Source organism: Calonectris borealis, chromosome 2 (genome assembly GCF_964195595.1).
Source record: "Calonectris borealis chromosome 2, bCalBor7.hap1.2, whole genome shotgun sequence".
In the NCBI taxonomy this organism is placed as follows: Eukaryota; Metazoa; Chordata; class Aves; order Procellariiformes; family Procellariidae; genus Calonectris; species Calonectris borealis.
Window position 1 is genome coordinate 157,703,483 of NC_134313.1, and position 72,089 is coordinate 157,775,571.

The 72,089-nt window shown below is 40.3% G+C and overlaps 1 protein-coding gene across 1 annotated transcript; it reads left to right on the forward strand.

The window, feature by feature from the left end:
* Nucleotides 1-15,170: 15,170 nt before the first annotated feature.
* KLF6 (KLF transcription factor 6) lies at nucleotides 15,171-23,989 on the forward strand. Its single transcript, XM_075144090.1, has 4 exons — nucleotides 15,171-15,669; nucleotides 18,508-19,081; nucleotides 20,804-20,927; nucleotides 21,352-23,989. Exons 1-4 carry the CDS (start codon nucleotides 15,568-15,570, stop codon nucleotides 21,401-21,403), a joined length of 852 nt encoding a protein of 283 aa, XP_075000191.1. The 5' UTR covers nucleotides 15,171-15,567; the 3' UTR covers nucleotides 21,404-23,989.
* The last annotated feature ends 48,100 nt before the right edge of the window (nucleotides 23,990-72,089 follow it).

Consider the following 72,089-nt stretch of genomic DNA (forward strand, 5'->3'; position numbering starts at 1 on the left):
TATATCCTAATCTAATGTAGAAAAATTATGCTTTTCCTAATATTCTCCACTTCCCTGAGGATTTCACTGTGTAATAATGTATCCTGTAACATCTTCAAGGAATTGCAAGCATATTGTGCCAATGAAGATGCAGTTCTCATATTTTACCAAGGCTGTGTACTTCCTCCATAATTATCCTCACAGGATATTGTTATTTGATATTTTAAAGTGAGGATGTATGGAATACATGCCCTCGTAGAGGTCTTACAGAAATCTTTCCAAGCCTTGCAGACTTTTTGTGTTTGGGTTTCAGGGCCATGATTAGGGACTGGAACGTCTTTCATATGAGGAGATGCTGAGAGAGCTGGGACTGTTCAGCCTGGAGAAGAGAAGGCTCAGGGGGATCTTATCAGTGTGTATAAATACCTGATGAGAGGGAAAAAGAAGAGGGAGCCAGGCAGGACAAGAGGCAATGGGCACAAAGTAAACCCCACAAAATTCAGTGTGAACACAAGGAAACTTTTTTTTCTTTTTTTTTAACTGTAAGGGTGGTCAAAGACTGGCACAGGTTGCTCAGAGAGCTTATGGAGTCTTCATCTGTGGAGATATTCAGAACCCAGGTGGACATGGTCCTGGGCAACCTGCTCTGGCTGACCCTGCTTGAACAGGGGGTTTGGACAAGATGATCTCAAGAAGTCCCTGCCAACCATTCTGTGATTCTGTGAATATTTTTGTATTTGTTTCAGGATATTTACGATACCTGATTCCTTTCCTAGATTTACCAGTCGATAAGTCTTGCTTTCCCTAATGACTTCCACAGCCAACAAGGCCATAAGCCAACCTCCGTAAGCAAGTAATCTGCTTCCTGCTGGCTAGATAGGAGCTCACTTTCCTCTGTGCACTATATTTCCCAATTCGTGATCATTCTGACTAGAACTTTTTGTAGCATGGGTTTTCTGGATTTATTCCACACACCCAGGTTCTTTTCCCAGCAAAAATACAGTCTAAGATAGGGCACAGTGGTACTAACAGGAAGGTGGGACACAGCTAGCTTACACTGTTGAATAAGAAAGCTCAGAAACATGCAGAGTTCATAAGACTTACTGGCAAACTAAAGCCGATGATATTGAACTGACTTTTAAGCACATGAAATCCTACCTTGCCTCAGTTTTGACGTGATTGTGATCTGAGGTTGTGCATGTCTGGAAAAGGTTAAAATTTCCTTCAATATTGTCTCACCAATGAGCCACAAGTCCATCACCTATCAGAAACTCTGGATGTCAATTAAAAACACAGATCTTTTGCCAGTACAAATAGGATTTCAACTACTAATTCTTGTCTTTCAAGAAAAAAAAAAATAGCATTTTTTCATGAATTCTAAACTTGCCGCTACAGATTATTAACGTTTACTCAATGCTATAAAATGCTATAAAATCATATCACTTATGGAACAGACTTTTATGCTCCAATTCCTCTTCTGATTTGTCTATTTCTTGTTCTGCAGTTTATTTCTTGTTAACCATAAAATGGGGAAAGAACAATCACCATACACAGCTCTTAACAACAATGATGTGTTTCCATTTCTGAAGAGTAAAAGCCTGTGGAGCAGGTACTATAATGGTCATAAATGCACGTTGTGAATCCGTTCAATAAATTCAATACTTTTCTTGTTAAAACTATTGCAACAAAAGATACTTAACTACTAACAGAAGGGAAAGCAGACAACCTTTCTGCACATTTATGAAAGTATTTGTAGTTTTGGTTTGAGGAATGTGACATATTATAGTCCAAAGAGGAAAGCAAATCTTACTTAGAAAAATTAAGCAAATAAAAGAATAAATGAAAAAAAAAAAAGGAATCAGGCCTTTAACAAATATTTGGGGGTTCCCAGAGAGACATTTCCTGAGTTCTTTATGACTATTTGAATCTCACAAAGAATAAGGATGGGAGTCATGGCTGTAAAACTAAAGTTGTATGGGAAATATGACATCCAAGGACACGTGGCAGGTACAGGCAAAATGCCAGTGATGATGCAGAACAGTCACCCTGATCACACCAGCAGTCTTGTTGAAGAGAAGATGCTAGACAATGGAATATCCACTCCCATGAGACAGTCTGAAAGACTAAGGTGTGTTGGAGGTGAGTAAGTGCCAGCTCAGATCTGCCTCCAGCTCCGTTGTCTGAAACTCGTGAAAGGACAATCTTGACTGTCTTTTAAAAACAGCACTGTAAATGACATTAAACTTCCCTTCCTTTTCTGTGTTGTGTAACGCGCAGATGCTGGGCAATCACCACTGGTCCTTGCTTTCTGATAGACCTTGAAAGTGAGAACTGAACTAACAACTCTAGTCGAGTGGTCATTTCAAAAGGCAAAAAGCCTTTTAAAAGGCTGAAATATGTCTGCTACGTATCTTAAAAAGTGAATGCATGCATATTTGTTTCAAATATTGCTTGATGACTAAAGAACATGTGATACCATCGGAATACTAGTTTCTATGCTACAGAAACATAATATTTTGCTCTTAAGAAGCTAAACAATCTTAATATTAAGAGAGTCACATACCTGAGGATTTTTATTATGTAAAGGGTGACACAGGCAATCACAGGAGTGCAGCAAGGGGTAGATATTTGGTCCTGCTCTGAGCTGCAACATGTCAGATGACTGGAAGGGACCTACATAGATATAGAGCCTAAACCCCCATTACCGCAGAAAACCGACAACCATCAATAAAATAACACTAAAGAAACAAATAAGGGATTAGACAAATTCACGGACAACAGGTCTATAAACAGATTTTTTTTAAGGCATTGATACAGCATCTAACATGACTAGCCCAACAATTCTGAATGCTAAGGGAATACAAAGGGAACTGACTGCAGAAAGTGGCTAGGCTCACACACTCTCCCTAACTACAATTATTGCCACTGGGCTTTTGTCCTTATTATTTTACAGGGAGAATGCAAATCTAGTCCTTCGTTACCACAAGTTCTGACGTTGAATTTCTGGCATTTCTGCATAAATTTTATCATGGTTGAAAAGAGAATACTGAACTTGATATACCATTAGCTTGATCCACCAGGACTGCCTTCTTTTCTTATTGCTAATTAATGGGATTTTTGTTCCACTACCCCTACTGCAACACTTAATATACATCCTTGTTCCCAGTCTAAACCAAAAATATAAAACATCCCAGTTTCCAGTCTAGACTTTTCCATAACCACTCTCTATACAACTCTTCTTTTGCCTGTCATGTTTATTAACTAGTTCTTCCTCTGATATTTTTTCCTCTTCATTCAGAGGACAAATACATACCCCTCTCAGCTGTTCGCTCTTTGGCTAAATGAGCATAACCTTTTATTTTCTCTCTCTCACAACAAAAGTTCTCTAGGCCACATGTCACCCTTCTCTGCAACTTTTCACATGCAGAGTATTTTCTAAGCATGGAAGACCACAGTCAGATACAGTATTCCAGACATGATCTAACTCAGGACTTTGCATGTTAGCATCTATCTCTGGAAATGCCTTTTGCACCCACGATTTCATTTACCTTCCTGCTACTGCCTGAAATTCCTCTACTGAACCAGGTGATCCCACGATCAGGTGATCTCATGATGAGTGATTAAATGGCCTATTCGTTCTTCTGTCAAGTCTAACTGATGATCTCCTGCAGTGCAAAATAAATCCTTGGGGTTGGTACATAAGTGCATGACCCTGAATTTCATACTGTTTTTTTCTTTCCATTGATATTACCCCAGCCCTCAAGGCCATTTCTTTTTCTGTGGTATTACAGTACAATCCATCTCTCTATTGACAACATCTCCCAGCTTTGTGCCATCAGTATATTTCATTACTACATTCCTACTTCTTGTGCCAAGGTCAGGAATGGAAATATTAATAAAAATTCTCCATGCAATATCAATTCAAGTATTTTCATGAAGTCGAGGAAAATTAGATCTGTCAGAGTTCCCTCGAGAAAATCTATTGATTTTCTCTTGATAAGAGAAAATCTATTCTCTTATCAGTGAAATGTCTAATTAATGTTAGCCTAATGAAATTTAAATTAGACACCAGAGGAGCCTCTATGGAAGCCAGCAGAAGGATCATAATTCTGTATTTTTAATCTGATTGAGATCCTATTAAAATCTGAAAAGATTCCAAATGATCTCAGAAGGCATACAATATCTAGCATGATGACTGATGACACCTGTAATATTAAAAACAACATCCAACAAATAAATTAAATAAATCCTAAATATTATTTGTCAAGCTTCTTAAAATTCATGATACTGTTCCGAAAGTCAGTCATTTTTTTATATCACAAGTGTGCTAGTGTTGTTGGATTTGGACTTCCAGTTTTTGAGCCCTTGAAAGGCACCTTGGTTGCCACTTTAGGATTTTCTCAAATGTAAAAAGGCAGTGACAGCCTATTTATTTTTCTGGTGGAACTCAGATTTTCACCTATTCACTTGCCTCCAGGAAAAAGGTCTTAAAATTAAAAACAAATATTGTTAAATTTTTTAGAGGTGTGTGAGTGTCAGATGCAGTTAGGCACATGCAGAACTTTTGAGGGGCTAGTGAAAAAGGGCATTTTACAAATAATTAAATATCATGCTGAGAGTTGCTATCATATTGAGTTTTCACAAGAAAAGTCATTTCACAAAGTGATTGTTGCTCTAGAGATTTTATATAAGTGGTCTGTACTATTGCAATTGTACTGAAATAAAAAGACATCCACTAACGATGGATGAAAGAATTACACATATTGTGTATTTATCTCACTCTGTCCTACTTCAGCCTCCTGGTATGAAAATGAATGTTCCATATGTCATTTCAAGACTGAAGCATGGATGATGGATACATGGATGCGTCTCAAGACTGAAAAAAACTAAAGCAACACTGAAATGCTGTAGGAAGTAACTGAATGGATTGGAAAGAACTCTGTTTCAGGTGAAAGTTTGAGATGGGAGGTTTGTGTTTCGGGGCACTATTAGACCCTGGGAGGTACCCTGAGGGTTAAATAACAGTCCCAGCAAAGACCTCTTTCCTTGGTGAGACAAGCACAACCACTTATTCCGGTTGAAAAGGTTGTTGCAGGTATCCTGCCCTTTGGCAACCTGCAGATTAAGCTACTGGTGCTGGGCCCTCTACCTGAAACTACACCAATGACTATTCAGATATAAGAGCTATTGCTGAACGCAGCCGTCTGACAAAGCACGATTTCCTGAAGCCAGCTTGTTACACCTGAGTTTAGTGTTTGCAGCAGCTATTTACTTGTGGCTGATATTCATAGTACTATATTTCAATGGCGTAAGCAGTAGCTAATAAAAAATCATGTTTATTCTGTGTATAGAACTGTTGTTCTGTGGGTGCTCAGACTAGTGCTCTTTTTTAAACACTTTCCACAACACATTTTCAGTAAGAAGTCTTTCACCCGGAAACTATATCCAAAGTCCACATTCATTAACCTTCCAAGCATGCCACAAGGCTCATCTTTTCATCCCACAGGGATTTGGGAAGATTGAAAGCTACTGGATTAAAAAGAATTTTACTTGAGCAAGCAGTGTTTCTATTTCTCAAAAATCTCCAGGAGAGCTTATTTACATTTAATTGCATTTTAAAAAATTTTTTATTTTTGTGTCATTTTAATTTGTGAAGCGGCATCTATAGCACTGTCTGATACTTTACAAATGTACAGAGACACCACATGCTCTGAGTTATAGTTCATGGAGGCAGGGAATTGATGGTATTTTAATTATCTGTACACATGCACCATTGTGTGTTCATGTCTTTAAACACTCAGATAAGAAGTTTTTATTCTCCTTCGAACAAGGAGGCACCTTACAATACCCAACATTTCTGTGCCTCACTTCCCACACTGCTTTCCATGACACTCTGACCAGTTATTCTTTTTCCTTCTACAACTTCTTCTCCCCTGTGATCATGTTTAGGCATATCCCCTTTCAAATTATGAGACTACCTCCCTAAAAAGAAACATGGTCTTTTCAACAGTTGCTGTCTACATCGCTAAAAAATAATACTATAAACATCAGCCAAAAGCTAGAGAGCAATTCCACAATGCTTTGGGCCCAGCAACAGCACGAAGGAGCAAAGGATAGAAACCCCCAAAGCTCATACTTCAGAGGACATTCCCACCATGTAGCAGTAATGAGTCAGAGTGAAGCAAGAGCCAGCTGTTCATCTGGACACAGATACTGCTTGTCAGTTAGCAGGAAGCATTTCCACTGAAGAATCTCACTGCAATGTTAATCCTCCTGCGTAGACAAACTTTCGGTGTTTCAGATCTTCTAGTCTCTAAATTGGGAACACTGCAGCTTCCTTTCACCCTGCTTTGTCTGTCTTATCTTTTTCGAAAGCAGGCTGGTCAGCCAAGAGATTGCCTGTGTGGATGTATCTATCTGTACAGCTTGGATAGTACCATGAGGTCTCCAAGTCAACTCATGAGTCTAGGTGTTCTCCCAAAAACCAAGTATTCAAATGCAGCGACACCGAGGATCCCGACTTTCAGCCAGCGGCAGTGCCGTGCTGGTGAGGCCCTGCGGCAGCAGCGCCTTCCCGCTCCTCCTTTCCCTTCCCGCTGCTACATGGCTTAGCCAAGCTGGGACCCCTCTTAATTCTGGGAAACTGCCATGTTACATCCTCCCCCTAAAGACATCCCTGACATCAGCTATTGACGAAACTGGGAAAAGTGCAGTCATAATTAATATGTTGTATCTTGAAATAGTTAGTGGCAGAAATACACTCTGTAAAGGGACCAATCAGCCCTAATTAAAGTCATGTTTAACAAATCTTTTTGGGATGGGGACTGTCATTTAGTGTGTGTTCTTGCCACGTGTAGCCCAATGGGATTCAGCATTGCTGTTGCATTTAGGAGTTATCACAACATAAACAATGAATAATAATAACTAAGATTTAGAAAACACTTTTTTTTTTTCCTAGTATGACTGCTTCTGTAGGCATCATATTTCTATTCGCTTGACTATTGCATAGTTTGGGTCATCACTGTATAAATGTTTCACTCCATCAGAACAACTCACATGTGCAGGATGGGTGGCTAATTATTTTCATGTGTGTAATGTTTTGGATCAAATTATTTCCACTCATTTTGATGGATTAAGTCTCAGGTGAACAGACCCAAAAAATCAGATAAACTCTTAAAGATCCTGCTGTACTGAAGACATTCTTAACAATGACATTTAGAAAGAATGAGAAAACCCTTCTTACTTCTATTAAAATTAGATTTACAACAGTAGGCATTCTTTAAAACAAAAGTGTGATTTCATATTAAATCAGATGATACCAAAAAGATCAGCTGGTTAAAAATTTTCTCTCTCAAGTTAAAACAACAAGGCAATGTATTTGTTTCAAAGAACACAACTTTGTGTTCTATCTTGCCTCTGAAATCCATGATTTCCAAATGAATGCCAAATGAGATTTTAAAAAATCCCCACATGAATAAATTTCATAAAATGCAAGAGAATGCAAAAGATCGAGAGAGAAAGATTTTGGCTTTTGTGCATGCATATTAACTTCATTGTTTGCCCCTTGAAAATAGCGACTTGCCCGGAGCATTTAAACTCAAAAAGGGCTCATTTAAAGGAAAACATTTTTATTTGGCAAAAATCTTCTAGGACATCTTCTAAAAAATTTCTATGTATTTTTGAAGAAGAAGGGTTAGATACAAATGGCAGGTAAGGAAGACAGAGAACACCACCATAAAAAATGCTAATAGATGATTCCTGCACCAGGTAAAAATCACATAGCATACACCTCCAAAGAAGACAGGCAAACTTTGCTGGAGAAATCTTGAAGAAAGCTGCCTATCTCTTGGCGGGGGGGTGGGGGTGGTGGGGTGGGGTGGGGTGGGGAATCAGGGCGAAAAAGCTTTAAAAGGCTTGTGAAATTGCCAGCAGGAAATGAAATGACCACCACAGATAAGAACTGCATCAGGTTGTAAATGTATAGGAATAGGGTTAACACTTCGGTTGTTATTCAAAAGCAAATGAAAGATGAGCTTATGATAACAAGCTTGGATTAGGACTCAGAAGATCTGAGTTCATTTCTTGGCTCTGCCATAATCTCTTTGTGATTTCGGGCCAAAGCTTACATTTAGCATAGACTGAAGAGAGGAAGTGGCATCCTTTTTGTATAGTTAGGGAACTGAGACCCAGAGATAATACCAGCCAAGGATTCACAATGCTTTATAGGCATTCACATTTCCAATAAATTTCCCTGCAGAGAAAGATGAATGAGAGTTGAGACTATCTTTGTGGGTCTGATCCTTCAATTACCTCTGTGTTTCTGTTTCCTCATTATAGCATTCAGATAGTAAATCCTTTCTCCTGCACTTTGAACAAAGGCTGGTTTTCTGTTGTTTTTTTTTCCTCATCAGGCTGGAATATAAACTCTCAGGAAAAATACTCTTTTTACACAGTCGTTTATATATTTCTTATAATTCCGCAGCCTCATAGTGAGGATCCAAGAAGCTTCCATGAATCAACAAGTAACTAGTTATTATGTGTGTGTATATGTATATATATACCCATTCATCTCAGATACTTACAGAGTAAATATCCTTATTTTATTATTGCTATCATCCTAGTGCACGACAGCAATAATGACAATAATGTGAGTATATTGATGGGGTCTGTCTTGGGGCTCACACAGCAAATAGTAATTTCCCTGATTTCCCAAGCACCAGGCTGAGTTCTGACACTGACTGAGACTAAACCCAGAGCACTTCAGTGGAAACTCAGCATTACTTCATCATAGTCACTTGCTTTTCATTTCCTTTTCCCTGCTGATCTTCCGAAGCTACCCGAGTTACACTGATGTGAATGAGATCTGAATCCTGCCCGTTGGCAACAGTTACTGAAAACAGGAAATGGGATATTTCAAATAACAATAGGTGGGAACACTGAGTAAAGGTTCACTATGTGGTAACGGTGCTGACTCTTTAACGACTATGTTTATTTCTTTGTGTCCTAAAGAAGGTCACAGTTCATTTTGCTCTGGAATACATATGTACGGCCGTATGTATATCAGACATTGTATCTGATTTTGCAGCTTATGTTAATAGCCGGGGGGGGGGAACCAGCACCGACTCCCACTTCTCACAACGAGAGACACAATTAGATCGCTCTCCTGTGCCAAACAAGTCAAGTTGCAAGGGCTGAAAGGTTCATCCCATGCCCTGTTAATAGGAAACATTGTTGCAGCAAGTTAGGCTTTTTTTTTTCCTCCCATGCACCACAGAAAGGGGTACTGTGACATAAGAGAGAAACCCTTTACGAAAGTCACAACCCACGTAATGCACTTCACATAAAGTCAGAGCAGAGGTGTTACAAGTTGGAGAAGATATCCTGGGCCATGTAGTTCATTCCAAGCAAAGGTCTGCCGCTCCTGGCTGAGGCTTCCACACAACTCCTTGTCTAGTCTTGCCGTGACTAATTCCCAGAAAAGGCAGTTTCACAACCACTCCAAGCAAGCCAGCCCTATGTCTAACTGGCATCACTGCTCAGAAATACTTCTTTGCATTCTTCTATGAAAGTTCGCAGTTACAATCTAATTCTGTATACTTTTACTAAGCCTCACAAGCAGCTAGTGAGACACCCTGGCTATTTCTAACGATCATTAGTCCTCCAGTCTCTCGCTCCACAAGATGATTGGTTCGTGTTGGGTTCCTTTTTCACAGCTTCCAAAATTAGTCTGAATTAAGTTTCCCAGCTTAATGTTAAATAATGGTCACTAATTAGCAATGGCAAAAAGGAAGAAATGGTCATATGTAAATGATAACATGCCCAGTGACACAGGCTTTTTTTTTTTCCTTAGCTTAAGCTGCTTTTTTCACCATTAATCATAGCAATTTCTGCTCCTGCACCTGGGGAAGCAGTCAGTAAACTTCCTAAAAGCAGCCAAGTAACTTGGCATCAGACAAGTCCCAGTTGCTCCTATTTGCTACTTCTTATGAGGATGCTTACCCTAAAACCCATCTTTCCTAAAGACACTTTGCAAGTGTGCTTTTCTTTTTATTTATTATTCGTATTTAGAAAGAAAGGCTTGGAAGGTTATCTCTTTTTTTTTTTTTTTTTTTATTATTAAGAATAGAAATTCAGGTCTTCTAAATCATGGAAGATTTTATGCACTGCTAGAAAAGTAGTCATCCTAAAGTTCAGATACCACAAAAATGAAAACTCTTAATTTTTTGAAGATCAATTTTTATTTACCCTGTATAGGACGAGTGCTTTTAAATACTTTAAAAACCCATAAGTGATATTTGCTGTATTAGAAACCATGAAATACCTATTCAATTAGGACTTAATAACTACTAATAATACTCTTGTGTACTATTAAGCGGACTGTTCAACTGAGCCTCTTGTGGAAATAAGGTCTAATTTTTTGCTAATACAGTCACCGAAGAAAAAGCTGAAAGTGAATATATGTTTTGTTCATAAATGTGTCCAGCAGCTAGGCGTCAGGGAGGAAAGAGACCTATTTAAAGCAGAAAGACAATACCGGCATGTGAGGAAACAGGTGAAATAGACTGGTTGCAAATAGGCCGGGAATTAGAGGACCGTCACTCATAATTACAGCACCAAGAGACAGAATCACCTTTCCAGTGCCAGTTATGGAAACGGAAAATGTAATTGCCTTCAAGGTGAGGGTATGCAGACTTAAGGAAGATATTCTATAGTACATCTGCCTGAAAAAGGAATATCTGTCCATACCTTTTGTTCTAATGGTGTTTCTGGGTGCTGATGGGGATCACAGACCAGTTCCCTGAGCGCTACCTTCTCATCGACTGTTTAGGCACGTCTAGGAGTATCAAAGTGAGAAGAGGAGCTTAAAAGCATGAACTCCAAGGCTCCGTAACAGGTAAACGGTAGAAATTACATAGCTCCGGATTTGGTCTGAAGAGTAAAAAAAAAAAAAAAAGCAACCCACAACACCTCTCTTTGACTCAGTTGTGGGTCATTGGTTCATGTTCTGTTCACATTAGCTAATGACAACATTTTTTTCCCTCCATTCTGGTTAATTGTTTACCAGTATTTGTAGGGCAATACAACACCTCTCCTGTTTTCTGTCTGCTGAACAAGTTCAGGTCACATTGACCTAAATTCTTCCTTACTGTATTTTTGTCATTATTTCTTTTTTAATTCTTTTACCTTTCACTCTGTTTTAGGCTAGCTTATGGTCTGAAATGTAATTCTCTAATTCTGCTAGAGTGACAGATCAGGAATCACCCCACTTGCTTACCTACTCATAACAGTTCTATTTATATATCCTCAAAGAGCATTTACTTTATCTGTGGTAGAATCACATTGCATGCTAGTTTTCGATTTAGCAACTTACCACCTCGGAAGCAGATCATTTCAAGTAGTGTTCTCTGCTAACCGACAATGCTTTCATGCACTTGACTCTCTCTCTCTCTCTCTTTTTCCCCAAATAAAGTCCATTTATCCTAATCAAACCACAAGCTATTGATTCCTGCCCATTTCATCTAACCTCCCTGCATCTGGCCGTACACAAACCATTTTCAGGAGGTTTTCTCCTCTTCTTACTCTTACTACACTGACTTACTTACTTACACTGACTACAGTGCAGAGCAAGTTAATGTGTCCTCTAAAAATGCATGAATATTCTAAGAACAGAACAGGTGCTCCCCCTGCCTCATGTGGAGCTCAGCCCACCTGGAAAACACCGTCTGTCGCCCGCTACGCTGGAGAGCAGATTTTCCAGGAACAGTCACCACCCCTGACAAAAGTGGTTACTACGGAGAAGTGGTGGGGCATTTAATGTGGCAATATAGTTTTTCAGACAGAACCTTATTAAAATTAATGAACCAAAAAAAAATTAAAGCACACAGAGCTTTTTTCTCTGCACATATTTGTAAATCAGCAGCCTTAAAGGGGTAAATTGGCTGATTATCTTAAATTGTGGACAGTCCTACTTAAAAGCCATTGTGCAACTCCGCAGGCAGAGCACCGACATTTGGAGTAATCCTATGTAATTTGTACTAATTTTTGCTACTTTTATAAATGACCTAGATCATACAGAGTTAAAAACACACTGAGCATTTACAGGATGGGAAGTAAATCTGTGACTACCTCTACATAATCAAGGGCATACATACTGAAATAGCTGTACGGCAGTCGCAAGAAATTTATCCAAGGAACGCAAGAGCTGTATTCCTTCCCGCCCCGTTAGCACTGCCCATTCAGTACGCATGCTTCGGCGTCCTCCACCACTACCATAAATGAAGAGGGCTCTGCTCTAAATCAGATGGTCTCTGTCTGTGATCGGTACATCTAAATAGAGTGGTTTAGTCCCAAGAGACTGACTGATTTTGGTTTGGGTTTTTTTAAGTTAGAACATGTTTTCATTTAAGATTTTCAAGGTAAATTCCACCCTGGCGCATGATTCAAAAAATCCCAGTAGTATAAAATGGATATTTGAAACTTTACTACCACGTATAGCTTGAAGAAAGCCATTAGGGACTAAATTATATCTTCAAGTATCTCCACTAGTTCATTCTTTCATTTTCTTTCATTTTGGGGCCTATTAAAATTTGTCCTAATGTTTATTATCCTCCATAGACTACAATAAATTCCCTTCAACTCACACGCCATCCCTTCGTTCCACCTGGCTGCTATTAGTGCCAGTAGTTTCCCTTCAGCTTGCGTTCCATGGAACAGTCTCCTAAACCACAGCATGTTATTGACTCACCGTTTCATTTTAATTCCCAGTTAAAAATATACTGGGTAAAAACGCTATGTCGGTTTACTTCACCCTACAGTCTTACCCATTCTTTCTTATCTGGGACTGACCTTTAGTTCTAATGATGCTTTTTGTTACTTAAGATTAAAATTTGTTAATACAGTTGTAACCTAGAACTAACACATTCAGTGACACTTATGTCAATTTTGATAATGGCTTAATCAAAGCCAGCATTTAATCAGGATATAACTTAAACAGCTTTTAGTGCACCATAGTCACATCTGTACCATGGTTTTCTTTGATTTGGTTTATTTTTTCCTACGGCAATAATCTTCTTCACGCTCAACCAATCACAGACTGGCAGAAGCGCAGAAAACCTTACTTGTCAACTAAAAATGCATTTTATTAAAGGACCTTTCTTTTCAATGTTGCATCTCCATCAATTTACATCTGCTATCCCCAGTTGTCCTTCACTGGGAGATGCTGCCCATCTGAAGATAACCGTACAAAATAAGATCCTTATGCTTTAAACCCCACATGGGCACCGTAAATCTCACCCAGTCTCTGACAAGCCCAGGTCTCTTTTACATGAAACACAGCTAAAAAGGGGCAAGTGTAAAATAGGAGTGGACAGTTGCATTCACTGTCACTATGTTTGAAAATAAAATCTTCTCCAAAAAGGGAGCGGGTCAGTTAAATCAACACTAAGGATTTCCAGAGTTATGTTACCAGGTTATATTTGACTGGAGCCCACACCACATTTCAGGCCACAAAATATTTAACCCTACAGAACTAAAAGTAGGCGCAATGAAGGTGTGTAATTCATCTGCTTAAGAAGGCTTTTTTTTTATTTCTGCACTTTTCTTCGGAGGATCTAGATTTGGCCACAAGTAGACACAAACCTATCTGCACTATCCATTGTCCGCAACGCAATTTTGGATATATATTTCTGTTTGGCCACGTGAAGCCAAGTAAAGAATTACTGACTAAACCAAGTGAGCTTAGTTCCCTGGATTTAGATGTTTCGAGTCTTCAGCATTGGCTTCTTTTTCTAAACATAAAATAATGCTCTAATTGACCTTAGGGGGTTTTTTTTATAGACACAGGAAAACCCAACCATGAACACCAGTTTGTTTATGGAATCACCATATTAATAGCTTACGAGGGGCTAGAAGGATGGAAAGTCAGACTGACATTTTCACACCTGCAATGACTAGGTCACAGAAGACAGTAGGCAGAAGAAACAAACATTAAATATTTTAGTTACCATCTGTAGGTAACTAGCAACAGATACAGAGATAAGTGGGGAAATGGAAATAACTGAGTAGAGATTATGATGGAAACATCAGCGGAAAATTAGAAGTCCTTTAATAAAAGAAACACATTAGGAGTGTTTGTTCCATGTGCTGGACATTCCTTTGGAAAGCTAACCACCACATTTTCTTAAATGATATTAAGACATCCATATCATCAACAGGCCTAGTCTTAAAAAAACCCTGGTGCTCTGATATCAACACGCAAATCAGTATCTGTGCTTAGGTTGGAAGCAGGCACCAAAGAATGAACTTTTTTCCTGGAGAAGCACTGTCCAGGCCATGAGCACCCATCCCCAGGGCAGCTGCGTGGCCCCAGCCCCGGGAGGGAAGATCTCCGTGCAGAACCCCATGACGATGATCACCCTGTTCTGCTTCAAGACCCAGCTCCCCCGCTGAAGGGAGGGCCTCGCCCGCCCCGTGGGGGACAAAGAGAAGAAAGTAACTTTCAGCCTTCCTGCTCACTGGGAAAGCACAACCCAGGAGACCCGCAGAGCGTGTGGGTTTTGCCTTGAAGCCCTGTGGGAAGGCGCCACGGGGGTTCATGGTTACCGCCGCAGTGAGACAGGACTCCCCGACACCGCCGAGGGCCCAGCCAGGCGCAGGGCGCGAGGACTGCCGGGCAACCGCGGCAGGAGCGTTCTGCGGAGAGGCCCAGCGCCGCGGGGCAGGTTCCTCCGGCCAGAGAGCCCTGCGCCCCCCCCCCCTCGCCCCCGCCGCCTCACAGCGCGGCGGCCCCGCAGCGCCCTCCGCGCCCGCCGCCGGCAGCGCAGCGCGCGGCCGCCTGCTCCCCTCCCCCGCGCGGCTCCCTCGCGCGCGGCCGCCCCGCGAGCGCACACCTCCCCTTCCGAAAAGGCAGCCGCTTCCCGGCTTTATATACCCTGCTAAAAATAGCCTGCCGCCGAGCTCGCCAATCAGGAGGGGGCGAATTTCGAATCGGGCCAATGGCGGGAGCCGTCACGGCCAGGCTCGGTCACGCCAGGAGGAGCCGCGATGCCTGCCGCGCGGCGATTGGGCGGCTCTGACATCATTGGCACGCGGGGCGCGGAGTGCGTGGCGGAGATTGGGCCGCGGCGGCAGGCAGCGTAATGGGATCACGCGGGGCGGGGGAGGGCGCGGGGGGCGGGGGCGGCGGCGCGGCCGGGCAGAGCTTTGAATAGGGAAGTTTTGCAGGGGGTTACATTTGCAGTCGGCGCCGTGTTTGCAAATATTGGGTCCGCTCCTGCGCAAGTGTCCGCCGCCGGCCGCGGGAGGGGAGAGCCGCCGCGGCCGCCTCGGGAGACGTCCTGCCTTGCTGTGCAATTAAACTTTGCATGAAACTTTGGGTCTTTTTTCCTCCCTAAGCTCCTCAAGGAATTAATAGATATCTGTCTATATATACAATTATTTTTTTTTTTTCTTCTCTGGAGGAAGGGGGGGGGCTTGGAAACTGAGAGCAGAGGTTTGACACCCCCCGCACACACCCCTCAACCCCTGCACATAAAGGAGGCATCTGTATTTTTGGTAACCAGCACTGACTTTGTTGTTGCAACTTGAGACATGGATGTTCTCCCAATGTGCAGCATCTTCCAGGAACTCCAGATTGTGCACGACACGGGTTACTTCTCAGCCTTGCCGTCCCTGGAGGAATATTGGCAACAGGTAAACGAGGATGTCGATGTTGTTGTTGTTGTTGTCGGGGGTTTTTTTAAGCCGTATTAAAGGATGAGCGGATTTAAAAAAAAAAAAAAAAAAAAAGGAGGAAAAAAAAAAAAAGCCCAAGTATCAGCAACGAGTTTGGGGAGGATTAAGCACAAATGTGCAGAGATGTTTTGAAGCAGGTGTTTCGGTTTTAAGTAAGACGGCTTTTTTTGGGGAAGAGTCCCGAGGTGGATGTAAGGAGCTGCGCATCTCCTCTCCTCCACCGGCCGGCCCTGCCTGCCTGCCAGGGGCTGTCAGCCCGGCGGCGGGCCCAGCCGCTCCGCTCCCCGCTCCGCAGCGGCGCGGAGCCCGGCGCTCCGCTCCCGCCTGCTCCACACCGAGTCCTGGCAAAAGTTTTGCGCTTGTACCAGGTCCAAACTCCACAGCTGGGTCTTGTCATCCGAGCTCCCTGCCTTGGCCAAGGGCTGCTTTTCGCCCCTTGCTGTGGGGTTTTTTCTTTTTTTTTTTTCTTTTTTTTTTTTTTTGCTGGCAGTGGTGGGGAAAAAAACCTACAGGAGTGTATGTACACATAGCACACATATCTATGTGTGTGCATATATATATATGTGCATAATGTAGCTGTTTCCCAGTGCAGGGAGCCTTGCAGAGTCCGTGAGTTGTCAGTCATATGACAGCGATCCCCTTGTGCTAATTGCTTTGGTCGGGAAGGAGGAAGAACGGAGGCTCCTTCCCTTTAATGGACATATTTTGTCGCTTTTTTTCTACCTTCCCCCCCCTCCCCTTAATTTGATCCGAACGAGGGGATGGCAGGAGCTGCGGTCGCCGCTGACAGTTTTGCGGTACCCGGGTCCGGGGCCGCCGGCTCCGCTCCCCAGGCGGGCGCTGCTCAGCCCGGTGACCAGACCCAATACCTGCTGGTCCTTCGGAAGGGCGAAGGAGCCTTTCCGAGAAGGTTGCAATGCAAAGTGTTACAATCTTCACATGCTTACTAATTGTATGCGATGCCTTTTTTTTTCCTCTTCTCTCTCCCCTCCCCCCTTTCCCCTTTCAAAGAGGCAGCTTCATAGTACGTGATTGAAATGGAGCTAAGTAGTTTCCTTCAGGCATTTGGGTTTTTGGCGAAGGGCCAGCCCTCGTTCCCAGTAGCCTTCAGAGGCATTTAAACTCGGAGAGAGCTTCACTCCGGTCCCCATTACTAATTACCTAATGAGGAATTTAAATTAGCTGGGAATATGAAAGTTTAACAAGATCTTAATAAATGCATTTTACCTGTTTTCATGAAAAATCAATAAACTATTGTGGCGTCCCTGTCGAAACCTTTTTTGTTTTTGACGTGCATTGCAAACCAGTTACCTAATTATAGACAAATACATAAATACTGTGTGCATCAGTGGGTTTGTTTTTGGGGCTGTTTGGGATTTTTTTCCCCCCTGTTTTTGCCCACGCTCCTAGCCTGGCCAGAACATGTGACCCAGTTTACTTGAGCGGTGCTGGGGGAGAAAGGAGGCTGCTCCCATGGCAGCTCCGCTCTTGGACAGATGGGAAGGGGCTGTGAGGGGAATGTGTGGCATTTGGGATCAGGTTTTGCTCCCGGGCTTGGAAGAGATGATCTTGCTAAAATAAGTAGAGTTTGGTATGGAAACTTGGTGTGTCCATTTTCTGTGTAACGCTTCCATATGGATCGTTTCCTATAGTGGAAAGAATAATCCCAAAACATCAGCTTGTTGCCATAACAGTTCATACCCTTTTTTTTTGTTCTCTGAAAATGGCTAGAAAGTCAGCAGGGTGAATTGAAATTGAAAACCGCAGCTTCACCCATTTAGGGTGGTTTTGTTTTTTGTTTTGTTTCGTTTCATGGAGTAGAGGGGAATGTGGTTGAGGGGGGAAGTTGTCCATGTACTGTTGCATGTATATTTGAACAGAGTACTTTCTTGGCAGATGGTCAGGGTTTTAAAAGGAAGTCTCCTTTGGCATTGCGTGAAAGAAAGAGAGAGATGACTCATACAGTTGCACTCTTGGCCAGTAGATAAAGTTCTTGTTCATTGTGGGACTCCCAGCAGGACCTCAGAGTAATTTCCCGTTTCGCATCCTATAGAATAGGACATTTCTCTTCTGGAACTTTTTTCTCCCCTCTCCTCTGTTGTTGAAGTTCCCCGTGTTCCTCCAAACACGCACGGGAGCAGTTGGAGTTATGTGGCGTGCATGCCAGTGCTCTTGGAAATGACATTCTTTGAAAGTCGAGTGTGCTGCGTTCTCATGCACAGGAAATGGGAGGATGTCTGCTGCTCCATTGATGTCCCCAGAAGACGGACCCGCAGCTCCGCAGCCATGCTGAAATGTGGCTTTGTTTTCTGACACAGCGTTTGGGTTTTAACTGCGTGTCAGAGCACATTGTGTTCAGTTGGGTCCTTTCAGCCTCGTGTTTGTGTGAGAGAGATACAAAACAACTTGAAATTAGACGAGGCACAAGAGCGAAGTGTAATTATTTGTTGTGGTTCTCGATGATCCTTTTCAACGTCAGCCTACTGAAAACACAGATTTTATGATGAGAGTGATGATAATTTGACTGACTCATTAGAATGCTATTTTGGAAACCAAAGCTGACTTGCACCTTCAGCTGTGCGTTTGAACTCCTGCCCAGGTCTCGAAAACCGATTTCTTTTCATCGTAACAGTCACCTAGTTACGGCTGGAGGAGCCTTTAATTTGTTTTGAACCTAGAAACCTCAAATCGAACGTACTACAATCCTGCTTGCTTTTTGAAGTGTAAAATACAATTGAATTTATTTTTAAGCGAGCTTGTAACTTTTCTCTTTTTTCTTCCTTCTCTTTCACCTAGACATGTTTGGAGCTGGAACGGTATCTTCAAAGTGAACCCTGTTATGTTTCTGCATCTGAAATCAAATTTGATAGCCAAGAGGATCTCTGGACCAAAATTATTCTGGCACGTGAGAAAAAGGAGGAATCTGAACTGAAGAACACGTGTGTCCCAAAAGAGGACAATCTTACTAGTCAGAACTTAGAGACCAACAGTTTGAATTCTGACGTGAGCAGTGAATCTTCAGACAGCTCTGAGGAGCTCTCGCCCACGACAAAGTTTACCTCTGACCCTATAAGCGATGTTTTAGCCAGTTCAGGAAACTTGAGTTCGTCTGTCACTTCCACTCCCCCTTCGTCTCCTGAGCTGAGCAAGGAGCCTTCTTCCCAGCTATGGAATTGTACGCCGGGTGAGTTGCATTCACCGGGGAAAATTCGTACCGGTACCGCTGGAAAGACTGCAGAAAAAGGTACACCCGCCAATGGTGACACCTCGCCAGATGGCAGAAGGCGTGTTCACAGGTGTCATTTTAACGGTTGCAGGAAAGTTTACACCAAAAGTTCACATCTGAAAGCACATCAGCGCACTCATACAGGTTAGTAACCCTATGCTTATTAAGAGTTGGCAAGTACTGTAGGGAATACCCCTGACGGTGGTGGTGTAACAGCGTTACACAATCACTGGGTGGGAGCCCAGGTTTGGAGGGATGATGTAATAGTAGTGGAGGCTTACCAGCACGGACGACATCACTTCCTCATTCTCTTCGTAAGCGAGCTGAAGCCAAGATGGTTGGTGGTAGATTAGTCCGCTCTCATAGCAAATAGGAGCCACTTGTCTAAATAGGCGATAGTCAGGAAGCTGCAGCGGCATGTGGTCTTCAGGAGCAAAGGTCTAGGCAAAATAGACACTAGACCTTTGTTGACGTTCATTTCTAAAGCCAAAGCGAGGTGAGACTTTCTTGCAAAAAAAGGAATGTCGTATCCAAAAATCAGCCAGATCACTAAATACTGTAAGAGCTTGTTTTCATGGTTCAGTCTACATCGGGTCTATTCAATCAGACATCCCAAGGCCTTGATTATACAAAGTATAGCTATAGTTGTAAATCATTTAGCAGTTTTGTGTGCCATCGTTACCGGCAAAAATCTTGGAAAGCCACAGTGTGTTGTAGTCCTCCTAACATATCTGCCTAATTGGACTTACAAATATATGATTTACTGTATTATTTCATCCCAAAATGCTGAGCAACAGCATTGTATTGTTATGGAACCTGAACTAAAAATAATAATCCTGTGTGTTATTGGGAAAGAAAGTGAGGAAGATAGACACTTCAGGGCTTTTATAAATATTTTATGGTTGAAGTAGCATGCTGATTTGCTTGTTTGAGCATTATTATTTGACATCTCTTTATGACAGCAGTTAGATATGTAGAGCTGCGCCTTGGCTCAATAATTGTTGCTTAACGTGAGGAATTGGCCTGGTGCTCTTGGTGTACCAATCCAAAGGCCTATACAGGGTTTTTCTCCCCCCCCCCAAGATGTGGAAAGAGAATTCAAGGAAAAGATCCTATTTTGACTCATGAGCTCAGCATTTTGTGGCTTTTATGGGAAGTCTGAGCAAGCTCGGATGCTCCCATTGTCATGCAGAAGTCAGATAAAACAAGATTATTTCAAGAGGAGAGAACAACTTCCACTGAAACCGTGGTGGTTGAGCAGACATAAATAGCTGCCGGCCTCAGAAGTATTGCAGAACTCTTGTCCTGGTGCTGTCTGGCTGAGAAGGTTCCTGTGAATGGAAGTGGTGTTTCTAGAATGCTGAAATAGCAGTGTTCAAAGTGGTGTGCAGGCTTTTCCAAGAATATGTGGCTCAGCAGAAAGGAGGTCGCATGTTATGGAGATGAGTGAGTGACAGAGGACTTTGATGCAATACAGTAGCCTAATTGCATTTTGGAGCCTGGCTGTGCTGTCTTTAATCACCTTTATGAGGTGAATGGTACTTGTTTGGAAGTAAGCCTGCCATTACGGATGAACAGGAATGGTAGAAGGTTGGATTTCTTTGTTTCCCGTGAGCCTGTTTAATCACTTTTTTTTTAAATAAGAATGAAATTATTTGATGTGCTGCTGCAGCAAAATAGTAAAGTAGGAATCGTGGGTGAATTTTGCAAGCCTTCTTTGCCTACATGTTCTGAAGCATTCAGATAGGTTAAATAAAATTGGCTGTCTTTGGGGGGTGGAGGAGGTTTACATAGAAAATGAATGGGATAGCACCTATCTTTCTTTGAATGAGGACATGACTAACGTGTAATCTGCTTTCTTTGTAGGGGAAAAGCCTTACAGATGTTCATGGGAAGGGTGTGAGTGGCGTTTTGCAAGAAGTGATGAATTAACCAGACACTTCAGAAAGCACACTGGTGCCAAGCCTTTTAAATGTAGTCACTGTGACAGGTATGTGACTGAAATGCACCTTTTAAAATCGTTATTTTTAATGCTTGTTGGAAAGTAAGCCTAGGCTGCTTTTCACTTGTGAAGGAATCATTTGGGAACGCAACCGTGTCTGGTATTTTTAAGGGATTATTGTATATTTAGACTGGGAAAAAACCTTCCGTTTTACTAATCTTTGGGATGTGGCTTGTAGCCTGATGTTGCAGATGAGTGTTGAGAAGTCCCTAGTGTTACCGCCCATCTGCAGAGCTCCTGGGTGCCCACAGACACCTTGAGTGCTCCCGTGTATCCAGGGAATGCCAAATCCCTCCTCCACCAGCCGTGTTTTGGAGTAGCAGAGCGCGGGGCGGGGTGCCTCACCCACGCGTACCGCGTCGTGCGTGCCAGCCGCCGTGGGCTAATGCGCAACCTGACTCTTGCCTTGCAGGTGTTTTTCCAGGTCTGACCACCTGGCCCTTCACATGAAGAGACACCTCTGAATGGGTCAAGAGGTGAATCCTGCGGGCTAAGAGGCGTCAAGGTTGAAGAGCCTTGAGCGGAGGGATGCGTGTTCCAGCCAAAGCATGCCATTTTGCACCCTACCCAGTTGCCTCCAGGACCTCACTTCCTTGAAGGTCTTTTGAGGGCTAATAAGTCATGTAAGAAACGGCATAGCAACCGCGGTGCGTGATGTTTGGGGTTTCCTGGACTCATACACTGGTATCTAACCTTCTGAGTGGCTCCTAAGCCTTTGCCGTGAGCATGTGCACTGAGAATGTTAATGATTGGGCGACTGTATGCGATGAGGATCTCTTGATGACTGTATGCTGAGGCACATTTTTTTTCTTGTGGTTGTTTTATAACTGTAAGAGAAAAAAAATAGTCTGAATGTCTTGTATGTGAGGAATATCTTGTGAGATGGGACGACCACCAATCATTTCCAAGGGGTGGGGGGAGGGGTGTCTGCACCTTTTTAGAGGGAAAATGGATAGGGGAAAGGGGGGAATAAAAAGAGTCAGGATGCCAGAATGGAGATGGGGGACCTCCCCGTTCCTGTGTGAGAGGAGCTTTAGGTGTCTGGTGCAGCTATTAAACGTGCAATGTGTCAAGTAGCTTGTTTTACTTGCTACAGAGCTCATTTGTAATCCATTGTATAAGCTGTGTATTTACAAATGTAACACAACTATAACTTTTCATTATAATACAAAGGTTATTGCATGGTTCTGGGGAACTATATGCTTTTCCATTCTTTAATCAGGACTGCAGTTTTGATTCCAGTTAAGAGCAGCTAAAATACAATTGGTCTAATGTTACATAATGTATGGAACATGAATAATTTTTTCTGTTGGGTGGATAAAACCACTATTGGTTAGAAACTGATTTTTCTCATGCAGCTAATTTTTCTCTTATTTATGCCTTGAGGACTAACTTCTGGTTTTCTAGCTGTTAATGCACTGTTGACCTTAATAATGGTGCCTTATGCAAGTGACCTTCTCTTGTAGGGGGTCTTATACAGGGGTATGGGTGATGCATGCTTTATTAAGGCTCTCTTTTCACCTGGCATTGTACTGTATCAAATGTATAATATGAGGGGAAAAAAAGGTTACTTCCAGGGTCCTCCTTCACGAAGACAAATATAGAGAAAAGTCGTTCATGTCAGTACAGTATTTGTTTAACTTAGACAATTTGACTGTGTTACAGTATAATGCATATGCCAATTGAATACCTGACCAGTTCTGCCACCTTGAGACTTTTTTTATATTGACCTTGCACAACAACTGTGTATATACACACCCCAACTGTACTTAATATGTCAAGTTTTCATACATATTAAAGATACAGAAGTATTAAAAGATGTATTTGCTTAAAAGGCACAAGTTTCACATCTATATATCTAGCTATCTGTTGGTCATACAGAAAGAAACTATATTACTTTTTTTTTAAAAGTGGGCAGAAAAATAATTGTGTATGTATATTTGTGTGTACAGTCTGTGTATGTGTGTATATATATAGATAATATATAAATATTTTTTTTAAAAGGAAAAAAATTAGAACACATAGCTAGAAAATGCCACAGCCCATCAAAATATTCCCTCTCCCCCCCGCAATACGGTCATTAAGGAGACAAAGAAATGAAAGATACAGTTAATTAAAATCTAGCATTTTTAGAGGCTTTACCTTTAGCTTAATGGTATGCTAAAGGCTTTGCTGGCATTCAGTCCTTCTCAGACTGCTGACTGTGTTTTGTAGTTATTAGGTTGTCTGGAATAGCGTATCTGTGGCCATTTAAGAATGATATGAACCGAATATTGGCATGCTAAAAGAATATTAGCTGTGTGCAGATGAAGTACACTCGGGTTTTGGCCTTCCAGCTTACTGGAGGACCTGTGAGTGAGCTAGTCGTTGTGGTGGTTGAGCTCTAATTTTACATAGTTCAGCTAAAATAAAGACTGTTTTTTCCTAGAGTAGAAATAGTCTGTCCAAAAGCAGTATTATTTTTTTTTTTTTTAAACCAGCTCACTACAGTTGCTGCAATGAAACACGTGACCTGTTTCTTTTTCTATTTATTATTGGTCTTGCTTACTATGCTAATATTTTGGTATATCTTCCTGGAAATGTATGTAGATAAGTGGTTTAAAAAAAAGTATATGCAAGTGATCTGGTTCTAAGGAACACACAGGCTTAAATCATTCTCATTTCATTTGTGGTTTAAATTGCCTGAAAATGCACTTTTTTTTTCTTCCCCAAAACAAACAAAATTTCCCGGAAAATGGATTTCTATTTAGGGTTGGGTTTTGTTGTGTTTTTAACTCCTTGTTTGCATTATCCTTGGCTTAGCCGTAATTCTTATAAACAAGAAAGTAAACAAAAATGAAAACAAACAAACAAACAAAAAAAACCAACCCCAAACAAAAAAATTAAACTTGCACTGGCTTGTCTCAATTGTGAAATACCATCAGACTTGTGTGGATGGGGTGGGGCTGTGTGCCATATGTCAAATGCCTGTAATTTTCTTAATAAGCAAGTACATTTTGTTCAGGTGATAACTGAGCCTCAATCAAGCTGAAAAATAAAAAAAAATAAAACATTTTTGCTTGAAATTTAAGAAGAAAAAGTTTCTATTAGTGAAATTTCTTTTTTTGTTTTTGAAGCACCCTGTTATCTAAAGAATCTCTTTGTAAGATTTTTGTAAAAATTTTGTTTTACAAGATTTTATTTGAAATTGTTTTTTGCAAGATTGTTATATTTCTGTATGAATGTATTTTTTATTGGAATAACATAAAAAGAAATTCTTATCAGCATCACGTGTCTGGTTTCATCTTTCTCCTCTCTGATGTCCTACACCCAAACGATGTCAAACACTATGTCGATGCTTTGCCTCGAGTCACCTGGTCACAGGTGACCCTGACCTTGGGGTCAGGTCACTTTGTGAAAGACAAGCCCCGATGAAAAAATAATTTTGGCAGTAGGAAACTAAAAGTTCTTCTATATCTGAAAAGCTGTTGTTGACTCATCTTTTGTCTCAGCGGAATAAATAGTTAATGCAATTGTTACTGCAAGACTGCACCTTTATTCCAAGTCGTTTGTTCTGGAGAGATGAATGCATGTAGGATGTGTGGGAAAAGAGATTCAGTGGGCATTTAAAGTGAAGGAAAAAAACAGAAAGGTGATGGCTGGGCTGGAGGCACCTGTCCTTAGCTTTTACTGCAGAGCGTGGGCCTTTGAACTGCCCTGTCGATGGGGAAGCAAGCCCGAAACCTTGAAGGCGCAGTTGTGGGAAGGAATGCAGGGAAGGAACCACGTGAGATCTGCCCGGCCCAGATGCTCAGATCCGAGTCTGGTGTAGGGCTGACCTGACCCACATGCTGGTGGTGACCTTCAACCACCCAAACGCAAGCCTCTGTGAACTGCATTTTTTCAGAGCAATGGCTCTTCAAAGCATACCTGGCATGTATGCTGGCCTGGGACACAGGCAAAACTTGTTTAATGTTGCCTTGTTGCTTCTGCTTCATTTGTGCTGGTGTTAAAAAATCCCTTAAGCATCGAGTAAAACCATTGGCAGAAATGGCAAAGTTATAAGCTGAGAAACTGAATTTGAACATGTGAATTATGTTCACAGTAATTGAACATTTCATGGTTTTCGATGAGAAATGGTCTAAAAATGATGCAGAAAAGAAAATAAATACAGATTGAGGCAGAAGTAGTGTGGAGGAAAGACCCTTCCCACCTACCTCGGTTAGCCCTGCAGCGGGCTAGGAAGTGGAGAATACGCCTCCGTACAGGCAAGGAAGAAATGGCAACTTCATGATCTACAATGAGAGAGAGAGATTAAATTTTACCACTGATACAATATCTCACACAATGAAACACAGATGTCTTCTGGGAAACTTAGTTACAGTTGCAATAGAAATAGAAAAGGCTACCGATGTTTAAGGATTGTGACATTTTGCCTCCTCAGCTGTATACAACGTAGAAATGGAATTTTTAAAGAACTGAGCTTGACCTTGGAGGTTCTCCACCCAAAATGTTCAATGGGTGTGTAATACAGAACAAGGATTGGCAAATTTTTGCCTGTTTATTGGGAGTGTGTCATCTAGGGCTGTGTCTTACTGTACCTTCAAAAAAAAAAAAAGGCCTGATAACTCCATTATTAAGAGTTATTGAGATTCCACCCCCCTTTTTTTCTCAGAGAGAAAAACAGCGGTGTTCAGGAAAAAAAAGGCTAGTGACAGAGCTATTGGGCAACAAGGAAACTACAAAGCAGAAAGCAATAGCCATTTCGGGGTTAGAGCGTTTCAACATGCATATCTACTGCAGGCTTGCTTAATTCCAGATTTTGAAATGCAGAGCAGATGGGAAGGGATGTGAATTTGAGGGTGAAGAAGTCAGGTGGCTTAGGTATGGACCTGGATTAGTACCCTCAGCAAGTTCTAACAACTTCAACTGAGGTTAACAAGGCGAAAACGAGGACAGAGACTGTGAGCCAACATGTTAGCTTCTTGCTGCAAAGGTTAGATATGGCATGTTTGTGCACTTAGGCACACATATGTGCATGCAAAGGTCAACGTGAAACAGTTAAAATCCCAAAACAGAACCTGTTTGAGTGTTTGTTTTTGTTTTTTTTTTCCTCTTGGGTGTGAAAAATCCTGGCATACAAGTGGTCAGTGCAAGTAGGTCGTATCACAGTTCACCAACAACTGTATATTACAAATACAACATGACTTTGAAGTTCACAATAGACAAGTGATTGCTATTTTCTTAGATTAGATATTCATATTGTTTAGAAGTTACTGTCTTTCTCCCCTCTAAACCATATTATGATTTGTCACAAACTGAATCTAGAATCGTTGTGCCTGTTAGAGCATGTTGAAGACGAGCTGTATTTTATTCTTTCCTCTTCAGGAGTCGTTCATGGTACCTCTGCCTTTGTGTCTGTCTTTTACCTCTTCCATTCTTCTCAACTACTTGAGCATTCGCTCTCTATTTTCTTTAATTGCACTGAAAGCTCTGAGGAATAAAAACAACCTCTGAAAATCGCACAAATAGCAGCAGAAAATTACAAACAAGGAGAAGGAAAAACACTATGGTGACTGTTTCAAAAAGTAGCTGAGTGTTGTTTATGCAGCACCAAAGGAGTACGTGGTCTTACATATTCACGCAACAAGGAGAGACAACCTTTAATAAGAGGAAAGCTCCGTGGTCCATCCAGTGGAGGTCTCCTTAGCCTTGTCTGGAGAGAGGAGCTAAGGTAGGCTGAAACAGTAAGGGGAGCTCTAACTGCACAAGAGCGGGGGGGGGAACAGGTAAAGAAGGTTTCCCCTCTGCCCTTTAAAGCATAAAAGGACCTGTATTTCCTCCTTGTTCTTCCATTTTTCAAAAATTCCTTGGAGACAAAATGGCTCAGATAGGAAATCTCTGCAATACTACTTTCTCAAGCTTTTCCAGCTTTGCTTCCTCAGGTAGCCCTGGTTTATAGAGTAGACAACACCACCGATACTCCAGTTCTTTATTTCTGGTGACAAGAGGATACCGAGCAGCTCATACCCCACAGAAGTCTGCCTGCTTTTGCTTCATCCCATGGGATTGTGTAGGCAAGAGGCATTAACAAGGACTTCTGAAATAAAGCCTGTGACACGGCAAGACACTCTGCTGAGATTATAAAGTCCAAGGCAATAGTATCTTTATTTTTTTTCCCTTTAGCTCTTTTACCTCTACTCTGGCTGTTTCATCCCTTATTCATTGTCCCTAGATATATGGCATTTATTTTTGATCAAACCTGTAGCAGTACTGTCTCATAACCATTTGAGCTGTTACATATGAGGGAGAATGAGCAGATGGAGTATTGCTTTTGCACATAGGTCTACAGAGGTTTAATCAGTCTAGGATTCATTGGAGCTACCCTGGGAAATAAGGGTTTGCAGGTTCATGCATTAATTTTGTGAGGCCTTGGTCAAAAGCTCGTTTAAGTCAAGAAGAAATTCCTCACTGAATTCAGCTTGCTCCAGACACAGTCATTTTTTCATAGAGCTGAACCTGAGGAGGAAGTACATTTGAAATCCATTCAGAACCAAATTTTCATTCAATGACATTTATGACTATATTTTGTCCATTTCCCGCTGAACATTTGGTAGCTGGAGTTTACAAGTGCAAGCATTGCAAAGCTGATTTTTTTGAACAGAAGCGTGATTTTTTTCTGAAATTTATTTTTGATTGCAGACAGATGATAAACCTTGTAATATATTCTGCAGTTTCAGTTACACAACAGCTACATAATAATTTTGTAAGTTATAGCAGTGACTATATTGAACTGTAACGTTTTCAATCTGAATGCTTCACAAATTATTAGCTGAGAAATTATTAACTGAAGAAATTAACTGGATTTGTAGGATACCATAGCAACAAAGGTGGCCTATGGCTTTAAAAAAAGTGCTGCATCAGATACAAGCCAGCACATTTTGTTAAAATAAAGAGAAACTATTCAGAATTTGCAATTGAGGCTACAGATTGGTCGTGTTCTTGAAATATAGGTTTATAATTTGTCACAGGAAAAATAACTCCATAAAGCAAAACCGCTAAGGTGTTTTAAGATGATCTATTATGCGGAGGTGTCTAGTGCAGCCATTTTGGATTGGTGTCATGATAGGAAACAGATGGTATATGTGTTTATGTTTAACATTTAAGGAGGTATAGAAAGCAATTGGGAGGTGATGTATTTTGTTAATGGGTGAGTAAAGCCTCATATGTACAGTTAAAATAGAATGTAAAAAACAAGCAACATTTTTTCAGCACAAATGAGGCAATGCAACAACACGCTTAAGTAGATTTATTTGACTAGTTTCACTTTAAATAATTTTAATGAGAAATTCTCTAAATGTTTTTGAGCGGAGATAGAAAGTAATCTGGTAACCACATGTCTTGATGTAAGCCAAGCTGTTCTTTAACAGCACTTTCTTTCAATACAATATAAATGTAGCTGGAATTAGCATTGCTGAATATTAGTCCCTCAGCACCTCACTTGCTAAACCTCCATATTCTTTTTATTGCCTCTGTGCAGTTCAGAAGCAGACTGTGTGGTCAGTTCTGGACAAAGGCAAATTATCTAACGGGGCTGGGGAAGGCAATGTATTTGCTGAATTCTGTAACATAACAAACACCTCGGTAATGATACAGGAAGGTAGCAGATCTGCACTGGATACAGCAATATATTTTTCCTGTAACATGCTACCTTTTGGATTTGATACCGAATATATCAAAAATCTAGTTATGCATGCAAAGCTGTATTTTTCTGAATTTTATGTACTTCACCTTACTGTATGTTATTTCATTTATAAGATTTATCTTTGAACATGCAGTGATAGTCAAAGACAGTTGTTCATTTCTAAGCTTCGCTAGGCAAGTTACTCAGTCTTCTGGGTTTTCCTTTATTTGTTTTTGCTAACTATGAAGAGGACATTGAGGGCAACTGGATGTTAATAGATCCTCACTGTAATTAATTATTCATCAGCAGTAGAAGTATTAGCAGTAGTAGTCAGACATGCAGAGGAGGATGAGATCTTACCATGGTGAACCTACAGGGAGAGAGGCTCTTCCAACCAGGTTCTGCCTAATTAGACCATGGCACATTTGGAATTACCCACATCCAAAGAGAGAGAAAGTAGTTTTGCAAACTGTTCTGATGATCTCAGCGGTTTTGCTTTTCCTGGTCAGACAGATAATGCTGTTGATATTTTACCATAATTCCATTCAGTCCTGCCTGCCTGCCTGCCACAGATGGACTCATTCTGGACACCAGGATGAGAAATCACCATACAGAACACTGGGTTTCAATGCATTTCAGTGAGCATTTTTAGGTGGGACCTTGTAATGCCCATCCCTGTCTCACATGATTGGGATATTTCTTATCATTTCATGATTTTGTTTTCTATTTCTAACAACCTTCTTCTGACAATAACTTTGGTATATTCTATGTGAACTGCTTCGGATCTAGTGAGATTTCTTCTTAATTTGAAAAAATTGTTAAGAATTAATCTTTAATCCCACAGATAGAAAAGAGTAAATAAGAGATGTAATAATCTTATAGTATTAATGGGACTTGAGCCTTGGTAGGAAATAGATGCATTATTCATGAGGATTGATGGTCTTCAGTGTCCCAGCAGCCCCTTGTGGGGCTTTGGAGGCATTAGACTGGTCACTGGAGAGAGGGTTGCTCTAATGCTCAATAAGCTAAAATAAAAATATCACTAGAATTATAAAACAAAAACTAATCAAATCCTAAATATAAATATGATGATACAAATCCACCCCCTAGTTATCTCCAGAAACCACCCTGCCTCAAAGGGTTGTCAGTGACTTGTCCCTTATTGTCTTTAATCAAGCAGAAGAGAGAGGCATTGAACGCCACAGTGAATCTGTATAAGAAGGCACTGCAGGTGAAATCTATAGTGCTGAGCTTCCCGCTATACGTGTGCTGCCAGCCGGCTCCTGCTCCACTAGCGAAGGAAAGGGCAGCAAAGAGACAAAGGGATGCAGTGTTTACACAGCGCCTGTGAAGTCCTCTGTAGCTTCTTCTAATTTCCATCCCCAAAGTCCAGACCACAGATGCTTCATAGGGCAAAAACAGCCTGGATGCCTGTAGGTAAAAATTATGTGGTAACATGCAACAAAGAAGCTGACTAAAGGAGATTTCTGCAATAAGGTTTCCAGCACTTACACAGATGGGATCTACCCAGACTCTGGTCTCTGTGTTCTGTGACAGGACATTATTTATCTTAACTATAATGGATAACTTTAAAAAAAAAAAAAAGAAAAAAAAAAAAGAGTGTGTATTCTTTCATTTTTCCAAGCAGATCAGGCACTACGGTTTGAACGTCTGTCTGAGAGGCTAAAACTGCTAGTCACCAAACAAATGTAACAGTGTAATTCAATATTAAAAAATATCTTTTTCATTAGACATTAAGTATCTTGGGATAATGATGAGGTCATAAAAGACTAATGTGTTTGGCCAGGAGAGAGAAGAAGATTCATAAAAGAATAAAGAGCTGTGGGATACGGCTCCTTTTGGCACAAAGGGTAGCACCCAAAGTCTGCTCAGGCAAATACTTGTGTGTGCAGATAGTTTAATGCAAAACAGATTTAAGCCTCGATTCTGAAATAAGGTCCATGCAAACAGCTTTCTGACCCTCACCTCCTGTCCTCTGAGACACCAAAAACCATACAGGACTTCTTTTGAGCACCACAAAGGACAGGGACCATCCCTGACAGGGGATGCAGGGCCCCAAAAGGAGATGTCCTCATGCCTCCTGGGGCTGTGCAGCCAAGGTCCGGGGTGCACCAGGACCCTGAAGGTGATAAACTTAAGTGGAGAGAGCCGGTCAAGTTTCAGGAAGGATTTAGCTCTTTGTGATATCGGTGTTTGAAAACACAAATCAGAGAGAAGGTGCTAAGGGACAAAATATTCAGTCTTCATACTGTAGCATTTGGCTTTTTTCAGTGTTTGGTGAGAGACCCTCAGCTTTGTCCTGCCTAGGTATCCCTTACCAGAAAAGGAAGAGGCAGTACCCCCCTGACCCCCCATACACTTTACTGTGTCTGTCCAATCCATGACATGTAAGTATGAGCTTACATTTTAAGGCTAAAATTAAGTTCTTAATATGAAAGCATTAGCAAAGACAAAATAATTACAGACTGTAGGGAGCCCAAGAATGTTCATATTTTGTGTTACAACTTATATACATATGCACACACACACGCATAAATGGAAACAGATTTTCTTGTCTAGGATTTTTATTTTCTATTTGCTGTTACATTCCAATAAAACACTGTCCTTCAAGAGTCATCTGTGGGACTGATAATAATATATTGGCCTTAAACTAGGGTGTAAGATGAAGCCAGCTGAAAACACTGAACAAAATCAAACAGTCTGTGCTAGTGAAAGAAATGCAAAAAATAAAAAACCATTAAAGACAAAAAATAAAGCCAACTTTCAGAGTTCTTTTGAATTTAACACTTTGTGGGAATATGAGTAACCTAAGCATGTCAATGTTGAAGTTGTTGATGGTTGTATTCAATAAATCATAGATCTAAGCTTCCACAAGTTAGGAACCAGGTCAAAAAAAAAAGAAAATTACTAAGTGCAAGATTGCCTTAAAAGTCTGAAAATTAAAATAATGACACTGTTTGGTTTTTTTTTTTTTTTAATTTCAATTCTTATTTTGGATGCAGCAGGGTGCATTCAGAACACGTTTTCATGATATTCTTTACAATGAAAGTTAGAACCTTCTGTTTTAAAAATGAAAGTTGAGAAACTAAAAAATAAAAAAGGCAATAGATACTCGAGTTCATACTATAAAATGGTGTGAATTGATCACGCTGAGGCAAGCATATGCAAATAAAAAATCCTTTGCTATGGTAAATTGGTAGAGTTGCCTTGATTTCATGGGCCAGAAGGTATGAGCCATATCTTTCAGGCTGACAATGTCTGGAAAAAAGCTATTAAAGTAAAACCACCCCCAAAATCTGACAACGTGGTCCTTCTTCACCTAAATCAAAGAGGCTCCAGAGAAGGAGCTGAGTCCTTAGAAGTGCCTAAAGAATGTCATTAAGTATTCCTCTGTGGGAAGTCCACACAAGCATTGCTCTGAACTGACTTTTTTTTCCTTTCTGCTGTTCCACCTAACATTTTTATCTCATTATTCTTAGCAGTGGTAAGTAACTATGACAGGAAGACAGAGTGGAAAATTAAGGCTTGTTAAGACTATTATACACCAAAAGGATCATGTCATAAATGAGATTTGAGTCTGCCCAGTTTGGGATATAATTAAGTAATCGTGTTCAAGGTGGATGGGTTTGAGACAATAAAAGGCCACCGGAGGTTGTTCAGTTTCAAAGAGGCAAATCTTTTTATGCCGAGAAGTTACGCCGATGCGATTTTGGCAGCGGCGAGGGACACTGGCTCCCTCCCAGCTGTTGAACATGGGGGCTTCTGCCCCTGAGAAGGGAGGGCAGCTCTGGTGATCCCGTCATCCTTCAGGATGATCTTCCTGCCAAGCAAAGGCTATTTTCCCGTGTCTCATTTTCCGTGAGCATGTCACCAGTGTGCATTTGCCTCTGGCTTCAGTCTATAGGAACCTCTCAAGAATAAGAACAATAAAATCAGGACCCTGGGAAAAGGTGCATGTGCTGAAAATTTCGCTATCACTTAATTCACTTTTGAGGAAAATGTGTTTAAAATCAGTCATCAAGGCTGTGAATAATGAGCGTATTCCAATACTATGGACACAACAAGGAAGTGTCAACAAAACCGCAACAGGAAAACAGTGAGGCTTTTTCTTGGCCGTAAGAGAATACAATGAGTCTAATGTTGCTGCTTTCTCATTTTTTCCTATGTTATCAGCATGGAAAGCTGGGCAGGCCTTAGCTGAATCACGGCTCAGAAGTCAGTCTAAAATGTGAGTGAGTCAAACAGTGTATGGGATACAGAGTGACATGTGTGTTTAGTGTCAGTAGGGTTTGTCGTGCAACTCTTGAGGGCATAATGGACGACTTTTTTTTTGCTTGCAAGTAGCCACGATCATTATATGAATCATTTAGGGGAATGATATTGAAAGCTATCATACCATAAAGCTGCAGAGTTTTCCACTGAAAACAGCAGCTTAGAAGAGCTTCAGAACCATGCTAACAAAGATGGTACCTTGCTGGGATATCTATTATTATACACACACAAAGAGATTGAGCTGATATGGGAGAGGGACTGTTGGAGGAAGGAAGAGAAGAGAAGAAGGATCATAAAAAGTGACAAATAATGCTTTTAAACATGATATTCTTCACTTCTAACTTCAAGATTTAAATGCAGAGTATATGTATATTTTTTTCTCAAGTTATCTTTCTTCCTCTCTCTTCCTTTCTTAATTCCTTAGAAAGGAAGAGTCCTTAGGGTTTTGCCCTGCTACCTTTCACCTTTTCCAGTCTGCCACTTCTTCAAATGGAAATGATGTCTGTTTATTATTTCAGGCTGTGCAACTAGTAAAATATTACCCAAGACTTAAGTCCTTACTTTGGCAAAATAATTTTGCTTTCAATAAAATCTTGGGGGGGGGGGGGGACGGACGGACACAGACACACCCAGCAACAACAATACATTAACACTCTATTAAAAAAGTCAATCAGTCCTACTATCTACATTGGGAAGTCCTTCCTTATCTCCCCTTTGCCATGCAGGAATGTGGAAATGGGGGTCCTGTTGGATATGAAGGTAGAAGCACAGTGTGGAAGGTAGCTCCCTCCTCATCCCCAGCGCAGGGAAGATTGGGGTAGTGGTGTCCCTGAAAACAGCATTTCTTGGTGGTCGCGCTCCTACGTGGGAGCAGGAGGACAGGCTTTGGGTGTGGAAGGGTGCCGCTGCAGCGGGGCAGGCTCAGCAGCTGTCCCTGTGGCCATGGCAGTGGAGGGTGACTCGCAGGAACCCACTGCCCCACTCCCCCATTGCTTCACTGCATTCGCTTTCACAGCTACGGCGGCTGGACGTTTCCCACTCTGGCAGATACATACGTGCTTTTACAGATTAACATTACTGTAACATAGTATATCATCATCTGCATCACTATTGCATCAGCGTTTCCTGGTGATTTTGTCAGTCCCAACTTCTTTGCTGTGGATTCCTAATGACAGGCCACAGCTTAAGAAAGAATTGCACAAAAGGTGTATATTTGTTGTTAAGGCTTGAAAACAAAGAATGTCAAACAGTCAGACCTGCTAAGGAATGAGGGAATTAAATTAGCCTACCTGTGCCCCACTGTGCTGAATCTGGTCCAGTTTTCTAGAAATGCTGGTTCAGCAAAAGCAGGTGGCAAGGAATCTAACTGGAACAGCAGGAGCAACTAGATTTCAAAGTTCACTCTTGTCACAAACCCTTTTCTTCAACTTATTAGGTTTGAAATAGCTTGTAAATACATTAAAGAATCCTTCTTCCCCCTACTCTGTTTGCATGACTCTCCTTAAAGCAGATATTTTGGGGAAAGAGCTTTGTGTAAAAATGCTGTTCTAACATAAAATCAGAAGCAGTGTGTTTCCACAAAAAATTCATGGCAAATTTAAGTTTTGGTTAGTAAAGGAGTTCTTAACTATTTTGACCAAAGATCCTTTTTTTGTTTATTTGCTTGTGAGATGCAGAAAAAATTAAAATCCATGTTTCTAGAATACATTCAATAACAATAACTCACACTTAAATATTAATGGAAGCAAATGACTGAAGTGACCCAGATTTCTTTTTTGCATTGTTATGAGAAATAGCTGCACACAAAAACCTGTATTTCCAGTAAGCAAAAATATTTTGTCGGTCACAGCTGCTAGTCCTATAGGCTAAAGCAGGGACAGACATATATTCTCTAAACTAAAGCCAGAACTTCAGTATTAAATCTAACCATTAGAATACATATGTGAATAATATGTCAGACAAGCATACAACTGAGTGTCTAAGGACATCAGCTCCTTAGAAATATCATGGGCTCTTTCCCCTTGTGCCAGTTTAAATTTGGGATATCTCCATCAAAGTCAGTGGAGTCAGAACTGTGTGAAACTGACACGATAGTAGGATGTGATCCCGCCTGCCTCTGTAACATCTGCCATCTTCATCAATTCAAAGATTGAACTTGGGCCACACATATAATAAAAAGACTTATATTGCGTTCTGGGGAAGACATAGCTGCCAAAGAGTTACACTTGAAAAATATCTGGGAGCTTAGTGTTGATCTAAATGTTAGTGCACCCTGATCCTCTGCAATGTGCCATCACTACAGCAGTCTCAGAGCATATCTCACACACAGAAAGACTGAGCTGCCTACAAATACAAATTTGAGTTTCCTCTGAGGAGCAGGAGGTGTTCTGCCCACACCCAAGAGCTCTGTGCCCAGGCCACCAGCCCTGGGGGCTCAGGTTCAGGCTCAGGCTCACCCCACTGCCAGGCGCCCACCTGGGGAGGAGTTAGGGCAGAACTGGCAGCAGGGCAGCTCCGGCAGCTTTTGAGCAGCCACCAGCTGAGAATGCCAACTGTAGATGACTGGTTTGGGTTTCAGTATGAAGGTCCTAAGTCTGCCTATACGTGATACAGGCAACATATTTTCATAAGCCAGGGTTTGGATACCACCCTGAGATCAGTCACCTAAAACTTCTACACACTTCGTTGTAGATGTTCAGGTCCTTCCTTATCCTCACTCCTAACACATTTTCCTCAAAAATGTTACTCTCAGATAGTCAATGTCGTAAGGACTATCTGTCTGCCTGAATGTATATATACATCTATATGTACATATATGTATACATATATATACACATTGCATTTTAAGCTATACAGCTCGCTGTCCTTGACTTTTACAAGAAAAGTAGATTTAAAATAAAAAGGAAGATTAATATTAACTTCAACAAAAAACAAAAAAATTTTCTGTTTGAGAATTCAGGTTGCTGACAATATTAAATGAGTCACTATGAGGCACCTTAGTTGTTTCACAGTATTTTGTTTTTACTGGTGGGTCAAATGAGTCAGCTGACTGTAGGCAGGATTTAAGACAATGGGTAATTAGTGTATGGGTAAGTAAAAATATATGCTGCATACCTTTCTGTCTCCACATGTTATTTTTCCTTAACCTGGTGCCAGACTCATTTGATAAAAGCGACTCAGCTTTTGCTGAGTTGGCCCTGCCATTGACAAACTCACCCTTAGGAAATTGCATTTTCTCCTTTCAGAGGTGGACTTGCAACATATTGTCAATTTTAAAGGCTGAAATTTAGGCAAGAAGAGTAAAACAACATGCTTCTAAGCTCTTCCATAAGTATCATAAAAGTATATCTTTTTATTTCCCTTGAGAAGAATGTGAAAACATGAGGTAAAGACAGTCAGCAAAATCTCTCCAAAATGCGTGAAGAATCTTCTACTGATTTTTCTTTCTTTCAGTGAGAGTTCTGCTTATTCTCCATTTCCACCCCAAGATGCAACAGCTAACAACGAGAATAATTTTTAAAATAATCTCAGTTATGTCTTTGCCTTGCTTAAATCAGCACATCTCCAAACATGACAGTTCAGCTACCTGCTGAGAATCTAATTCTCATTAAAAAAACCCAACACCAAACACTTTTTTAATTTTATAGGTTAATTTACTTTACAGACTTAATTCACACAATATTTATAAGGCTGTTGGCCCTGCTTTAGTTCATAGTATTTTCCTACAATGTTGTCTGATTATACGATACTGGACTGTCACTTCCAGACAGGAGTTCTATTTTCAGCTAACGTGAACAGGCGTAACTCAGTAGATGCATCAATTTATACTACATTTGAATCTCAGTCTATGATCTTTTTAGAGTTATTGTTAAGGTGAAATAGGCTGAAGGAGGAAAAATGATAAAGTCTAAAGAGGTTTGGAACATTTATCAGGTGGCCTTCTCCCTAGTGAAATCAGAGCTCTCTATATAATTTATGGGCAGAACAAGACACCTAAAAATGGGGTTCAAAGAAGCCAGTGCTTTGTGTGAAGTATTAAACAGTAGGAAATGACAAAGAAATGGTCAGACTTCTGCTCTGCCATTGTTAAACGAATATGGGGTTAGAGGAAAACACCTTCTCCCCTTTCCGGATTTGCAGCTACAAATGGCTCTTGGAATTAGTTTCATCAGTCAGCTTCATCTTTTCCTCCAAGCAGTAGAAGTGATACTCTTTTGGTATGTGTGAAATCCGTGTTCATATATCTTTGAAACCCACTTTGGGGCAAGAAATTGCACCCATGTTTTCCACAGTTCAGAAAAGCAATCACTCTCCTTGGAGTATTCTGAAATGGTGTTGAAATTCAGTATCCAACTGGAATTGCTCCATTCTATATAAATTAAGAAAATACTAATTGAAAGAGAGACTGGAATTTTATCTCACTAGGCTGCAAAGGTATTCTCTCAATGTTTGTTTAACCTCTAAATCTCTATTTCTGAAATCAGAAAAAGATAAGATTTTAATTTAAGCCTCCCCTATCTTAAGAGAATCCTTTAGCCATCAGAGTCCTGAAAATAAGGAAAGATGAAAGATTTTAGTTTTGTTTTAGAATCTAAACTCAGATTAACACGTTAACTAGGTCAGGAACTCAGGTGCAATTCAATGGCTTGGTTTCTGCAGGACGTCAGACTGTGAACTTCTATGTAACAGGTTGCCCTGGTTTAGGCTGGGATAGAGTTTTTCTCACTCTTACCCTTCCGATTCTCTCCCCGTCCCACCAGTGGGGAGTGAGTAAGCGGCTGCGTGGGGTTTGGCTGCCTGCCGGGTTAAACCACGACACAGGTACAGAACAATGAAATTTTACAGATCATGCAGAAGCAGCCTAAACCATCTGAAGCCAATGGTAATCCTTCCAATAACTCCAGTAAGCTTTGTACTTGCTTACTGTCCGTTACCCTGGAATGTTGTATATTGCTGGTTTCTTCACTGTGACAAATAAAAATACAAAATCTACTTATTGCAGTAAAATGCCAGTGGGTTCTGCCTATACATTCATTATGCTTTTATTTGGCTTCGGTTTGTTTCTGTAGGGGTTGATTGTTGACTTTTTACACTTGAAGATTTTTCTAAATCAGTTTCAATCTCTAGGAATCCCCTCCTTGCCTTCGGTACTTAAAGGAGGGAAACAAAAAAAGTATTTCTGGAGCCACATGTTGCGTGTTCACAAGAACAAATGCTCAAGATCCCTCCCCTTCCTCCTGCTGCCTGAAGGACTCTCTGATAAAACCAGTGCACTTCTTTTTTACGTGACTCGTGATGCTCTGAAGACCTAACATGCTATCTGGGTAGGCATCAACATTTTACAAGAATCTTTTTTTACACCTCCAAATTCATAGTTCTCCATCAAAGATCTTAGCCCAAAGAGCAGTTAATAAAGCTGGATGACCTCTTGCTCTAGGATTTTTTAAGTCTCTTTCAGACTTAAAATTAGATTTCCTCCTTTAGGAAAAGAAACAGGCCAATGTATGACCCTTGAACTGTCAATCATCTGGAAGTAAAGCAGGGAACTGATTTCTCTCAGAGCAGCAGAATGAAGTGCTCCAAAATAATAATAATGTGGTTATACATATTTATAAGCTCATCATTATTAGTCTTTAGTATGATTGTTCCTACCTGATATTCAATGGTAATTTTGGTCCACGGATATATACTTTGACTTAGTTCCATAAGATACTCTAATTTCAAATAAATCATGTTTTAAATGAATTAACCACTAATTAACTGGCAGGTCTCAAATAATAGTCATCTATGGGGAATCATAATTGAATGCTCTAGTCATGTTTGACAGGTGTCTGTATTATGTCCAGTGCTGTTTAACATTTCAATTGATGATCTGGGAGTAAATATAAAGCTGTTGCTGAAAAATATATGAATGGGACAACATTGGAAAGAGTAGTAAATAATAAGAACAGACTGATGAAGGGAGAAGTTCCCTTTCATGCATTTTAATACACGAAATGAAACAACTTGTAGCAATAAAGATGGCAGAGCATATATTTACAACAAAGGACTATACTGTGGAAATCAGTGCCTCTACAAAAGATATAGGCGTATAGTTTGCAAGCAACTCGGTATAAACTCTGGAAAAATGTGTTAAAAAAGAAAAAAAAAAAAAAAAAGAAAGAAAAAAGAGGAGGCTTATATGATCCTTGGCTGATAAACAGGAATGAGGGGGAGGAGGGACACAATTTTTCCTTGATGTGTAGTAAAACTGATTCTGTACAGTTCTGGCAGCCATATGTTAAAATAGCAATTGAAAAATTAGAGAGGGTGCAGATAGATGCTTTACCCTGAAAGACACAAAGAAGATAGTCTGTTTAATTGAACAAAAAGCACAATGAAAGGAAATTTGATTACAGCACCTAAAAAACCCTCATCATTTCTCTCACACCTTGCAGGTGAACAAGACAGGAGTCAAAAATCACCACTTGTTTTCCAGAGCTCATTTTCCTCAAGCCTTTTATATTCACATGGTTAAAAGGTGGTTGTAGCCACTCCTGTATTGCAGAATATGCCTCTAAGTCATACCATCACAGGACATGGGCAAATGCTGAAAATTAAAGGGCCTTTTAATTTAGAGGTGGGAGAAATGAAAGAGACCAGTAGTCAGAAGAGGGAATCAGACAAATTCAAATGGGAAGTAAGACACACAATTTTAAGAAAGAGGATGATTAGCTGTTGGAATGGGTTTGCCAAGGAAAGCAGGGGAAACTTTGATGTCTGCAGATAAAGACTGGATCTTTTTCTGAAAGAGATTATTTGGACAAATAAAATTTTGACACTAATACTGGAGTAAGTGGATGAAACTTAAGGGCCAGCATTACACTTCAAAGGTTAGAGCAGAGATCTTTGGCTTTAGATTCCACTTCTGAAAGACTCTCTGACTTTGGAAAGAGAATGTAATTTCTCATGAATATAAAGGGTAAAAAAAATCACAATGTGAATTGTTAAGCATTGGAACTGGCTGCCAAGAAATCAGGGAATCTCCGCCTGTAGACATTTTCAAAACTCATCTGGAAAATGCACTGAGCAACCTGATCTAATTTTGAAGTTAGCACCTCCTTCAGTAGGAGATTGGACTAGATGATTTCCAGAGGTCCAGTCCAGCATGAACTTTTCTACAGTTCTGCAGTTTTCCTGATGTGCAAGATGCTAATGACATTTGATGACACTTGCATTTATAAAGAATTCCAGAGTCTTCAGATGGACTTTGTCTTCTAGTGGTGTCTGTCTAAAAAATGGATAAGCAGTACAACTTTTTCCTGGATGTGATCAAAGACAAAATTACATGTTGCGAAGACTTTTGATAGTCATGTTAGAGAGCCCATATATATTTTGGTTTATTGCATTGTTAAATGTATTGTTTGTAAATACATTCTGCTTGTAAACATTGGAGAGAACGCAAATGAAATAATTGGTAAACCAATCTAGACGTTGCTTTGCTCAGGTTCATTGTGTAAATGTAGGTTTTGCTCATGCTCCTCAGTGCGCTCCTATTCAGGTCCGGGTTTGAGAACATGGCGCCACCAGCTGTAACATATGTGGAAAGGATGTCTTTAATGAGGCCAGGGTGGGCCATTAAACTTAATTTCAAAACGTATTGTAAGTTTGAAAACTCTGAAATAACTGTCATGCTATGGACACAGGAGAGATCATATGCTAGAGAGGAGCATTGGCAGCTCTCCCTTCCAGCTGGTGCTCTTGCGGGTGCCTTGCAGGAGAGTCCTGGCAATGCTCCTCTTGATTAACAGCTTCTGACCAGAAAACTCCAACCTTTCACCCCTCAGCTCAGCTGCTGAGCCATTTGCTGCTCCACTACCCTTATGTACCAACAAAGGAAAGCTTAGATTAATTTTTTTCTTCACGAGGTGTTATAGGGAAATCATTTCATTGCTTCTATTCTCAAATTATTGAGCAAAACAAAAGGGAATCAAAGGGAAGTCAAACAGTTTCTCACACAGCCGAGGCAATGGTGACCTTGTCTGTCCATAGGCAGAGCAGCTAATTGGGCAGGGAGGTGCCAGGATTTAGTACCTATGTCTTTAGATTTTAATCCCATGTAAAGTGACATAATTGTATTGATCTCAGTGCTGAATTACACTATCTGAGAATATTACTATTTATTTTTAACTTCACTAAATTCTCTATCTGCTCTAGTATTGCTGATGCAAAGAAAATTAAAATACTCCAGATCAATCTAGTTTCTCAAAGTAACAATGAAACATTTATAACTGCGGTGAGAAAGGTGCACAGAAGCTCTTTTATTCTATCCTGCTCTTAAGAGTTAAGTGAAATTACTGAAGCATGTTCTGAATTTTATCAATTGTGACATATTTTATGCTACTGGCATAGTACATTCAACAAGTGCATTAGGAGAGTGCTTAGCACTTTGTAATTACACTCATATTTCATTTTAAGATAATTTCATGCTATTCTTTCAAAAGGCATCAAATTTGGAGCTGTAGTCTTGAAACAATAGGATGTGATATTAAAAAAAATCAGATCTAAAATGCTCTTCTACTTCTCTAATGGAATATAACTAAAATACAGTGTGCAACTTTCATTCAAAAAACCTCTGTAGTCAAAGAGATACTATTGATTTAAGTCACTATTAATTTAATGAAATGCCATTCTCCTTTGTTTGCCCTTCTTTGCTCCCCTCCTCAATGAAAAATTAGGTTTGCAGTCTCAGTTGTCTCAGTAAAAAAATATATATTATACTAACACTCCTGCTACATGGATTTTAAAGTAACTAAACCATTATTCTGACACGTGGTTTTTGTACCTGTGAGGACCTTTCTGACTCAGCACTGATAGTGTGGACATATGGTGACTTTTTTTTAAAAAAAGACATTTCTTCTGTGAATATGTTTTGTATATTTAGCTGTGCTTTCTGCAGGGCCTGAGAAATGACTAGACAGTGCAGGTTTATCTGCATCAAATTCAGTGGGAATGGCTCATGTAAAGAGGTTGCAAAATCAGGACTTCAGCAAGAAAGCAGCAAGCCTTGGTCTTAATAAGGTGGAAGTTTTGAATACAGAGGGATTGGGGCCAATTAATGCAAGGACTAGTCATGGAGAGCCATGGGAATTGTACAACGGAGGAACTGCTGGAATGGATTCTAAATAACAACGGGAGAAGTTCTGATCTCACCAAAGCGAGGGCCTGTTCTCTATGCAAGCCTCGGGCCAATAATGCAGAAGGTGCGTAGTAGTCACCGTCTTGATCCAAGGCTGCTTTCAAGCCTTGCTGCCTTGCTTCAGGGTGTGCGCAGGCAGCTTGTGCACAGCATAGCTGCAATTTGGTTGCAAAGCGTAATTCCCTGGCACTGCAAAATATACACAAAGAAGCGTTAAGCCTTTCACCGCTTCCACATTTTAGACTGTATGCAAGGAGGCGTTACAATTAGGCTACAAGTTCTTTGCCATTTGAGAGATGCAGTAGGTTTATTAATAATCTGACTTTAGGTCTGTGAGGAAAATCTAAGTAATGTGGTTCTGGTAGCGTAGGATGAGCCTCCCTCTAGCTCGGGAGAGAGGCATACCTGAGCCGGGAAGCCTGCCATCAAACACTGCCTCCACATTCAGGCTGTGTCTATTTTGTTGTGCTGTGTGAAAGATCTCTGAGTTAGCTTTTTGCACGCTATTGTACTACCACAAAGTATTTGAGTTGTAGAAACAAAGCTAAGCACCTCATGCTAAACATCGCGGAGAGAAGCTTGTGCTGCTACTGATTCAGCGCTAGCTGCGGGGATCTCTACACGGGCTCTGCTGGACAGAGCAGAGCCATCCTTGCTGGAAGCTGTCACTGCAAAAATCCCACCTGATATGACAAAACATGGAGCACTGAGATGGGGCATGAATAGAGATAAAAGTAATCCAGCAGATTTCACAGCTGGATTAGCAAATTTTAAAGGACATGACTTGAGAAATTAGGAATACAGACTGGCTTGGGATGTGTTGTATATGTACAAAGTGTACAGCTCTGACCATGAGTTCTGCAGTTTGGAGCAGTATGATGAGCACCTGATGGACTGTCTTACAAAAATATTTCATTTTAATTAAACTGAATACTGTAAACCTCAAAGGATTGATGCATATTCAGTATAGCTCAGGCAGTTCATCCACACTGAGATTACAGCCCTTGGGTTATACTAGCTTCTAATAAAGCTTGTGTCGCATTTAATATATCACCATTCATGGAATGTACTGTGTTTTGGTTTTGGTTTTATTTTTTTAATCGACGTTCTCAGTAGGTTTGCTCCATGACTCATTTTCACATTCTCATGCAATGCAACAAATAGTTACTTTAGCCACTGTGGTTCTCCTGTGCTGGGAAAATTCACAGGTGAGTATGTCATGTTGTTTGGCATGAACAGTAACTAGAAAGTTCCTTTATTTAGAGTAATTAATCCTGCCTGTAAGTAGTGGTATTTTCCATAGTCTGTACCACTAAGTGGGAGCCTAGTTTTGAAAATTGATGCTAGTTCCCCAGTTGCATTCTTGGCTGAGGTTGGGCATGTAACATCCCACAAGGTCATTTAAGGGAAGGAAATACCTCATGTTTCCCAATATCGTCAGTTCAGGCATGACCTGATTTTGCAATCTTACTCATATTAGGCAATTCCCTTGCATGTCATAGGATTACTTGCAATAGCTCAGGCTACTTGCTTTGAAGGACGCTGACCTTGAATCTAAATTATCTGCTCCCTAATATCCTTCACTGTAGGAGAGGAAACAATCTTTCACGCAGATTTAGAAGAGGAAGATGATCTTGGAACAGCACATGCAAATAACCTCCAACCACTTGTTTAATCGAGTAAGAGGTCAGCTCCCAAGAAAAAATTTACATCCACAATGTATCATTACCATTATATAATATCTAGCAAAAATATTTACTGCAGTGGAAGTGTAGAACACGGGGTTAATAACCATTGTAAATGTTCTTTGCTGAATGCCAAACCAGCTCAAAATAAAGCACTCACTGTGCATTAAACAACAGCATCTAATGGTGGCAACCAAGGGGTCAGATAACATTATTGCTTCAAGTTCTTATTCTGTGGATGCATTTTTGGCCTTGAATCCCTCTTTATAGTATAAATTACCAGCTTAAAGAGTACTTTTAAAAGCAATCCTTTGAACAGGAGTGGGAAGAGCATTTAAGCAGCTCCAAGGTCCCCATAGACACAGCACTGGTGTAAGCTGTCAGGGGAATGTACTAATAGCCCCCAGAAATGTAGTATGATTGCCATTCTCCCTGCTTCAGTTTTAAATTTTCCCCTCTCAGGCCATAAATGCATAGGTCAAGTCCACCTTGGCCACAGAGATCAAATATGTTCTCTGCAGCATTAACTTTGAGAGGGTTTTCATTTTTCAGACTTTTTTCTGAGGTTGAATTGATACCTTGCTTTTTATTTTGTGAATTCTTTTAATATAAATCTTTTTCTAGGAATCCTTGGAGAGGGTTATTGTATGTTACTGCTACTCCCTGGGTCAAATTTTCTCTTGTTGTAGCAATTTAAATGGAGCTTTGCCAGCTTACAGCAATAGAGGATATATTCCCATGAGTTTTACATCATGAAGTTTTATTGCTGATGTTGATACCTAGGGTTACCACATACCTGAAGAACTCTGGGCAAAAAACCAAGAACTTCATATGATATTAGTTCTGTTCGCTGCACATGAAACTTCACTGATTTCAGATATCCTGAGGTTTATATTGTCGATAAAATGAACTCTACCAGCACAGTATCTCATATTACAAACACAAAGGAGAAAGGCTTGGCTTAATATTTTCTTGCAGGAAAATAAGGGTAGGCTCTCTCTAAAACATCTGATGAATTTAGCAACAAGACCCCATGCAGCAGAGCCAGATCTCTCTAATCCCCTTTCTCCTCTAGTGTTTTTCTCCACAGATTGTTGTAGGTCAAGTATTATTCCAACACTGACTATACTAAAATATTTGCTGGTTATAATAAAGCTTTTTACAATAAAGACTCTACAAACAGAAAACAATTTTGATCAGCCTTGCTGAAATTATTTTAGATTTGGTAACAGATATAGGAGTATTTGTGTCTGGGATTATGAATGAAATAAATTGTATTAAATTATTAAATTAAATCTTCTATTAAAGCACAAGAAGAATCATGTTGTTTCAGTTAATGAAGTAACAAGAGCAGTTAACCTTGTAATGAATTAATGAGTTGTGTTGGAAAGGTTTGTAAAGTAGATAACAAGGAAGTTGTAGCAGCAAGTGTCCTTGAAAGACATCCGTGAAGCTATGTTTTGTAGGGCATTTGACAAGTTAATATTTGACAGCATTGCATGTAATGACACTGTAGAATATGCATGATGTAATTGTTTAGTTACCCAATAAGATCTGTTAGGTGTTGTGTAAGGTGGGCACATAGTGAAAGGGTATGGCTTCCAAATGTGTATGTGAGCGAGATACTTTGTAGATAAGGAAACCAACATATTTGAGGATTTGGAGGAGAAGGATCTGTGGCCCTGAAAAGAAAACTCTGATAACTCACCTTCATTTGCTCCTACTAAGCCAGAGCAACTTTGTGATAACAAGCTGTTAAGATTTGCTTCTTGGAATACTTGTGCATATGCTTAGAACTAGAACGAAAAATTTACAGCTTGTTGGTTTTAACAGGAAAGAAAATAGCATTTCCTACACTAGCTTTAATGCAGCTGTTTAGAAGAATAAACCTAATTGAAGATCTATTATTTTTATGGCCTATCTTTATTTTATGTTAAGGTAAGTAGTCATTATCTAATTTGAGCTAATTTTATATCAGACCAGAGACACTGATCCTTAAAATTCCTAAATCCTTTACTGCATGACACATATCCCAATTCCAAGGAATTTTGATTATCCCCTTCTCATAAGGGAGATAACCTGCTTTTTACTTCGCTATCCCACCCACTTATATTTGGTATATCCTCTCAGTGAACCTTCCACATGGGGAAGGGTCTACAGCCTTCAGCCCTGTTTATCCTCTCCTTTTGAATAAATTAACACTAATTCTCTGACTTCTGACAGTCTAAACTCAACTTGAGTAGTAGCAGTCCCTCAGTAGAAAGCCTGTCTTGCTAACCCTACAATGCAGGAAAATCCATAATTAAGTTTTTCTTCTGCTCTCTGAGTACTCATCAGACCCCTACAAATCCCCTGCATCTTCCTTGGTGACCTTTCAGCAGATCACATGTGATTCCTTTTTCTCCGTTTTTGGGTCCTTGGTGCTGCAGCATCCTTGTGAGCAGTGGCAGCTCACCGTCGTCTGAAGAACTGCCCTACAGATGCTTTTTCCCATTCAGTGTGTATCTACTGGAACCTTGCTCCCAACCAAGGCTCCCTATGGGAATAATATTCAAGCTCAGGAGAGATCATATGTGAGGTAAAACAGGCTTTAGCTTTTTGTTTGCTTTTTTGCTTTTTTTTTTTTCATTATGGGTTTGTGTTTCCCCTGCTGGGCTCTAAAGCTAAATTAAAAAGGATCAAGCTGAACCCTCATACGAAGTGATGCTGTGACATAGGTAACTCCTGCATGAATAGTCCTCAGATCATGGGGAAATCATGAGGCCTTTTATTTATATACCACTCAGTTTCTGGGAATTTCAGTCAAGAACCAGGATGCTACAGTCCTATACACTGCATAGTTTGGAGGAAAGGGAGAGGAAATCAGTCATTTCCCCTATTTGGATCTAAGCAATCCACAAGCTTTTTCATTAGTGAGTATCTACACATTAGGGTCTTGAGTGGCATTGTAACACTGAAGGATGTTGCATCAGATGTGGAATTTCCAGCTTGGCTGTTGCTGCCTGTTTCCTGACTTTTTTTTTTTTTAGTTGTTATTTTCTCCTGAATTTGAAGATTTAGAGGGCTGACGTGCAATCACAAAGCCAAGTTCTGTTTTACTTCTCGGTCTGCTTCCGTGCTCGGTTTGGGGTTTTGCCCTTTGCTTGCGTTGTGTGGATGCCGGATGCTGGCATTCAGAGTGACTGCGTTGTCTGCTTTATGGTGATTGATGGGATGATTCATGGAATTTCAGCTGTTGCAGTGGAACCTTGAGAGGAAGGGTGTCATTGCTCATCTTTGCCTTTGTTCACCTCCTTGAGTGGTTTGCTTTAAGGAAGCAAAGCAGGTACACTTTTGTTTGAAGTGTTTCTACTACTTTCTTGAGATTAAGAGCATATCGACCACATATTTGTCTTCCTTTCCTTAATCTTTTACAAGGAATTTTTTAAAGTATTCACAGAAGAATCTGAAGATATTTTTGGTAAAAGAGATCCATGGAGAAGATCTGGTTATAAAGATGATTGTTGTGGAGATTGGAGCCCTTTTTTCATGCTACTTGAGGCCATTAAATTATTTCACAATGAGTAATGTGTTGTAGGAACTTTTGAACCATGTAACTGGTTACTTATTTATTCTTATGCAGAATGAGTATATACAGAGTGCAGAATAATATCACTACAGAAAGATGCAAGCAATATTCAAAATTTTTATAGTGGTTATATCAGAATACAATTCATTATTCTGGGAGAGAAACTGAGGCACAGAGACAAGATCACCCAGCGTGTTCAAGGTCACCCAGCAAATCTCTTTTAGAGACAGGGAGTGAACCCAGATTTCACAAGTCCTTATTCAGGATCTCCCATTGCTCAAATGTAAATGAACACACAGGGCACTATGCTGTGGAGAATAAGACCCAAAATGTAGAGGGAAGGTGGATACCTGTATTTAAACACATAATCAATCTTTCTTTCTTTCTTTCTTTTTCTTTCTTTCTTTCTTTTTTCCTCCTTTTTCTTCCTTTCCTTCTTTCTTTCTTTCCTCCTTTCTTTCTTCCTTTCCTTCTTTCTTTCTTTTCTTTCTTTCCTCCTTTCTTCCTTTCCTTCTTTCTTTCTTTTCTTTCTTTCTTTCTTTCTTTTTCTTTTCCTTCCTTCCTTCCTTCCTTCCTGCCTTTCTTTCTTTCTTTCTCTCTTTCTCTCTTTCTCTCTTTCTTCTCTTTCTCACCTTCTTCCTGCAGTGCATGTGATGCACATATGAATTCTGCCTTGTTTTTTTCCTGCAGAACTGCTCATAACCCTGTGGTTACTTTAGTGATAAGGTTCAGCTGGCCTGACATATGACTTCCCTGCTTGTTTTCTTTGCTATCATATTCGTCTCACAAGTTACTATTCATTGTGGGTGGGATTGGGAACACGGCAAAGGAGCTGTGTTTCAGCTGTGGCAATCCAAGGAGTGGATGGCTTCCACATTTTTTGTTTATGGGGTCAGACTCCTCTCCCTTAAGTACCAAACATTTAAAAATTGAACATGAATGTTTGAGATATTCATTGCAGACTTCAGAGTTGTTGGAGATAAATGAGTTTCTGTATGGGGTATTTACTTGCCCTTGTCTTGGAGGCCTACTTTTATCCACTGTCTGGAAAGGGAACCGAGAGTTATGCTGGACACAAGCATGTGAGAAAGTTAGCCAAGTCACAGTAGGTGAATCCACTTCTGCTTTTTCCATTCCCCCCACTAAGCTTACACCCCTGCCCAAAGCATTGTTTTGTTTCTCTTGCGCTGCTCAGCAAGTGGGGAAAAGGAAGAGGGCCATTTCAGTGACAGACTTACAACAGTGTTTAGCAGTGGTAAAGGTGGTGGCAGGAGTCTGCAACTTTGCTTTTCAGTCCTTGCACAGTCGACAGGTTGCTTTCTGCTTCTTTCTTGCAGTCTTTTGCTTCTCAGCACATCCTACCATTTTATTCATAAGGGAAATGTGACTGGAAATGCCAGCTCAAAAATATCATGCACAAAAATCTGCTGCCTCTGTGTCTATGCTGGCTGCCTGTGACATCTCACTCGTTGCCCTTGTAGCTCACTGCTGTTTTTTCTTGCAGTCATGCTAACTGAATTTACATGCCGCAGTGTTTCCAGGACCACTGCTGTCCTTCACTTGCCCCAGTGGCACTACTTAGAGCAGGAGGAAATGGAAATGCTACAGCTGTCATAGCTGCCCTTGCTGCCTGGTCTTTGGAAAGGGAACTGCATTAGGCATTAATTATTCTTATTTCCTCTCCTTATTTTGTCCTTCCTTCTCTCTCTCTCTGACCTTTTTAAAATGTTAGGGAACTCTGATTTCAGTCCGTCCCTCACCTCCACCTGTCCCTGGCTGGAAAAAGACATAGAAAAATCACAGATGATTTGTGTAGCAAGAGACCAAGGATATATGGTGGCACAGACTCTGTCCCTTCATTGCCGCGCCGCCCAGAGAGCACAAGAAGCCTGGGGAAGGTTTCGAACAGGAAATATCCACAATGCTCTGACAACACAGTGGTAATATAGACTGCACTCCCTTACGCTCCCGAAGTGCTGCACTCCCTGAAATTTAGAGCATAGGATCACTATTATTTATTTCATACTTATTCCTAGAGGTCAAGACTATGTCTTACTTTGTAAGCGTTCTATAGTCAGGTACAACTGGGCAAAGCACTGTACCATCGCTCAGAAATATCAATTTCTAGCTCTGCTGGTGATGACTCCTAAAGCTACCTATATCAAAGTATTAGAAAGACCTGGCATTAGGCACAGGCATGGAGGCATTATCAGCTCCTTAAACACATCCAAATGTCTTCCTCCTGTCGTGTTGGCAGGGAAATTGAATGGCAACCAGGTGCGCAGGTCTGCCTATCGCCAGGCTGACTAAACACGGATAGGCAGTAGGAAGGTTTCTTACCTGTTCACAGGTGTGAAACTGCAAAACCAGCCTTCTGATAAGAGCCTTGGGAGCAAAAGTGCACATCAGTAACAATATGGAGTTTGAGCAGCAGCGTGTAATATGCCAAAGCTGAAAGAAGCCTGGATTTGAAGACCTGCAGGGAGATTCCTTTCAGTTTTAAGACTCAGTGAATGATAAAGTCTTTGCATAAATTTACAGAGAGCTTTTTATAGTGAAGGGAGGAAAGGAGCGTGAAAGTGCAGACTGTGAAATGTCGTCAGGTATAAGTTACCAATGCCGTTGTTTCTGGAAGAGAAAAGCTGGTAGCAACCCAAAGAGTGTATAAGACAGGACAAGTGGGAGGGTGTCTGATCCACGGAACTCACTCTCTATTTATGAATAGTCAGTGCTTTCCCCTCCCCACCTTCTTCCCTTTCTGAGTGGTTTATACGTAGGACTTGCTTGGTAGACAGTGGCTGTGATGTAACCACTTATCACTCACCTCTTGACCATTGTTTCTCCAGTTTCTCTTTTGAAGACTGAATTTCCGTTTCTGCCAGAGAAAAATCAAAGTCTAGGCAAGGGCAAGGTAAACAGTAATGCACCATGAGAGATGTGTGTTTAGTATCTTGAGTATAGTGACTGGCTCTGAATTAGTCATGCCCTTTTAGGAAGAAGAGTTCAGTCTCCTTGGACAGCTCAGTGAAGATGTCTGCTCACTTCATATTGAAAATAGGAAAGTGCAATGGTTGATTGGCTGAGAAAAGAAAAAGAGGATAATAAGGAAAATATGGCTTTATACAAATCAGTGATACCATCATCCTGAATACTGCATACAGGTTTGGCCTACTTATCTCAGAAAACAAAGGGCACAAAGAGAATGCACAGCACAAGGCCAAAATGCATTAGCAGGCGCATGAGGAGAAAGGGAAGAAGACAGACACTTCATGTTCATCTGGCATTCGGAAACAGCCCTATGCAGAATTTTTCAAGCAATTGAAATGAGCAACAGAAACTACCCCATAGAGATGTTTCCCCTCCATTCCTCAGGCTGGCCAAAAAATCAGTTAAAGCTGGTGTCTAAAGCACTATCCAGGCACTCCTTAATAGGTAGTGAAAGTGCATTAACTGCATCACACTTTGTCCATGCACAGATTTCCATATTCTCTCCTTGTTGCTTGGAGCAAGGGGCTCAGTAACCTCTGTAGCATCACCACTACCTCTAGCATCATGGAAAAGCCACACTATGAAGAAAAATAGGACAGAGGCAGAGCTGAATATGGAGGACTGAGGAGACCTGTACTGAGTTTAGATGACAGTACATCCCACAGTCAATTCATTCACTCCTTGGCAGGATTCATCTCCTTGGCAGGATTACGAGGACAGTGGCAGCTACTGGGGTGCAAATGGGTACCCTCTGCACTGAGATGTTGGTAGGTCATGGGTGGTAGTTAAATTGTTTTAGTTACAAAGCTCTTACCGGGACTAAGGAGTCCTCAGGGTTGTAGCACCTGTGCTGTGGGTCCTCGCTGAGATTTTCTGCAAATGTTGATTTTTCCCAAGTGCAAAATCTTTTCCCTGATGAAGAATAGTAAGGATTAAAACCAAATATGCCCTGCCTGAATAAGAATAGCTTTTTAAATTATTATTAAATTAGGAATAGAAAGATTATAAAGCTCTTAGTAAAGGTCCCAATGTGTCTGTAGCTGGTGAATTGGGAAAAGAGAGGGAACATATCTTGTAGCTGCTTTTGCTCTGTGAGGTTGGGGTGTCCTTCGTGCCAGGCAGCAACACTTCAGCAGAGAGTGAATGAAGGTGGGAGCATATTTATTTCCTTAAATCCTGGCGTCCGTCCCTGCATCCTTCCCTCAGCAAAGGGAGTAGTCATGGAAACAGCCAAGGACAGCCTTGGTCCAACAGCAAAGGTTTGGCCCCTTCCGTGGGGCGAGAAGAGACACGAAGAAGGGAAAAACACTGTCCGGGGTGACAGGGTCATCCTCGAATACATATAGCAAGTGTCATCAAATCTTTAATTTCACACAAAACTGAAAGGGACAGAAGAATCCTAGGTTTAGTGCCTCCTCTAAAGGACACCTGAGGCAATTTTGCTAGTTTTGCTTTATGTGAGAAAATGTTCAAAAGAGCTGTTGCAATCTATCATGTCCATAACTCACAGACAAAAGGTGCTTAATAATATGCATTGACACAACAGCCTATAATGGCTGTGTGGGAACCATTACATTTATTATTATACCAATGACCCATAGACTATGGAAACGTTTATTTCTTTCCACAGAAATCTTTACTATTCTTTTAAGTACCATGAAAAGGAGATGAAATGAGAAGAGAGCAGCCATATTCAGGATGTTAAGAAATAAAAGACATTTGAACCACTTTCTATTCAGTCCCTGTTCACATCCTTAATAGGAACAATTAAAGAAATATGCCAAAGTATCTGAGCATATATATCTGGCACAGATAACACTGTTTTCTGTATTCATATCTTTTAAAATGAAGTGAGTGAAAGATGTGAGTAAAGTACATATCTTCGACCTTGCCTTTGCTAATATAAACATACAGCACAGTGTATGTATCGTATATTTTAAAAAATCCTTGCACAGTTTTCCCCAGGGAGTGCAGAAAGAATAGAAAGACCTACACATGACAGATGCTAATCATGTCACACTTGTGTGCACCTTCCAAATACTATGGTGATGAGCCTGTTTAAGTCTCCAGACAGAATGAAGCACGGACATTTGTGCTGAATGGTCTGACTTTTCACAATTTAAAGACGACCCTTCACATATTTTTCCTATAGGTTTGCTATGTTAATATTTATACAGGGAGCTATTAATAAACAGTGGCCTTTCATAAGTAAGTATTCAGCAAGTAAAACCCATTGTCATTTATCAGTGGGAAGGGAAGGTATAATAGGTTTCAGCATTTTAAAGTCTATGCACACATAGTTTAATTTACCAGTTTTCCCAGGGGCCAGCAGCATGGATTTATATCTCATTGTGATGAGGTCCTTGACTGTAAAACAGTTGGCTATACAAGTAAAGTAGTGTATAAATGGTACAAATATAAATAAATATTACAGAGTAAACATAGTGATTAGAACCAAATAAGAGACATTGCAACTTTAATTCTGCCCCAGGATGCATTGCAACACAAAATTAATTACCTGATCAGAACTGCTTGGGTGATCAGTTTTCACGTTGGACTGTTCTGAGTAAAAAAGGATCATTGTCAGTGTCTAAGTGGTCTGTTCATAATTGCTACAACATCCTGGAGTAAATAAGACTGGGGACTGCCAGGACAGCTGAAGTTACAGTGTTCAGTGCTGTTGCGGAATCATTACGTATTCATGCAGGTGGCCCAATATCCTGAAAAATCATCAGTACTTAGTGAAGAAAACCTTTCTCATCTTTTGCTTTTTTGAGACAGTCCAAGCTTAGACAACCTGTACATCTTATTGGCTTCTGTGGCACCTAACATCCACCAGGACCCCTCCAGGAAGGTGACTTAGCCCAATGACAACTGCACGGCAGTGCAACAGCGAAACGTTGGGCACATTGCAGTGTACCAGCTCTTCCACCCTGCAGGTGTTTCACACTGTGTGTCCTGAAGTGAGCTGAACCAGAACATGAACTCAGGGCTGCATTCAGGGTAGGAAAAAGGTGTAACTGTGAAATAAGGAGCAGGTACTAATTTCAGGTGGAGTGTCCTGCCAATGTAGAAATGTTTGATTAAAGAGAGACCACCTCTCTGTCAGAAAAATCCCTATGGCTTCCAGACATGTTGGAGTCTAATCCTGTTTTGTGAAAATAACAATACTAGGGGGTCAGTCCATTCCCATTTCCATCACCATACCCACACTGAGAATTCACCATCCCGGTACTACCTACTGTGCTTCATGTATTAATGCTGCCTCATGATACCACTAGGCTGTTATTAAGGTTGTTGTCTAATCTTCCAGCAAGGAAAACTGTAAAACCAAGCAGTGAAGTAAGTAGTTGAAAGTCCCAGACCACATCTAAGGAAGGTTTGAAATTAGAAACTGGATTGGAAGCATGTGCTTTGAAGCCTTTTAACGGCAAGTATCTTGGCTTCCTCCTAGCCTCTGCTTTCTTTCACAAAAGGAATGAAATGCTGATCTTCCTCACAGGGTGTTAAGAGTGTGAATTTTTGGTCCTCAGATGCTACGTGAGGGCAAAAAAAAAAAACCTGAGTGATGAATGTAAGCAAGCCTAGACTTCTTTGATTAATCTGTATTAGAGTGGAGCGGATTATTTTTAGATTTCCTATCACTCATCTCTAAACAGATCTTTAACAAGTATATAAAATTCACTTTTAACTAATCCATAAATGGTAGTGGGTTCCAGGGCTTTCCCCTTTGCTGAATCAGGCCAGGAATTGCTGTGGTTTTTTATTACATGGGAGTCATAAAATATTGTCCAAAACTCTTTATTTCTTCACTAATTTACATGAGGTGCTATAAAAGATTTTTCCACTTTCTGCTTTAGAATAGTAACATGAGTAGAAAAAGAGAGAAAAAGAAAATCTTGTTCTAAGGTAAATTATTTCCAAAATACAGGGGTAAATGACTTGGACTTGTAAGAGAGAGGATAGCATCCCATGGCTTAGAAGATCTGATGATGCTAGTAATAAATCCACATTTCCCTTACTTTTTAACATAAATTTTGATCCATTAAAATATTACATCAATATAATTATTTATCTCAAACTTAGAAGGAAAAGCTAGTTTCCATGAAACAATTATTCTTGCTTTGTCATGGTATAATAGATGGCTTTCTCTAACCTAAACCGAACTTTAGCTAGAGGCTGAGCCTAAAACAAGGGTCCCCAGCCAGTGTCATGATGAAAAAGTTCTCACAGTCAAGTTCTCTTTGCACCACAGCCTCTCCTTGAGAAACCCTTTCCAGGCTCCATCAGCCCACCTTAGTCTGAAGTCTTCAACCTGACTCCAAGCTGGTGGCCACACCAAGACATTCCCGCAGACAAGTTTTCTCTGTACTCCACCCTTCCCTCTGCCATCTCCTTTTTAGTCCCACTAACACTGCTGCTTTAGGCTCTTTCTTTTTATCAACCCTAACCCTAACTCTAACAATACATCTAACTAGAAATTTCTTGCAAAAGAGTTCTTCTTGCAGCCTATTCCTTTGCAGTCACTTTGAAGACACACTCCAGCTAGAGCTCTCTTTCTCTCAAATCTAACAGTAACCTTAACTCTAACCCTAACTGTAGGCTGAGCCTTACACAAAGCTTCCCAGCCAGTGCCCACCCAAAAAATTTCTCACAGAAGAGTTGTCTCTGCATCCTACCCTTTATTTTAGCAACCCCTTTCCAGTCCCATGACAATTGGATTTCTCAGTTCTCTCTTTCCCCCATCCTAACTCTTACCCCACCACTAACTCCACATGGATGCTGGACATTAGACTGGGTCCTCAAACATATGCCCCGATGAATTTTTTTTCCACATAAGTTCTTTTGGCAGCCTATTCCTTCTCTTTGAAGCCCCTTCTCAGCCCCATTCCAACTGCAGGAACAAGCTCTGTCTTTTTTTCATCCTTAACTCTAGTAATACATATAAAAGTAAGCTGTGCCTTGGATGGGGTCATGTGGTCATTGCCCATATCAAAAAAGTCTCCTGGACAAGTCTCTCAGAGTTTACAGCCTACACTTTCTTTTGATGGGCCCTTTGCCATCCCCCTCCAAGTGGGGCTCTGGGCTCTTTTTTTCTCTCAACCTTAATTGTGAAAGTAAACCTAACCTTAATCTGAGCTTCAGAAAAGCCCAAGAGACTACTGTTGAGACCAAAAAGGCCTCATGGAAAAGTTGTCCTGTTGTCCTATAATTTTTCTTTGGCAGCCAACATTTCACTCCCGCTCCAATGGGAGCTCATGGCTCCATCTTTCTCCAAATGATAAATTTAAGCCTCAGACGAACAGTAATCCCTATGCCCAGGACCCCAGGCAGTATCCACACCAAAAGATTGTTGTAACCACATTCCCTTTGCTCCCCACCCTTTGCTTTGACATCTCCTTTCCAGCTGCAGTCCTGTGATGTCCCTTTTCCTCACCCCCAAACCTTGCCCTAACCCTCCCTCAAAGAGCAGCAGCTGTACAGAAAGCCAGCAAAACTCTGATGTGCTTTTTCAGCTTTCGGTCCATGCTTTTATCCTTTTTGACTACTTATCTTCAACTTCTGAAGACAGAGAGGGGGAAAAAAAGAGGAAGGGATCATGAGAAAGGGGTCGAGGGTTAATGTTCATATGACTCCACAAGCTACTTTAAAGTGCAGGCTGTGCTGTATATACTTCTATCCTAAGAGTACGAGAACTGCTTGGGTTTTCATAAGCACATAAGACATCTGTAAACATCCAGAGATTAGGCTTGGGTAAATCTGCACCTTTGAAAACTGTCCCAATCTTATAGCGCTTTGAATCATTATCATATTAACAATTTACATAGTTCTAATAAACTGAGTAATTCATGGTTTTCTAATGTCCTTTCTGATTCCCTTTAAAGTCAATGTCAGTTTTGCCTTTGAATTCAATGAGAATGCCCAGCTATGACAGCTATTAAGTATCTCTCCTGCTGTTATAGTAATGAGCGAGGCTACAATAAGTGAGAGCCCAGTCCTGAAGAGATAAAATCGTAGAGAGAGAAAATATTCAAAAAAATGTGATAAGCTCCCATTTCACAGATGGGGGAAAAATCAAAGAGAGATTTATATATGTTTACACAGATGGGTGCAGCCAGAATCAGCTGTGGTGCAGAAGCCTTATTGCTGCATTAGTTCATTGTGAGTGAGCTAATTAGGATTTTGACAGTCTTTCTTGGGTGAATCTAGTTGTGGCCTCTTCAAACTTTACTGCCAACAGCTGTCTGCTTTACACTTCTACCAGAGATTACTGCCCCTACATCTGGCTCAGCAGATGTGTCATGCATCAGCTGCTCCATTTCACCGTTCAGCATCTTAGCTTCAACCTCATGGAAGGTAGGCATATACTAAGATATGGAAATGCGAGCTGGAGCGGCCGAGACACAGGTATGCATCTGTGCCTATCCAGCTTACTACCGGGGCATTGACTTCCACTGGAGGCTGAGAGAGACACAGTAATATCTGGAGACTCCTGAAGCAGAGGATCTCTGTCAGCATGGGGACATTTGGGCATATGGGTCCCAGATGGGAGCTGGCTCATGTCCACAGGCTCAGAGCACAGGCAGAGGAGCTCTTGTTTGCCTGCTTCCATCCTCTTGAACACACCTAGATATATTGTCTAAGGTGACACAGGAAGCCATGGCAGAAACCCAGCTCTAATCATCCCAGTTTCCAGAAGACCTTGAGCTCATGAAAAAAGGACCACACTGAAAGGATGGATTTACAGGAGGAGAGCAGTGTGTCTAAGATCCCCCTCTCTCCCCTGTGGTATACATATGTTCAGTGGCTTGTATATCCATATGGTAGTGAAGCCAATCACACTGTAGTTGTACGCAGCCCTGTATTTTCCCCATCCTTTATATCCCTAACTGTTTTTCTCCTAAGGTTGAATTCTGAATGGTGGGAAGGACAACAGTTTCAATGGAGAGTTCAAATTCCCTTGGAACTCCTTTTCTGTAGAAGTTATTTACACATTTGCAGGGCCCAAAGTAGTATTGAGCCCTCTGGGCAAGGTTTGTGAGAGTTTCCATTTGTTGTTTCTTAAACTGAAAGAGTGGGACTTTGAGGATTTATAATTATGCTTTATAAATATAAATTGCTTTGATCAGAGGTGCCAACACTAAATATCCTTCCCCTCATTTGGAGTGAGTGCATATTTTCTCTCCTTTCCTTACAATCCCCCAAAGACTTGCTTCACCTCACACTCTGCTCCCCACCCACCCACCCACCTGCCTACTTTCAGATTAGCCACAGCCTCAGCTTTGGCTCACATATTTCCTGCAAAGGAATCAGGAAAAATTCTCACTCCAGTAGTCCAAATAATAAGCAAATGCTCCTGCAAGTAATTTTGTTTTTCAAATCTGAAATCTCCCTACTCTAGTCTGGAGTTTGTACAAAGGCTTTCTTTCTCCATCTGCTTTAGGCCTTCCCATTGCAGCATTCAGAGGTGACTCCAAGCTGCAATAATCTGAATCCAGGGTGAATCTCCCCAGATCTCATAAGATGTTTGGGTCTGTAGTTTTGGTCCATCTATCATGAAAAGCATTTTTTTTGACAATGCACCGACTGGAACTTTTGACATTCATGTTCATTCCTCACTTGAACCACAAGCTCCCTGTTTGATTTCAGAGAATTCACACCATACGTCTGTGACTCACCTTGTCATCCTGTTTATCTATTTATAGCATAAACCCAAGAGATAAGAACCATCCCTTCCTATGTGTACGTAACATTTTATGTTGCACTGCATCTGCAACAACGCTGACCTGCCCTCTGCTAAAGCTAGACTCACGCAGATAATAAGGGTACAGAAGAACACTTACATGTTTACTATCTTCTTTAACTACTTTTGTACCTCAGCTCCTATTTCCTCCATCCCTTCCCACAACATTATCCTTCAATTTCTTCCTGCAAGACAGTAATGTGCCTGAGTCTGTAATGCATTATCTTCTCATAAAGGGTTATGTAATATTTTATATGCAGGATGCTGTATGAAAATAAATTGCATTACTGTACTGTATTAGGAAACTTTATCATAGACAGAAGGCATATTGCATCCTGTTTTTCTTGGAGGCTGAAACAATGAAACGGTATTAGAGATGGATGTACACATCAGATGCTTGGGGGAGGGAGCCCTGGGATATTTGTCATTTAAGTTGCTAAATTCCATCATTACTTAATATTCTAATTAATTCACAAATAGTCTAGATACAGCAGGTATTTTGTCTGGGTTGTTGTCGGTTTTTTCCTCCAAGGCCTGAGTTGTGTTGCCAAGAGGTGCTGCACCAAACACAAGACAGTGTAGTTTTACTGCAAGGTAAAATACATAAGGTTGGTGACCATGTCTTGATTGTACATAACTTACCCCACAGTAATCCTAACATATCTTCTAGTCAGTGTTTTATTTTACCTCCAATTAGTCCAAATATATTAATTGCCTACAGGTTATAACCCTGTACCTTTTAAGCAAAGAAGACAAGGTTTGAGATTTTATGCAACTGCTTCTAAGATGGGCTAGCTTGCACCAGTCAGTTTTATGACTACCTGACAGAAACTAGCCAAGTATCCCAGCAAACATCTGTACGTATGTAGAGCATGAGACTTGGTCCAACAAAAAACGACAAAAGCATTTTCCGAATTTGATCGTATGAAATACTGTGCCATTAAAAAGCCAAAATTGATGAGAGTCAGTGTTATTTAAGAGTTCCTTCAGTCAAGGTAAGGCCTAAAAGCCATACATCTCCCTGCCCTTGTGGCCATGTGAACACAACACTGACAGTCTTCAAATGTTTCTCTTTCATACACGACGAATGGCCATTCATAAATGAATCTTAGCAGATTGTGCTGGTTTTATTGAAGACTCAGATCTCCTATAACTATATCAGCCTCTCGCCATAATTCAGGCAGCTCATAAATACCGCCCTTTCCCCCACTGTTAGCTCCTGTGAATGCCAAAGTGACTGAACAGACTCTGGGTAAAGCTAGTACTGGAGTTTTCACTGGATAAAACCAGATCAGAAACTTCACTATTGTAAAAGGAAAAAGCTCTGCCTGGATCAGTGAAGCTTCACCTCTTCACCCTGGGTCATTATCCCTAAGTGCATCTTTTCCTCAGACCACACTTGCTTGGTGAAACTAATGAATTTCTAGATTAAACGATCTGTGTTTGTTACATGCTGATGATTTCTGGTTATTGACCTGATACCTGTTTTAACAGTGATGTGGTCTAGATGCAGCTAGAGGTTTCCTCCAGTATCTGAAATTCTTGCAATTCGCTGGCTGTTGGGCTGATGTTTGTTAGTCTCCTAAGGATATAAGGAGACTTTAGGTCATTTTTTAACTCTTCCACATGTAAGCCTAACTTGTTGTTTGTTTGTGGGCTGGTTCTTTTTTGGGCAAGCGTGGGAACTGAGTTCTTTTTGCAGGTGCAAAATAAGCACAAACAACGTGTAAACAGATGGTCCAACATCCTTTTCCCCATCTTTGTTAGAGCCAGGCATTTTCAGAGAGCCATTCTTCCAAAACAAGTTAGGGAAATGTTTTCTGTCTTGAAAATAAGCCACATAACTCAACACATACACCTAAAGCACTAATAGATTCAAATAGCAGAAGGAAAAAAACAATTTCATTGATCTCTTGAAACTACATTTCTGGGGACGTTAGGTGAAACCCTTTGTCAGTGAAGGTCCACTCCTAATCTGGCAGATTGTATTTGTTCTTGACTACAAATTCAAAAAATTTTTCAATTTTTATCTGTCTGTCTGTCTGTCTATGTATCTATTGTCTCTATGTGTGTGTATATACATGGCTACACGTACATATTTTTATATTTTAATGGTAATAGAAGACCCTAAACCATGTTTGGTTCTGGAATTCAGGGTGACTGAAGAACTGGTTCTAGTCTAAACAATTTTCTTTCTTACTCTTTTGACCTTCTTTCTTTTCCATTCCTTCTGTTCCACTACCAGTATTCAGCTATAGTTTTTACAACCAGTTGCTTGGTCCTCTTTTCACTAAATTCAGTAAACTCCGGACAAACCTCTAGAATAACATTCCCCATTTTTTTGGTTTGTTTGTTTGCACTCCACGTCCAGCTGTGAGCTGAGGTCATGGCACCATCAGCAGCTGGAGTTGTGTTGAGCTCGTGGCATGCTGAGGGCAGAGGTACTTTCACTCTGGAACATTAGAAATCCTAATTTTAGAAACTATTTTCTATTTTACTATTTTACTATTTTCTGTAAAAATAGTAAAATATCAATAGATCTATTTTGTCACACCGTTTTTTAAAGATCGGCTCTTGTTGTTTTTGTCAGAGTAAGTATATTTCTGCTTGAGTAAAAAACAGTTGGTGAACCAAGTGTTTGACATTTGTGCTATTTAATGAAAACCTTATGTCATGAGACATTTATTATTGCCTTTGTCCCTCATTTCATTCAGAGGAAGGAAAAACATTCTCGAGGGATTTTGAAGGTAGGCCAGTGAAGTAGTCCTGCAGAGGTACATTGGTAGGTCTGTACTGAAAACAGCTCTAAGTAGGACATTTTCCTAACTATCAAAAATTGCCAATGAATGACTGAGAAAAAGTCTTACAAGTCTTACAACACTTCAAAGATGGAGACAGTGCCTTTGCAGTCATTTTATGATGAAATAACTGTGGACTGCTTTGTAAAGGGATGTTCCCATCCCCGTCTCTGCTCTCAGTCATGTGTTCCCTTTTGTCCATAACTGATGACTGTGCAGCAGGTATGGATCCAGCTGAAAAGCAGTCTGCTCTTTTGATATTTCTTTTTAATGAGGTTTTTTAGATTTGCTTAAATCTGTTGTAAAAACCCAGTTCCTCATGTGAACAGGTGACATGAGCACATTTCCTAGGAACAAGGGTTTTCAGGAGTTTCTCTGCAACTATGCATGGAAGGGGAAGACTTGCCCTGCTGTGAAAGGCGAGTAGAAGCTTGCCATCATAGAAGAGGATGAGAGCTGCTGTGATCCTGCCTGGAAAGCTTAGGTCACCCGCAAATACATATATATGTAGGTATATATCTGTATGTAGGTATAAATAGATATATATATATGCCCCCTTCCTTCTGATGGTATTACTGAAGCTTCTGCTGCCCTGACAGTGACTGAGCAGAAGTGACAGTGGGATCTGTAACAATCAGAAAAAAGTGCAAGGGAAGGGGGTTATTTCTTAATTTCTCCAGGTTCTCTTGCCCCTAAAATTGGCAGACTCTAAAGGGATTGCCTCTTCTTACTTTGTCACCCTGCAAAAAAAAAAGTAAAACTGGATCTGATTTTTTTTGTTTCATTGTTAGCAATTTTATTCCATTATTTATGCCAGCAGTCAGGTTCTGTACTTTGTTACAGCTGTGAAAACCCAAGATAACTCTAGTTTTTCCTGTACAACTGCTCTGCCAGAATTGGGCTTTTGATATCTGACATGAACTGTTTACTTCCTATCTTGCCTACTAGATCAGATATCATGCAAATTTCATAGTGAATCGTACTGTAGTTAAACCTGTAAAATACATTTCTGTAATAACCAGATCAGTTAAGAGAAGGGTATGTGCAGGAAGAAAAAAATTTCTTTTTCATGGCCTGCTTGCACCCACTCTGAAATGTGCATCCTTGACAGGCAAAAAACATTTTTTCTCAATAGAAAGCAGGAAAAAAATTCTGCAGGCTGGCAGAAAAGGGATTTCAGTTCATGTGAGGCAGATTAAAGCAGTGTGGGCAGTGTGGGACCAGCCTTTAGTGAATTAAAGCTAGGACCCCCGGGATATGTGTCCTGTGAAGCATACAAGGAGCAAAGCTTTGCCTTGAGACTCTGTGGGCAGTCTTTGCAGGCGTTGTGATGGGAGGTTCTCACTACAGTCTAGTTTTGACTTCAGAAATGAAAATGTAGCTTCTTCACGTTCATAATTCTCATTAAGATGGTGACTGCATAACACATGACCTGGCTTTCAAGGGAATATGTGGATTCTGTTCTATCTGTCAAGGTCTCTGTCTCTGTGTAATCTAAGCACGAAGCCTATTTAGTAATTCTGCTTCTGACATGCTTTGTGGCTTTGGGAACTTCACTTGGCTTTATCTTCCTCATAAAGAAGCTTATTCATCTGTAAAATGAGGATAATAATATTTCCCTACCTAAAGAGTGTTGGGAGGCTTATTTTGCTAATGTTTGTGAAGTGTTTTGAGATCCTTATATTGAAAGCACTATAAAAATGCAAAGTATTACTTAATCCCCTGGGCCTGCTATTATTTAAATCTGTCGGTTATTGTTTTACACTATTTATCTTTTTCCTTTATGTTATTTTTAATACAATACTATTATTGCTGTTTTACTACTATATGAATGTGACGCAGGAATTAATCTTCCTCTACTGAATATTATTTAAACATAGCGACACAAGGTTGGCGAATAGGATTTACCTGGCAACTGAAGAGTAACATGATTGCAATCAATCGCAAAGCAATAGCATCTGATAATGCAATATTAACAAATCTTATCGCTGCATATCTTATGTCCAAATTGGCTATACAAGTTCTAGCAGCACGCTTGCTGCCTTTAACGCAATGGAAAGTTATTAGGAAATATACAAATGTTCTGCACATATAAATGTGATTTGCTAAAAGCCTCAACCAACGCAGAATAAAACTTCTTCCTTTTAAACTCTAATTGGAAGTTAACCTTTAGCTCACAAATCCCAGTAAAGGAAATGGCTTTTCTAATCTTATTTGCTCTTTATGGGTTTACAACATTATGTTGTTATTTCTGAATTATTTTTTATTTTTTTATATAGTTGACATTAAGAATACCAACATGACACACAAGATGAGTGATAATTTAAACATTTAGGAATTGTCCTAGAAGACAGACCAATGGTTTGCTTAGTCCAATATCCTGTTACTAACAATAGCCACTATCAGATCCTTTCAAAGGTTTATATCACTAATATTTTCTGTAATTTTTGACGTCAAAAAAGATCATTATGATCATTGTATGACTGTATGAAGAGCTGTTGCAAATGTGTGATAATAACATCTCTGAAAATGCCTAATCTTTGCTAGATGCTGTGATAAAAAAAGGATTTACTTCTAATATTCTGAGTTTTTAGCATACTGTTGTAATTGAATATCCCTGTATTAATGGCAGAAAGAAGAACCTGTTAAACAGTACTGTCTTTTCCACTATCTTAAATATTTCTCTACGGTTCCTCTTACACTCTAGTGTTGATGACTTGCTCCTTTTTGTTCTATCAGCTTGTTCCAGCATTTTTTGTTGACACTACAATCTCTGAGAGTGCCTCATCATTACTGAAAGAGTAGGCCTGTTACATGCAGGCATCCTTTGGAGTAAAAGGAGACCAGTGCCAAGAATCCACTTAGGTTCTTTCTTATATATATATATATATATTTTCCTCCTTAATTGCTCCTTAGCTCCGTCACAGTTTCATGGTTTATCCTTTAAAAATATATATATTTAGATTAGCTCTTCTGATTTGTTCTTTAGGTCCTTCTGCTCTTTAAATTATTTCATAAATTTTATGCCATAATTTGGTTGCCCTTGTTTAGATGTCTCTCCAGGGAGATCACTGGGACTGCATTTCCATTCTCTGAAGGTTATTTCTTGGGTTCAGAAATCTTCTTGCTCTCTATCAATAGCAGATTTATTTCTTTTCTCATTTTTTTGGTTTCAGGATTACCAGGTTTTGTTCTGTGTTCAGTCCAGTTCTGCTGTCCATTATGTTGATGGATTTCCTCTGTACTTCAATATTGGAATTCCACAATAATTTAGAAGGACATAAAGACTTAAATCAGAAAAACACTCAAACTTATATTTAAACCCCATTGACTTAATGCATGTCAGTGATTTGCTGAATTAGTCCTAAGTGCAAGCAATGAGTCCTAAATGGGAACAATAACATTTCTGTGATAGCCCTTTCTCAGAGATGGAGGAATTGACTTGTGTGGGGTATTGCTTAATGGCCTTTACTCTTATTCTCTCTGGATTCCCTTGTTTTATGTTTCTGTATACTCTGTCTTTAGGCACTGGTTGTGATTAGTATACCTCTGAAGCAACTATCCAGTGTCAGATCAGATATAGGCTCTAAGCCACTGATTAAGTCCATGATGGCAAGTTTGACATTCCCATATTCAGTGGATTATCACCAAATATCTAATATATGAAAAAAAATAACATGTACATGTAACAAATAAAAAAAACCATAAAAATAATACAAAACACCAGCAATAAGTTTATTGTATAGATGTTGTTATCCAGTAACGTTTTTTCCTCTCAAATATTTTAATCCTTTTTTCCTTTACAATTCATTGATATTTAGCCTTTTCCACCTAATTTCTCAAACAATTCTGCAAATAATTCTTAACTTGCTGCTCACAATAATACAACTGACAGATGTGGGGTAGTAAGGCCTGTGCTTGCTATGGATATTTGCAAGATCAATTCTTAAGATTGTGCATGGTGAAGCAGAGCAAGATCCCAAACTCTTCGTGAAGGGAGCCATGGCAGTTCTCATTCAGTGCCGATCTGTCCTTTGTTTTCCGTTCCTGATTTTGCCACAGGCTTGTTGAGCAAATTATATTGTCTTGCTGGTCTTTTTCTTCCTTGTTCTCCCTTCTTCATCATTTACACTGTACATCTGTAAGGGTTGTTCCTACAACTCTTCCTCCGTAGTGGAGCTGTTCCCAGTTTAATTTGTTGTAAGCAAAGTCAGCATTTAGCCAAGCATGTTAAACCAGCTACACATAACATAGACTTGATTTACCCTTATGCAAATGAGAAGAATTGGTTTTGGTTTTTTATTTACGTTTACTCAGAGAAATTATGCCAGTTTACAAAAACTAAAGATTTGACCTTTGCTGTTCCAAGCGCTAACTGTTATGCATCATATACTTGAGGGCAAGGAGACAACATGACTGTCTGATCATGAAGATTCTCAGATGCTATTATGGAACATAGATGGACCCATTAATTATTAAGATAATCATAATATAATTATGCACAGAACAGCCAAGTTACCTACAGTCAATACCACAAATTATACTTATTCCCCGTCTTTTAACAAACACAAGACCTGAGAGGAGATAACAACACTGAAAGCGCAGACCTGGTAAAAGACATTGATTGCACGAATTATGACAAATACAACAGAACAGTTTGATGGGGATAAAATTTGAAGTGTCAGTATTGTGTTGCTAGGATTGTGGTGAATGGCATCTACCCTTAGGATACTCTATAAGGTGAGTTTACAGGTCATCTCCCTCCTCCAGGACCTTCCTGTACTTTTCTTCTAAGGACCCACAGTTATGTTACTGAAAATTAATAGAGGGATCTCTGGGAAAAAGCATTGTGAGAAAACTGGATTTAGAGGAAAGGAAAGATGATATGTCATTTACAGTGAAGGGTAAAGATTTCTGAGACTTTAACCTGATAGGTGACCCCCATCTTTATTTTGCTTCCTGACTGTCTGTTTGATTTTAGGCAAATCATGTCATTTCTCTCCAGTATCTGCATCCATAACATTGGAGATATACTATCATATCAGAGTTGGCAAATTTCCCTTACTAAATGAGCTGATAAAATCCTCATCCCACCAAGAACTGCAAGACAAGGGAAGGAAGAGCTTGGAGAGAAAATCTCGAGAAGGTGATGACAAGAATTTGCTGGAGATTTCACAGCTTTCAGTTTGTACAGCGTGAATATGAACAGGAATCCCAGAGCAACCCTGAAATTTCAGTGACAGCACCACCTGCCAGCTTGTCCCTTCCTCAGCCAGTGCAGTCCTACTGCTAATGGAGTGACACAGTCATTGTGTCACAGTCATGACTGCTGGAAAGCCACCTCGGAATCATGCATCACCATTTGGGTACTCCTCTGATATAAGACCATCCTTGGAATTTATTCATTAGTGCTGAGAGTTCTCTGAGGTGCTCAGCTACTATTTCTGCAAGGAAAGCTAAGGAATATTTCCATCCTTGGGTGGAAGCTCACAATAATCTATTTTCCATGTTTGGTTTTTTTTTTTCTAAAATGGACAAAAAAGCCCATTCTTTTTTAACTGAAGCCAGTAGCACCCAAGGGTTTTTCTTGATTTGCAAGATCAAACTGAGGCTGAAGATTTAAACACCAAACATTGTTTATGGGCATTTACACTTAGGGAGATGAAATTTGAGATGATGGCTGCGGCTTGACATCAGAATCAACCGCAGTGCAATATTCAATAAATATGGATTTTTTTTCATCAACTGTGTCAAATAAAACATCATGAAAACAAAATCAAAGACCACCATCACATGACAGTATGACAGTAGTGCACCTTGAAAAAGGTCAAATGAAGGATATTTTTTAATCAGTTGTTTTACTTTAGATCTTTCTATTCTTTCTCCTATTGAAATATTAAGATGTAGAAAGAACAATTGTATCTGCCCAGTGCCAAGGAACTGCTTCTGTACTAAAACTCTTTTCTATAGTTCATAATGTATTTTTGTATTATGTTTCTTCCATTGCGCTATATGCTTTTTGCAATAATCACAAGCACAAAGAAGCAGAATTAAGGAAGTTCACAGAGTGCTTACACTTGCATAACCCTTCTCTCCTACGTGATATTCACAGGCCAGACCCAGAGACACCAAACAAGAATTTCCACACAGTGAGATTGATTTAGAAAAGTCAGAATCAGAATCCACTGGAAACAGTAGATTTGGTAGAGATTTCATACCAAGTGACTACTGACTTCAGCTGAAATACCCTGATTCTGTTCTTGTAAGAGATATCAGAAATAGGAGATGGTGCAATTGGAAAAGCAGCTTGTAGCAGAGTAAAATATAAATCAGACGCCTCATTCCTTCCCTGCTACTAGCACTGACCTGCTGCTGTGACAGACTGGCATGTCTCTATATTGAATTAACATTTTGCACTGAATTCAGCCAAGGCAGCTACTCTATGCAGGGAAGATTCTTGAAGCCTCATTGAAGGTCAACAGTGAGAAGGCATGAAAAGAGCTTTTGACCGCCCCTCACTTGCTGGCCCACCCCTGTAGGAAAATATTCTTTCTATACAGATGCTAATAGAGAGTATGGGAAGGATCTGGGAAAGATCTGATCTAGGCTGAAGTCACAAGCACAGTGGACAAAAGTGGCTTAAAAGCAAGGTGCTGTGCTGATACGTAAGGAGAACTTGCTGGAGGATTCACCTGACCTGAAAAGTGAGGTTTTCCTGATATCACAGTAAGGGTAAGATAAGACATTAGGAACTTTTGTTTTCAAAAATCTCTGTCTTGTTTGTTTTAAGACTGCAGGCAGTCTCAAAGCGATTCGGAAATGTCTTTGCTAAGCTTTCTTTCCATGCTATTCTGTCATCTTCTCACCAATAAGGCCAAGAACCTGAAGTTTCAGAATAATGTTTGGGAGTTTGGGAACTGTCCATCTACAAATCAGGGGGTTGCTAGTATGTCTGTGGGATTGTGCCCTGTATTTCAAAGAAGGAAAGAAGAATGTTCCACAGCAAAGCAGACGGGCTGAATGAGGAGGCTAAGCAGATGTGTTACATCTGTAACAGGAAACCTATAAACGTGGATGTGTTCCAGATTCTTCAGTTTTGGAAGGAATGGTTAAAAACATCATTTAGAGACAGCCATTGATTTGATATGCAGAATATTTGTTGATAAAATACCTTATTGTTTTGCATTGACTGACCCCATCTTCATTATTGGTTCCAAGAAAGCAAGTGCAATTTTCTTATCTGACCCTTTGGGATATTTGAATAAATTATAAAGAAAAAGAAGTTACAGCTAGCTGTAACAGCAAAGTGAGAATGTACTGAATTACTCAGAAGAGATAAAACCGAGTTACTTTTGTTGTGAATATAATTCTCACAGCAGCAGTCCCACCAGCCTAATCATAGTTCAGGATATTGGGAATTCTCTCTCTTAATCACCCATTCTTTCTCTGACTTTGGCTTTCGGATAACATTCTTGTTATGTGCATGTAATGTATAATGATGTATGACCATAAATCCCAGACTGAAGCTATATATAAGCTCCTAAATCACCAAGTGCTTGCAAAATGTTTTCATTTCAACCATTTATCCAGGGTTGACAGTATATCCCACTTTTGCCTTTGTTGCAAGGGCTGTAACTTACATATGTACTCAGATACAAAGTAAAAAAAGCATTTCTAGGGAAGTCTGTTACAAGTCATCACTCTTACAGGGAGGAAGACTACACTTAGTGTCTAACTGGACTTAATTTAGGTACCTTCAGGCTCCTTCACAAAATCCAATGTTTGATATACTAAAAAAAAAAAAAAAAGATGGAGAAAGAGGTCTGCCTTATTTGCTGCATCTACTGCTTCTCATAAGGTACTTTGCAGCACAAGAACATTTTATCACTCAAGGTTAAGCATCACATGTTGAGCCATCTCAATCACAATACTGCTCAGTACAGTAAGATACTGTCCATCATTTATGTGTATTTGAGTACTTTATAACACCCTTCAGCACAGTATCCCTAGGTTGCTTATCCACATGACAGATTACCAAGCAGTGGGTACAGAACAGCCAGGGTAGGTCTGCATAAGCATGCACCAGTGTAACTGTGTTTGGGCAGGAGTGTGGTGGGTTAGTTCAGGGTTCCCTGCACTCCACAGTCAACATCGTCACGGATCTTTCATGTCTCCATCCTCTCGTTGTACAGTTGTTGCAGCACATGTCTTCAATTATCCATATTTTCACTTTCTCTGGGTTATCCCACCTCTCCATTACCTCTGTTAATTGAGCTTTGACTGCACAGTTATTTTGCAAATGGTGAACTGAAGGCCAGAGAGGGGAAACTAATTGCCCAAGGATACAGGAATTCTATGGCATTCTATGAAGACACTAAAGCACATCAATTACTTAATTAACCTGCCATTTAAATGCGTGCACAGAAGTGAATGGAGTGCAGAGCAGTAGAAACTTGAACCAGTTAATCTACCAACACAGAGCAGTGCAATGCGTTCTCACTGGTTCATTTTCCAGTTTGACTTCGGTTTGTTGGTCCTGTGTGGTGCCCAAGCTGATACGCCTTGGTTTCAGCAGGGCTCATGAGCTGGGACCACAGCCACGTGAAGGAGTTAGGCTGTAGTTGTAGCCTAGCCGCCTGACGAGCAGCCATCTCAAGCTTGCCCACAGCTCCTGTTTCAGTGTTCACTTGGACAGAAGAGCTTGGATCTCTCTGTGTCTGCCATTAGGAAGATGTTCTTTGTGTCCTCTGTTTCTTGGCTGTGAATTTTGGATTCATATGACATTGGGAGGCACACATGAGGCTTTGTCTACCTTATTCTCTTCAGTTTCTGTGTGGCTGCTTTCCATCAGGACTATCTCCTTTTAAGTACAGTAATACAGAAGGGCAAGCACATTGCTTTCTGTATTCTTGTATCTGACTAAAGGGAAATATTTATGGCCTTATTTATAATTGCAGACCTACTGTAATTACAGTTATATATTAACATTATATTTTCCAAGCAGCATTAATAGAAGTAAAGATAATAAAAGTATTAGTTGTCTTAATGCTGAAGCTATGGGATTATCCTTATGTACTGTTCCTTAGAAACCAGAAGTTATACACAGTCCCCTGACTGCATATAAATCCTGTGGTCTGGCATTTCTTTGGCAACTGATCACAATTTAACTCCAAACAGCCTGAGACTAGTGTCTACTGGAAAGAAGGACATCTACTTTGTCATAGCAGTACTTGTAGTCAGCTGAGGTAGCCACGATTTCAGGGCTCCTGCAGAGCAAATGCCTTCAAATTCAGCACATCCCCCTCCCCAATCTCAGCTGAGAACCGCTCCACAGAGGTCAGCAAATCCATGTCACGTAGCCACTATGTCACAGCTCAAACCTTGGAACAGCTGATCCCTGCTGCTGGTCCTCGCTGAGGGCTCTTGCACCTGGGATGAACCGAGATGGGCTCCAGCAGCAGAAAGACCAGCTACCCAACTCTTGCTGGTGGAGGGTAGGACAACGCTTGCCTCATCAGGGAAAGAGGTACTTCACAAGCAAATGAGAAGACTTCAGATCAGCTCTCACAGTGGCTTTTATTCTTACTACATCCTACAACTTGTGCTTACTAATCATGCAAATTAATACAAATACCTTGAAATAAAGGTTCTTCTGCTGAGCCTCTATCTAACGTGCATTTCCATAAGAGAAGCTGTGCCCTCACTTTCTGTTGTAGTCTCACCATTCAGTCACATCTGTATTACATGATAAAGATAGGCAAATAAAACAATTATTTTGTTTACTTAGGTCTCCCTTACTAAATATCTCACACTCGTGCTTATCTCCTCAGACACTGTTTTGGCACTTGCTTTGTGGCTGGCTGTTTGAAGTGAAGAACAAGCTGGCTGCCTCTCGGAGCACCATCATTTAATCTTCCTCAGAAACGTTCTGCTGTCCCTTTATCTGATGTGTCTACCTAAAGGCTCTGCTAAAATTATCATTGAACAGGAATCAAAAGGAGGTGTGTCTGACACAATTACAATATTTAAAAAATTAAAATCACACCTTACATGTTCTTGTCCCAAAATTAATCAACAGCATTACAGAAAACCTACCTTTACCTTGCTTGTGGTGTAATGTGGTATGATGGATAGCTCTACAGAGAATTATGTGCTGAAACAACTGGAAAAAATATTTATAGTGTAGAAAAAGAGTCATGGAAAAAAATGAAGGGAATCAGAGAATGCAATGAAATCAAGATCGAGGCAAGGATTCAAGTTCCTCAGTTTTACACTGCGTTATGAATCCTGAAAGGTGGCTTAGCTTATATTCAGAGCCATCTTTATAATCAGCTGAAATATTGAAGCTATTAAATGGAGATGGTTGGTTAGGCACAATAGAGATCTAGACAGGGGGTTAATTTGCTTCTGAAGCGTGACAGAATTGTGCCATTATTCCTAGTTTACACCACTTTTAAAGAGAGACAATTTATGATATCCAAGTGACTGGATTTGGTTTGAGCTCATCTCCAGCTTGTAAATGGTTGTGAAGGGACCTGTTAAAAAAAGATATTTGGTTAACCATATCCTCACTAGTCCCTGTTAAAAGCAAATCCTGCATTGCTCTTGCAACCAGCAGTCAGACTATCCTTTCCTACTTCTTGTCAGCTAGCAATAAAACACCAGATGGTGTCCTTCCAAAAATAAATTCATTATAGTTTCATTCTGGGTTTTCTTAAAGAATTTAGGGACAGAACTTCAGCTAATGCAAATCAACACAGTGCTGCTGAAGTCAATGCAGCTATGACATTTTATACCATCTGAGTATTATGAACTAATATTTTTAACTTTTTGGAAGGAATACCGTATCCTTTCTCCCCACATTTAACAAGTTTCATTGCACGTTTTATACTAGCCATCTTACCCAGAATTCATGGCTGGTGCTCCTCAGTACACAGCAATTCACAGGCCACGTCGTTCTGTGTATTGGATTAGACTAATTCACTGTTAAGACTCCTGTAACCATTATCATTTAATGTCTTTGTTTATCACCGTCTGAGACTCTAGGACACCCATTAGCTTCCTCTGATGACACACAGAACTATTCAGGCAAGAATAACCCTGTGATGCTTACGGTTCTGTGCATGTTTAGTTTTCCCTAATTTCAACCATCGAATGAGGACAGAAGTCTTCAATTGTACCCTTAACCTAGACAATAAATAATTCTAATAGTAAAGCATCTTAAAAGAAGCCT

Bases quoted from the DNA above. Each gene is read 5' to 3' on its own strand.
- KLF6 (XM_075144090.1), top strand. From the start codon at position 15,568: ATGGATGTTCTCCCAATGTGCAGCATCTTCCAGGAACTCCAGATTGTG. The intron at 19,082-20,803 runs GTTAGTAACCCT...CTTTCTTTGTAG, and splicing joins ACATCAGCGCACTCATACAG to GGGAAAAGCCTTACAGATGT. The intron at 20,928-21,351 runs GTATGTGACTGA...CTTGCCTTGCAG, and splicing joins AAATGTAGTCACTGTGACAG to GTGTTTTTCCAGGTCTGACC.